This window comes from Rhinoraja longicauda, chromosome 13 (assembly GCF_053455715.1).
Source record: "Rhinoraja longicauda isolate Sanriku21f chromosome 13, sRhiLon1.1, whole genome shotgun sequence".
NCBI classification, from domain to species: Eukaryota; Metazoa; Chordata; class Chondrichthyes; order Rajiformes; family Arhynchobatidae; genus Rhinoraja; species Rhinoraja longicauda.
This window is the reverse complement of record NC_135965.1, coordinates 36,232,663-36,304,751: the sequence shown is the minus strand read 5'-3', so window position 1 is coordinate 36,304,751 and position 72,089 is coordinate 36,232,663. Positions and strand designations below refer to the sequence as shown.

The window sequence follows — 72,089 nt, the reverse complement described above, 5'->3', positions numbered from 1 at the left end:
ACAAATCGAAGGTATTTATTTCACAAAATGCTGGAGTAACTCGGCAGGTCAGGCAGCATCTCAGGAGAGAAGCGCAACAGACTCGCCGTCAGGTGTGTTCAAATGATGAAGCGCCTTCAGGCGAGAGTCTGGGGCTGCTTCTATACAGCTGTCCCTCGGTAACCTGTATCAAAACCTGGAGTCCTGCTCTCCGTGGGAATGTTCTAAATGGTTTGATGTTGTTGTACTTTGCACCGGAGAGATGAACAAAACGCACTCTCTAACTAAAGCCAATCAAAAACTGGTCAAGCTTTTAAAATAGCGACAGAGACAGGAAAGTCCCATAATGCTTTAAAACCAGTTATTCTGACACTTGTGTTATTTTTGTAAACCAGTATCTACTGTTCCTTGTGTCTACTTAAGGTGAGTGGTGCGTCCTAGCCCTCTACCCATCCGTCTGAGGAAGGGTCTCGACCCAAACGTCACCCATTCCTTCTCTCCAGAGATACTGCCTGTCCCGCTGAGTTACTCCAACTTTTTGTGTCCATCTTCGGTTTAAACCGGCATCTGCAGTTCCTTCCTACATATTAGTTTTATCTCGTGTTGTAAACAAACCTTCACAATTTGATAATGGAATACTTTAAGATGTAAATCCACATTAAGAAGTAATTTAGATTCTTACCAAACTAAAATTGTTGCTCAACCATTTTATATCGTTTTATAGCTTAATTTAAAAACAAACAGATTTCAAGGAATGGATATCTTTTTAAAAATGGATTTCTTCAGCGTGAAAATGTTTGCAGTGCTTACAGGTAATATGTGTTGGGAATTAGTATGATAATCTTTGTTCGGAAATATTGACATTCGTCAACTTAATATAAATCCACCCGTTCTACACGTGGAAACAAAACAAACTGCACCCGACAAAGATAAGGAATTAATTACTTCGTCGGTATGAAAATGTTCGCAGAATTTTAAGTTAAGATAATTGGTAATGATTAAATTAACATTTGTTCAGAAATGTAAGCTTTATAATGATTACATTAACATTTGTTGAGAAATGTAAGCTTTATCACCAGTGTAATACAAATAAATGCATGTGTTTCCCATCCCAGCGCTCCATTTTCTGGCACTCAGCGGCACAGAAATCTCAGCCCGACCCGATACAGTCATTGATGCCGTCGTTGGACAAGATGTTCAGTTCCCTGTGGATAATCGGTGTGAAGATCAGTCTGAAGTAGTATTCAGTTTACTTTCCCCGGTTGTTGCTAAACTTGCTTCACGTGCAAAGAACATATCCGAGAACCGACACCCAGTGTACGCAGACAGACTGCATTGGGACGCGAGAGGAATCCTGGTGCTGTCCAATGTGCAGGTCAATGACAGTAAAAGATACGGAATGCAAATCCACTGCTGCAGCCAAGAACTAACAGAGCAACCTGAAAACACCTTCGAGGTGCATGTGTTTGGTACGTGACTAGTGGAGAGGTGGTGCCGCTAAGAAGGCATCGAGGAAAAACAGGGGCTGTGGAGATGATCTGGAGACCGAGAGAAGCCCGGGAAGGTGTAGAGGGGGTTTGAGGATCGGGGAGGTGAGGCTGGGAGCTGACTGAGCTGAAGTTGGCCGGTGGAAGCGGCCAATGCAGAAAGCCGGGCCTGGCCGCTCAGTCTGAAGAAGGGTCTCGACCCGAAACGTCGCCCATTCCTTCTCTCCAGAGATGCTGCCTGTCCCGCTGAGTTACTCCAGCTTTTTGTGTCTATCTGGCGGATGGAGGAGTGGGTTCAAATTATCTCCAGAGACTGGGGCGGTGGTGGGTGTAAATCCAAGGCTTCGTATTGAGCTGGTCGGAGGAAGAACCTTGCGAATGTGAAGGGGCTGTAGAGGGGGCTGGGAGAGAGAAGTTAAAACAGGACACGGGATTAAAGGAAACATGGCAGGGATAGACGACTGCAGTCGACGGAGTCGTTTACAAAATCTGCAGTGTGCAGTTGAGAAGTAAGAAAGAAATTCGGGGGGGGGGGGGGGGGCAATAAGAGGCTAAGAACCATCCTCCCCAACTAAGATTAAGTGGAATCACAGGACATACCATATCAGGAGCAAGAGGGTGGCGAAGGAAAATGTGGGTCCCCTTAGGAACCAATGGAATAATTTATATGTGGAGCCAAGGGATGTGAGCAAGATCCTAAATGTATACTTTCCCTCAGTGCTCACATAGGAGATGGATAGGGAGGATAGTAAATTAAGGGAGGATGTGTGAATAATCTGGACAGGTCAGTATTAAGAAGATGTTTGATATCATGGGAACGCAGAAGGTTTAGTACATCTTCCAGGCCTGGGGAGTTTTATTCCAGATTACTATGGGAAGCAACTGAGGACATGGACCTGATAGAGATTTTTACATCTTTGTTAGCCACAAGTTAGGTGCCAGAAGATTGTCGTTTTGCTAATGTTCCTTTATTAAGAAGAGCAGCAGGGATAAGCTAGTTAACTGTCGGCGAGTGAGCCTTGCATCAGTGGAAGGGAAATTGTTGGAGAGTATCCTAAATGATTTGATTTATCTACATTTGAAACAATATATATAAAATAAATTATAAAAGGACTGGACAAGCTAGATGCAGGAAAAATGTTCCCAATGTTGGGGGAGTCCAGAACCAGGGGACACAGTCTAAGAATAAAGGCAATGCCATTTAAAACTGAGGTGAGAAAAAACTTTTTCACCCAGAGAGTTGTGAATTTGTGGAATTCTCTGCCACTGAAGGCAGTAGAGGCCAATTCGCTGGATGAATTTAAAAGAGAGTTAGATAGAGCTCTGGTGGCTAGCAGAATCAAGGGCTATGGGGGAGAAAGCAGACACGGGTAACTGATTGTGCATGATCAGCCATGTTCACAAGGTGCTGGCTCGAAGGGCCAAATGGCCTCCTCCTGCACCTATTTTCTATGTTTATAATAGGGCATGGCTTTATACAGGGAAAATCTTGTCTCACTAACTTGATTGAGGTTTTTTTTGAGGAGGTAACCAAAACCATTGATGAAGTCAGAGCAATAAAAATAGTTGAGATAGACTTGGATAATTCCTTGGATGTGAATGTCAGAGAAACAATTAGAAAGCTTGCAGATAACACAAACCTTGGTGGTTGTTTTGGATAATGAGGAAGATAGTCTGAGGGGTACAGTAGGCTATGGATCAGATGGAAAAGTTGGGTGGAGATGGAATTTAATCCAGACATGTACTAACTAATGCTTTTGAGAAAGTCACTTTGGGATTCATTAGAATGTTATCTGGATTTGAAGACTTTAGATATGGGAAGAGATCGAGTAAATTGGGTTAGTTTCAACTGCAATGAAGGAGGCTCAGGAGCGATCTGAAGGAAGTATATAAAATTACAAGCGACATAGATAGGATAGATGGTCCAGATCTTTTCCCATGGCAGGAGTATCAACAACAAGAGGGTATTGTTTTAAGATTTGATGGGGAAGCTCTACAAGGGATTTGAGGGGAAGGTTTCATTTGGATTTAGTGTGGTCACTATCTGGACCTCACTGCCAGAGGAATTAGGGAATCACAACTAAAAATCACTACATTTAAGAAATATGTTGACAGATACTTAAATAGAGAGTGCATAGAAGGGTATGGATGGAATGGAAGCGAGTAAATGGCATTAGTGTAGATGGGTAAAATGGTCAGCTTGGACTTGGCTCCATTTCTGCATTGTACAATTCTATAATTGCACATTCCGCTATTCTATGGTTCTGATGGGGACATTACAGGAGGGGAACTAAAGCATTGAGTTTGAGACGCTGAAGTTGCTAACAATTTTACAGGGAAGTAACGGTGAGTGCAGATAGTTTTAGTATTACTACAATAACAGATCTTGGGGCATCAGAGGATTTTGGCAATTTCTAAAAGTTAATCAGGTTATTAATTCTAACTAACTATAAAATGGTGTGATTCGGAAAATGTTAAATTGCAACATTCTATATTCTCTATTTTAGAACCGGTTCCGGTGCCTGTGGTGACAAAAACAGAGAATTGTTCACCTCCAATTGTTACTCTGAGCTGCTCTGTCTCCAGTGGAACAAATGTCACATTTTGCTGGGAAATTTTCCCCATGCTTGGAGGCATCAACAGAATCTGCAATGGGTCAAAACTGGTGATAAATCATCTTAGAGAACAGGAACTATACATATTCAGCTGCATAGCAGTAAACAGAGTCAGTAATGCAAGCAGTGAACATACTATTGTGAAGCCGTGTATTGGAAATTATTCTCCAAGTATGTATAAAATCTGTTCATACTGTAGCACTCAACTCTTCCATTGCATTCTGAACCAGCCGACCTCCAGACCGATGAAAATATTCAAAGCTCACACCAATTTCTGTTCACACATCGCACTTGGGCTTGCTGACTAATACTAGCTCTGTACTAGCTATATACAAGCTCTCCTATTGCAAAACCCCCAAGCTTTTAAACAAACATCTTATTCTTCAGATTGTTTCATGCCCTAATCCTCCACATCTCTGTGGCTTCTTTCTGTACTGCATTCCACTGAAGTGACTGCACCAATCTATTTATGGCTTTTAAGGTAGGCAAGTTTATTGTTTCTCCATTGGCACAGTGATTTCAACTGTCCCATCTCTCAGCTCTGCAATTCTCTCCCAAAACATCTCAGCATCGTCTCTTCATAGAAAATGTGGTGAGGGCGGCATAGTGGCACAGCAGTAGAACCGCTGCCTTACAGCACCAGAGACCCAGATTTGATCATGACGGCACGGTGGCGCAGCGGTAGAGTTGCTGCCTTACAGCGATTGCAGCGCTGGAGACTCAGGTTCGATCCTGACTACGGGCGCCGTCTGTATGGAGTTTGTACGTTCTCCCCGTGGCCTGTGTGGGTTTTCTCTGAGATCTTCAGTTTCCTCCCACACTCCAAAGACGTACAGGTATGTAGGTTAATTGGCTGGGCAAATGTAAAAAAAAAATTGTGGGTGTAGTGTTAGTGTGGATAGCTGGGCGGCGCGGACCCGGTGGGCCGAAGGGCCTGTTTCTGCGCTGTATCTCTAAATCTAAATCTAAAATGACTGTAGGTGCTGTCTCTACTGAGTTTATACATTCTCCCTGTGACCACATGGGTTTTCTCTGGGTGCTCCGGTTTCCTCCAACATTCCAAAGATGTGTACGTTTGCTCCTGTTAATTGGCTCCTGTAAATTGAAGCTAGTGTTAGTACTAGTGTACAGTGGTGATCGTAGTCAGAGTGGACTCGGTGGGCTAAAGGGCTTGTTTCAGCGCTGTATCTCTAAAAAAAGTCTAAAAATCTACCCAAATGAAGAAAATGCTAACAATATAGCAAGTGGAATAAAACTTACCAGATTGATTACTGGGATGCCTTGAGAAGAGATAGGTCTGATTTCGAAGAATTATCTTACTGGGACATTCAAAATTCTTGTAAGACTTGGCAAGATGGATGAAGCTATCAAGTTTCCATGTTGAAGCATTCTTTTGAAATATCTCTGACGCCACCGTTTGGATAAACTAAAGGAAACTTCTCCAAACATGTTCTGGGCTGGTGCTGAGAAACCAAAGCAATGAAAGTGTCCCTAAGTAATTTACTTGTCTGCCACTCATTCATAGTTCCCGTTTCTACACCAAATACAACCCCCAAACTCCCCGAGTTGACAACCTGAAGCTACCATCAATGCATCCCCCAATAAACTTTACCAACACCCAATACTCTCCCAATCACCCTTCCCCCCATTGCAGCAACTCCCTCCGAACACTAACACAAATCACCAACTGGTGATTATAGCCCTCTAGTTCTTTGATCCCAGGTCCTTTCAAAAACAATATAAACATATAATGAGTAATTATTTTCAATTAAATCTGTCACATCTTTGTTGTGTTTCCACTTCAATATTTCAGTACACTACAAATATTATTGTCTCTGATCAGTTTTACCTCAGATATGTCGGTGGTTCACAGTTGCACCAGGATTTCTGTTCGTTTTGGTTATCATCAAATGCATCTACAACAATATGACTATCAGTGATAAAGGAAGCAGTAAGTATAATTATTTCTATTGGATAAAATTGTAGGATTTCAGCAGAAATTCAAGGATATTTAATATTTGTAAGGGTTGTTACAGAAAATTAAAATAGAATTAAGTACTCGCTGTGAATTTGACGTTAACTCACTTAGAAATGTACTCAGATAATCCAATGGCAGAATTACTTGTTTATGATCTTAATGACAATTATTTGGCAGGTAATCCTGAACATTTTATATTTGCAGACTATAAACAGAAAACTTGAATTAGTCCAATTGAAAAGTTACAAAACCAATGCCCCTTGATTGTGCACTCCCTTAATTATCAAAATATGTCTCCCTGAAACACTGTCTTCACGCATGGTCAACTCCACATCTGACGCATAAAGATGTTTAATCTACAAATATAGACGCATTAACTGGCCATACAGCCCGAAAACTATTCTGCTATTTAATCAAATCAAGACAGATAAGTACGTCTCTGTTTCAGAATCAGAATAGCCTTTATTGTAATTTTTTTTAAAAACAAGTCTTTTGGACGAAATTCCGTTACCGACAGTCCAACAATACGTTCTCCCCATGACCTGCGTGGGTTTTCTCCGAGATCTTCGGTTTCCTCCCACACTCCAAAGATGTACAGGTATGTGGGTTAATTGGCTGGGTAAAGGTAAAAATTGTCCCTAGTGGGTGTAGGATAGTGTTAATGTGCGGGGATCGCTGGGCGGCACGGACTTGGTGGGCCGAAAAGGCCTGTTTCCGGCTGTATATATATGATATGATAATAAGAGCAATAAAAATAAGCAATTTCACACACAATCACAAACCAACACAAAACAAAAAAAAGAAACGTCCATCACAGTGAGTCTCCTCCAGTCACCTCCTCACTGTGATAGAAGGTCAGAATGTCTTTTCTCTTCCCCCGCCGTCTTCTCCCATGGTCAGGCTGTTGAAGTTGCCACGTTTTGAGTATAGGAGCAGGGAGGTTCTGCTGCAGTTGTACAGGGCATTGGTGAGACCACACCTGGAGTATTGCGTACAGTTTTGGTCTCCTAATCTGAGGAAAGACATTCTTGCCATAGAGGGAGTACAGAGAAGGTTCACCAGATTGATTCCTGGGATGGCAGGACTTTCATATGAAGAAAGACTGGACAGACTCGGCTTGTACTCGCTGGAATTTAGAAGATTGAGGGGGGATCTTATAGAAACTTACAAAATTCTTAAGGGGTTGGACAGGCTAGATTCAGGAAGATTGTTCCCGATGTTAGGGAAGTCCAGAACAAGGGGTCACAGTTTAAGGATAAGGGGGAAGTCTTTTAGGACCGAGATGAGAAAGTTTTTTTTCACACAGAGTGGTGAATCTGTGGAATTCTCTGCCACAGAAGGTAGTTGAGGCCAGTTCATTGGCTATATTTAAGAGGGAGTTAGATGTGGCCCTTGTGGCTAAAGGGATCAGGGGGTATGGAGAGAAGGCAGGTACGGGATACTGAGTTGGATGATCAGCCATGATCATATTGAATGGCGGTGCAGGCTCGAAGGGCCGAATGGCCTACTCCTGCACCTATTTTCTACGTTTCTATGTTCCAGGCCGGATGGTGAAAGGTCCACAGCGGGCCGACCCAAACCCCACGATTCTGGGCGGGCGAAGACGCTGCCGCAGCTTCCGATGTCGGCACTTTGTTCCATATCCGTTAATATCGATTAATAACCTCAGTCCCGAAGTCTATTGACCACTTTTATTATGTCCTAGTACAGTATATTCTAGAATTTTATCAGACATTGTGCAAAAACAGTTCTTGAATTCTCTGCTAAATATCCGAGCTGCAACCTAAGGCTGTTCCTCCTACTCCTGTCAGAGTTAACTGTTACCGTGCATCTGTCTCATCATCTTTTAATTTGAAACACCTTGAACAGGTTGCAGCGTGATCCTTTACATAACCACGAAATGTACATAGTTTGTACGATCTTCTGTTTTCTCCCACACTTCAAAGACGTAGAAGTAGAAATTTGATATTAGACAAAGGAGAAACAATTGCCAGTTTTCATCTAGATGAAGAGGGAGGGATACTTTATGGGATGGAGGTATATTAATTGTATACCTGCATTTTGTTAGACTGGTTAATCATGCATTTTTGACAAGTTTTCAAAAATATATATTAAATTGGCATAATTCCATTACACTTTTCAGGGAAAACAATACAAAGGATGGAAGAGAAAATGGTTCCCTTTTAAAATGAAGTTGTACAAGCCACATGTATTACTACCATTGACTCAATCTAAAGACTGCCAATTACCAGCATTAACATGCACTGTTTACCTTCATGTAAGGAGGATCTATTGGTGTGGTTAATTAACAACAGGAAGTGTTAAATCTCACAAGCTTCAGAATGATGATCAGTTTTACAGGAGCTTTGTTCAACTCTACTCTGTCAGAGAATACAATGGAACTATTTTGTTTTATCTGTCACCATATTGCAACAATTGTTAAGTTAATTTCTAAACCCAACATGGAAGAAAGTGGATATTTATGAGAAGCCAGGTAACTTATGTCACTGAAGACAAAATACAAAAGATGAAGAAAACCTGATTGAAACTATCATATCTGAGGACACTGGTGCCAATCGCATCACTTTGATTCACGTGCTCAGATGTATTTGCAACAAAAGATTAATTAGCTTTACTGCATTGCTTAACTTCAAATTAAGAATAAGAACCAACTCTGTTGGAATATGGACCACTGTGCATATAAACGTCTAGATAGTCTTAGTCCAGTCATGCCCTCTTCTCCCCTCTTCAATCAGGCATAGAAGTTTGAAAATGTATGACTCTAGATTCAGGGGCAGTTTCTTCCCAGCTAATATCAGGCACCAGAACTGTTTTCTCACCAGCTACAGTGTGGTCCTGACCTCCTATCTATCTACCTTCCTGGAGACCTTTGAATTATCTTTAATCAGACTTTATTGAACTTAATCTTGTACTAAGTGTTGTACCCTTTATCTGCACACTGGCGACGGCTTGATTGTAATCATGTATAATCTTTTAGTTGACTGGACAGCATGCAACAAAAAGCTTTTCACTGTATCTCGGCACATGTGACCATAATAAACTAAACCATTACAATTGGTGTCAAATTGAACAAAGTGTGGGATAGATTTTTCACTCACCACTCAGGCCCAAAATCTATAGTGCTAGGTTTGCAGAGATCAGCAGACCTGACCTTAACCTGTGAATGTACCTCTATCCATGGTTTCTGGTTGGGGAATACTTAGGGGCAGTAATTCCATAGCTTTGTCCCTTAGCAGCTGAAGGTATGGGCAGAATGTATGGACAGATTTAAAACAGGGATACTCAAGACCAGCACAGCAGTCTTTAGTTTCATTTTTTAGATATACAGCACGGAAACAGGCCCTATGGCCCACCGAGTCCGCACCGATCAGTGATCCCTGCACACTAACACTGTCCTACTAGGGATACGCTGGAGACAATTTTTTTTAATTTATGCCAAGCCAATTAACCTACAAACCTGTATGTCTTTGGAGTGTAGGAGGAAACCGAAGATCTTGGCTAAAACCCACGTGGTCAGGGGGAGAACCTACAAACTGCGTACAGACAGCAGTTTCAAAACCTACAAACTGCGTACAGACCCGGATCCTCAACACTGCAAGCGCTGTAAGGCAGCAACTCTACCACTGCACCACCATGTGGAGTGTGTAAGTTGCTTGATAACAGAGGAAGCAACAACCTGTTTTATTAATTAAATCACATCTCATTTTGCACTAAATCTTTGTGGGCATAACTGTTCGTATAACCTTGTACTATGTGTCCAATATGCAGCTCTGCTCAGTAACAACTAAAGATAAATATATATCTATCCTGACTTGGCATTGCTTTTCAAACCCTCTTTATTTGTTGTTAAGTACTATAATACATTTTCATCCACAAATTTATACAATTGAATATAATTGAATTGTAATGGTCGTTAGAGTAATTATATAATTTGTATAATCCTTTTCATATATATTAATTTGTCTGCTCCATTAAGCTCACTACGGTGCTGATTCAGATACCAACCCTTACCTATGCAAGAAGCACTGTGTAAACATAGAAACATAGAAAATAGGTGCAGGAGTAGGCCATTCGGCCCTTCGAGCCTGCACCGCCATTCAATATGATCATGGCTGATTATCCAGCTCAGTAGCCTGTACCTGCCTTCTCTCCATACCCACTGATCCCTTTAGCAAAAAGGGCCACATCTAACTCCCTCTTAAATATAGCCAATGAACTGGCCTCAACTACCCTCTGTGGCAGAGAATTCCACAGACTCACCACTCTCTGTGTGAAGAAATGTTTTCTCATCTCGGTCCTAAAAGACTTCCCCCTTATCCTTAAGCTGTGACCCCTGGTTCTGGACTCCCCCAACATCGGGAACAATCTTCCCGCATCTAGCCTCTCCAACCCCTTAAGAATTTTATATGTTTCTATAAGATCCCCCCTCAGTCTTCTAAATTCCAGCGAGTACAAGCCCAGTCTATCCAGTCTTTCCTCATATGAAAGTCCCGCCATCCCAGGGATCAATCTGGTGAACCTTCTCTGTACTCCCTCTAAGGCAAGAACGTCTTTCCTCAGGTTAGGAGACCAAAACTGCACACAATACTCCAGGTGCGGTCTCACCAAGGCCCTGTACAACTGCAGCAGAACCTCCCTGCTCCTAAACTCAAATCCTCTTGCTATGAATGCCAACATACCATTCGCTTTCTTCACTGCCTGCTGCACCTGCATGCTTGCTTTCAATGACTGGTGCACCATGACACCCAGGTCACGTTGCATCTCCCCTTCTCCCAATCGGTCACCATTCAGGTAATACTCTGCTTTCCTGTTCTTGCCGCCAAAGTGGATAACCTCACATTTATCCACATTATATTGCATCTGCCATGCATTTGCCCACTCGCCTAATCTATCCAAGTCACTCTGCAGCCTCCTAGCATCCTCCTCGCAGCTAACACTGCCACCCAGCTTCATGTCATCCGCAAACTTAGAGATGTTGCATTCAATTCCCTCGTCCAAATCATTAATATACACTGTAAATAACTGGGGTCCCAGCACAGAGCCTTGCGGTACCCCACTAGTCACTGCCTGCCATTCCGAAAAGGACCCGTTTATTCCTACTCTTTGCTTCCTGTCCGCCAACCAATTTTCTATCCACCTCAACACTGAACCCTCAATACCGTGTGCTTTAAGTTTGTACACCAATCTCCTATGTGGGACCTTGTCGAAGGCCTTCTGAAAGTCCAGATATAACACATCGACTGGTTCTCCCTTATCCACTCTACTAGTTACATCCTCAAAAAATTCTATAAGATTCGTCAGACATGATTTGCCTTTGGTAAATCCATGCTGACTTTGTCCGATGATTTCACCACTTTCCAAATGTGATGCTATCACATCTTTAATAACTGACTCTAGCATTTTCCCCACTACCGATGTTAGGCTAACTGGTCTATAATTCCCCGTTTTCTCTCTCCCTCCCTTTTTAAAAAGTGGGGTTACATTAGCTACCCTCCAGTCCTCAGGAACTACTCCAGAATCTAAAGAGTTTTGAAAAATTATCACTAATGCATCCACTATTTCTGAGGCTACTTCCTTAAGCACTCTGGGATGCAGCCTATCTGGCCCTGGGGATTCATCTGCCTTTAATCCATTTAATTTACCTAACACCACTTCCCGACTAACCTGGATTTCCCTCAGTTCCTCCATCTCATTAGACCCCCGGTCCCCCGCTATTTCCGGCAGACGGTTTATGTCTTCCTTAGTGAAGACAGAACCAAAGTATTTATTCAATTGGTCTGCCATCTCCTTGTTCCCTATGATCAATTCACCTGTTTCCGACTGCAAAGGACCTACATTTGTCTTAACTAATCTTTTTCTCTTGACATATCTATAAAAGCTTTTGCAGTCAGTTTTTATGTTCCTTGCCAGTTTTCCCTCATAATCTATTTTCCCTTTCCTAATTAAGCCCTTTGTCCTCCTCTGCTGGACTCTGAATTTCTCCCAGTCGTCTGGTATGCTACTTTTTCTGGCTAATCTGTATGCTTCATCTTTTGTTTTAATACTATCCTTGATTTCCCTTGTTAGCCACGGATGCACTACCTTTCCTGGTTTGTTCTTTTGCCAAACTGGGATGAACACTTGTAGTTCATCCATGCGACCTTTAAATGCCTTCCATTGCATGTCCACCGTCAACCCTTTCAGCATCAATCGCCAGTCTATCTTGGACAATTCACGCCTCATACCCTCAAAGTTACCTTTCTTTAAGTTCAGAACACTTGTTTCTGTATTGACTTTGTCACTCTCCATCCTAATGAAGAACTCTACCATATTATGATCACTCTTGCCCAAGGGGCCGCCTCGCACAACAAGACTGCTAACTAACCCTTCCTCATTACTCAATACCGTCTAGAATGGCCTGTTCTCTCGTTGGTTCCTCGACATGTTGGTTTAGAAAACCATCTCTCAAACATTCCAAGAAATCCTCTTCCTCAGCACCCCTGCCAGTTTGGTTCACCCAATCTATATGTAGATTGAAGTCACCCATTATAACTGCTGCACCTTTAGTGCACGCATTTCTAATTTCCTGCTTGATGCCATCCCCAACCTCACTACTGCTGTTAGGTGGCCTGTACACAACTCCCACTAGCGTTTTCTGCCCCTTAGTGTTTCGTAGCTCTACCCATATCGATTCCACTTCCTCCAAGCTAATGTCCTTCCTTTCCACTGCTTTAATCTCCTCTCTAACCAGTAACGCTACCCCACCTCCTTTTCCTTTCTGTCTATCCCGCCTGAATATAGAATATCCCTGGATGTTGAGCTCCCAGCCTTGGTCACCCTGGAGCCATGTCTCCGTAATCCCAACTATATCATAATCATTAATAACTTTCTCCACATTTAATTCATCCACCTTATTACGTATACTCCTTGCATTGAGACACAAAGCCTTCAGGCTTGTTTTTACAACTCCCTTACCCCTTATACAATTATGTTGAAAAGTGGCCCTTTTTGATTTTTGCCCTGGATTTGTCTGCCTGCCACTTTTACTTTTCACCTTGCTACCTGTTGCGTCTACCCTCATTTTACACCCCTCTGTCTCTCTGCTCCTGCTCCCATCCCCCTGCCACATTAGTTTAAATCCTCCCCGACAGCACTAGCAAACACTCCCCCTTGGACATTGGTTCCATTCCAGCTCAGGTGCAGACCGTCCTGTTTGTACTGGTCCCACCTCTCCCAGAACTGGTTCCAATGTCCTAAAAATGTGAATCCTTCCCCCTTGCACCATTTTTCAAGCCACGTATTCATCTGAAATATCCTCCTATTCCTACTCTGACTAGCACGTGGCACTGGTAGTAATCCAGAGATTATTACCTTTGAGGTCCTACTTTTAAGTTTATCTCCTAGCTCTCTAAATTCACCTTGTAGGACCTCATCACGTTTTTTACCGAAATCGTTGGTGCCAATGTGCACCACGACAACTGGCTGCTCACCCTCCCCCTCCAGAATGTCCTGCAGCCGCTCAGAGATATCCCTGACCCTTGCACCAGGGAGGCAACATACCATCCTGGAGTCTCGTTTGCGGCCGCAGAAACGCCTATCTATTCCCCTTACAATTGAATCCCCTATCACTATAGCCCTTCCACTCTTTTTCCTCCCCTCTTTTGCCGCAGAGCCACCCACGGTGCCATGAACTTGGCTGCTGCTGCCTTCCCCTGATGAGCCATCTCCCCCAACAGTATCCAAAATGGCATATCTGTTTAGGAGGGAGATGACCGCAGGGGACTCCTGCACTACCTGCCTACTGCTACGCTGGCTAGTGGCTACCCGTTTCCTTTCTGTCCGCTTATCTTTTACCTGTGGTGTGGCCAACTCACTATACGTGCTATCCACGACCTTCTCAGCATCGTGGATGCTCCAGAATGAGTCCAACCGCAGCTCCAACCGTTCAATGCGGTTTGCCAGGAGCTGCAGCTGGACACACTTCCTGCACATGTAGTCATCAGGGACACCGACAATATCCCTGATCTCCCACATGTTGCAGGATGAGCATTCCACGGGGCCGATCTCACCTGACATGTCTTACCACCAAATTAAATCAAATCCCTCTTAATCCTTTAAACTGTACCTTTACTAAAAAGCACTGTACCTTTAACTCACTGAACCCTTAACTAAAAGTACGAACAAAAAGCAGAAATACAACCCCGAGGTTACGCCCAATCAGCTGCTTCCTCTAGTCCGCTTCCACCAACCGCCCCTGGGCCTCTGTGTGAACAAGCCCCGCGCTGGGTTTTTAAACCTACCGCCCGGACCCTGCTCCAACCACCTCCAACCGCTCCTGGGCCTCTGTGTGAACAAGCCCCGCGCTGGGTTTTTAAACCTACCGCCCGGACGCTGCTCCAACCGCCTCCAACTGCTCCTGGGCCTCTGTGTGAACAAGCCCCGCGCTGGGTTTTTAAACATACCGCCCGGACGCTGCTCCAACCACCTCCAACCGCTCCTGGGCCTCTGTGTGAACAAGCCCCGCGATGGGTTTTTAAACCTACCGCCCGGACGCTGCTCCAACCGCTCCTGGGCCTCCTGTAAACCTGTGTTTTCCAACCGGTATGTTAGGGCAAAATGGCACACTCTTAAAAATGACCAGGTGTGCTACAGAATTGCTCGATGCATTAAAAGAAAACAATATCTGTCAATTCTTTACATTTTGGAAACAGTTAACATTTAAACGTGAACATTAAACATTTAAAGAACAGACAGATACATGGATAGGACAGGTTTGGAGGAATATGGAACAAACATGGGCAAGTGGGACTAGAGTAGCTGGAACATGTTAGCCGCTGTGGGCAAGTTGGGCCGAAGGACCTGTTTCCACACTGTGACACTCCATGACTATGGAAAGGAATAGAGAAGCAAATAGGGCAATAAAGAAACATATCAAGTACGTGTATGTCTGCAAATCGATCCATGGGTTGTGGCATCAGCTGCAACCACCTTCAGCCACATATTGCCTTTGGCCATTGAGCCACTGCTCCCAACTACCCTCTCTGGTACTTCCCCCTCTCACACTGACATCCTGACCTCTCAACTCCCTTTTTTGGATTGCTGTTACCACTCCTAACACCGGACTTTATTTTCCTCTCCTACCAAAGGTTAAAGGCTAGTTTAAACCCAGAAAATGAATTTTCTCAAAATTAAAGTCCCCAGAAGAGAGGGAGGGGCGGTTAAAAATCAAGTACAGTTCGTACTCAGGTATCATTTAGGCACCACGTTTTTATAGTATTGTTATTAGAAATTATCTTCACACTGGTCTGAAAAAGGGACTCTCCGCTAGTCACTGGCAGCCAGACAGAAAAAGCCCCCATTATTGCCACTATTTGCCTTCTGTCATTCAGCCAACCTGCTATCCATGCTAGTATCTGCCCCTTGATACCATGGGCTCTCATCTTCCTTAGCAGCCTCATATGTGGCACCCTATCAAAGTATTTCTGAAAATCTAGGTAAACATCTACTGACTCTCCTTTGCCTGTCCTGCTATTTACTTCTCCAAATAATTCCAGCTGATTCGTCAGGCAAGACCTCCCCTCCCCATGCTGACTTCGGCCTATTTTATCATGAACTTCTAAGTGCTCCTTAACATCATTCTTTATAATGGACTCTTATAATCTTATCAACCATTGAAGTCAGATTAACCAGCCTACAGTTTCCACAAATCTGCTTTGCTCCCTTTTTGTACAGCAGTGATGGATTCATTTAGTTTTCCACCATCGACAAAAACCTGTAGAGTTCTCTGTGGAACTAGTTTTTTCAGCAATTACTTTGGTTGAAACGTCTTCAAGGTGTGCTGGGTTTTCTGGTGCAGGATCCCCTGAAGTTTCCAGTTCTATCGTTTCTTGATCCAAAGATTCACGATTTTCTGGTGCTGGTTCAGAGTTGGTCTCGGTCATCTCTGTGCTCAGACAAGTATTTTCAGGACCAGATTCTCCAGCCAATAGATCAGCTTGGAGGAGATGCCGGTTTCATCCCGACCCCCCAATGTGCTCACACGTTTGAGATGGGAGAACAGCATCACTCGCACTTGGCTTTCCCTTCTGTTCTGGTTTCTTTTCCTTGTCCTTTTGTTCAATATGAAGCATTTCAGGATAATCTTCGTGCTGTTGTAGTTCGTGACCTAATAACAGAATAGTCAGACAACCAAAATCGTTTAACCTCTTTATTCTACTTACCCAGGTGTTCAGAAACGCTCAGGAAGCTAGTGTAGTCTCTCTCCCCGAAAGCTTACATTTACACACCTTTTATACCCTAAATACATGTGCCAGTATTTTTCCATCGCTGCCTTATATGGCAAGTTTACAATACCCTATAAATCTTCATGTGCCTTTCGAGACCTCCATGTCCATCGTGACCTACTCTTTCTTGGGAACAAAGGGCAGTCCATATGGCAAGATGTTCTTCTTAACACTTCAAAACTTTGAGGCCAGTTGCTGATATCAGAGGATACGATCAGCCTTAAACCGCGCTGACAAACAGGATGTCCCAGGAATAATCCGAGCTGGAGCTTTTACACTCCTGCAATAAAACCCACATTGCTGCATTCGTTCTGTAATCGTTACCAAACAGCTTTTGGCTGATTTCCTCAGACGGCATCTGCGGAGGAAGTGTGCAGGAGATATTTCTGGCTGTTGGCATGACCGCAGTTTAGAAGCAGGGCATTTCGAGACACAAACTGAAAGTAAACCACAACGTGGTGCAAACAGCGAGTGGATTACTTTACTGGATGAGCAGCAAAGTACGTTTACAAAGAACACGTGGAGCGACAGTGTTGCGACATTGGTCACCTTTCCCGTGAATTCACCGCAAGATTTCACTCCGGCACTTTGTTCTACATTGATCACCGTGGATAAAGAACCCATAGTTGCTAACCTGTACCAGACGATGGAGACGCGAAGAGTCTGGTCCCTGCCCATCCTCGGGAAGCAAAGCAAAGAAAAGACGGCAGTGTCTGGAAAACAACCACCCAGATTACAATTCACTGTGCAGCTGCTGTGATGACGCAAATCCCGTAAGGCAGATAAGGGGCTTTTCCCGCGAATTTGGTCTAAAAAATGGCGCATCGTTCCGTGTAAGGTGAGGGGGTGATTTTGCCTGCGGCGCTAAAATCGTGAATCCGAGGACATTGGCAGCAAATCCCAGTGAGGAGGGGAGCGGACCCGTCCCGTCCCGCAGAGTAAGTTCTGGGGCTGCACTCACATTACAATTCACTGGAGGATCTGGCTTCTCTGGAGGGAAGCGTCAGGACAGCAAGGTTTTATTAGTTCAGTGGGGGTGGGGGTGGGGGGAAAGGCAATTTACGCACAGTGTGATCTTGTTGTGAAAGAGAAAGATGAGATGAGAGTGAAGGAATAGAGAGACTGAGTAAATGAATGGAGAGGAAAATATAGAAATCTATCAGTCTGAAGAAAGATCTCGACCCGAAATACCGTCCGATCCGTCCCATCCACCCACCCCTCCCTCCACGTGTGCTGCCTGACCCGACGAGTTACTGTAGCACTTTGTAATAGAAAAACACCCATTTGATAACAACACCGAGCAGGTATTAATTGAGCTGATCAGAAGACTACCCGGTCAAAGTGAAATACAGCGGCACACTGTCTCATTAGATGCCCTGGTTTGGCCTTAGTCAGCACTTGTCCGTCCGGATTTCACTCGTGAAAGTTCTGGTTCTGGCTGATTTCCAACCAGGGCACCAAGTGCAGTCCCGAACCGGGCAAAAGGGACGCGACCTTCAGCCATAGATTCATGTGATATGAGCAGAATTAGACCATTCGGCTCACCAAGTCTACTCTGCCATTCAATCATGGCTGATGTCTCTCTCTCCCTCTCAACCCCATTCTCCCGCCTTCTCCCCATAATTCCCGTACTCATCAGGAAGTCCGCAAATGACATTTTTTTAAAATAAATGCAGTGGTGGAAATACTCTGGCATGCTGGACATGCTCAGCAGCTCAGATTGTAGCAGATGCAACGATAACGTGGAGAGGCTGCAGCTGCTGGAATCTCGAGTTAAAAAAACGAAGTGCTGGAGGAACTCGGCTGGTCAGGCAGGTCTATGGAGGGAAATGAAGACAATAATTACAATACTTAATCACATCCAAATAAACTTAGTACAGCTGCAATCCTCACGCTACATACCTTTTCTGGACGGGACACTTCTTCAGACAGATGGAGTCGAAGTGCGATAGTTTGCTAGAGAGGGTTTAGGTTTATAGTGTCATGTGTCTCGAGTTATAATGAAAACCTTTCCTTTGTGAGCATCCCACTGAATTCAGATCACTCTATAGGGCTCCAGCACGGCCGGCGAGGTCACAGTACCCATGCAAGCGGCCTGCACAAGATAGCCCAGCTGTTGGCGGTTGTGCAGTAGAAAGTAGAAAAGCAGAAACGACCCCGACCCGTAATGTTGCCATGCCATGCCTTCTGGAGGACAAGCGGTGTACTGGAGGCAAGCACTTACTATGGCTGCCAGTACAGCGGGACCGTCTTCGGTCCCAGCAGCCGTTGATTGTCCAAGTTTTTTTGCCAGAATTCTGCCAGGGACTCTGAAGCCAAAATTGCCACTAAACTTGCAACACCTCAGTCCCAACCAAAAATCTTTATGAATGGCACCACATAATTACAATACTTAATCACATCAGGCTGCTTAACTACATCCAAATAAACTTAGTACAGCTGCAAACCTCACACTACATAATCACAACATGCATACACTGCCTGTTGAACCATGTCACTCACCACCCCAGTATAATCTACCACACTTCCCCATTCTTGTAGAAGACAAGTTTCTGCAATTAGCGGTAGCAAGAACTAATGAAAATGGGAGAGACTTTCCTGCAGGGTCTGACCCCCATGGAGGATACAACGTTGGTCATTGTCAGAGACACATTAGACAGGGCTGGATGAACATTTGAATTGCCAAGGCATAAAAGACTATAAATGAGGTACTGTGGATGAGATTAATGTAGCTAGGTTGTTGGTGATCGGCAGGACATGATGGACCAAAGGGCCTGTATGGTGCTATATTCCTCTATGATTCGATGAAATGCAACTTGACTGCTGAGTGTTCTCAATATTCTTTATTTTTTTATTTCAAATTCTGTTTTCCTTCTTTTTCCTTTTGGAAGTAAATGCCAAAACACCGTTTGACATACAGCATTTTAATTTTCTATGTTTTATGCATCAGCACCCTTGTAACTCTTTACAGTGATATTTAGCAGAATGTAAATAAATCTGTTTTTGTTTTAATTCTTCGTATCAAATTAAATAATTAATCTCATAGCTGAAAATAGACCAGATATATTCCTCAATATTTCTCTCCTTGTGAAACAGACCTTTTTTAAATCCATTTTTCTATTTTGTTTCCACCTTTCTGGAAATGACTTATGGAATATGGTTTTCTCTGCTCTGGGTCTGAGTTCTGGCTCTGAGCTCTGGTATTTTCTCCATAACCCCCAGCAACTTCTTTCCTAACAGTACAGCACAGGAACAGTTTGTGCCGACCATGATGCCAAGTTAAACAGATCGCGCGGCCGCGGGACACCATTCTGCTTTAGTTAAACATTTTGTTCAAGATGGCCGCGCCGTTGTGTTTGGCTGCCTGCCACTGTATGTTTCTTTTTTTTTTTTTTCCTAATCAGATGTGCAGCACTTTGGTCAACGTAGGTTGTTTTTAAATGTGCTATACAAATAAAATTGACTTGACATGTGTCTGTACATGATCCATATCTCTTTACTCTCTGCACTTTCACGTGCCTATCCAAAAGCCTCTTTTTGATTAGTACAGGTGTCAGAGGTTATGGGGAGAAGGCAGGAGGATGGGATTAGGAGGGAGAGATAGATCAGCAATGATTGAATGGCGTAGTAGACTTGTTTGGCCGAATGGCCTACTTCTACTCCTATTCCTTATGACCTCTTAAGCGCCGTTATCATATCTGCCACCATCACCACCCTTGGCAATGCCCCCACCAATCTCGGTGTAAAAAACGTGCCCTGCACATCTCCATTTAAACTTTTCCCCTCTCACCTTATAGCTATGCCCTTTAGTGTTGGACATTTCCATTCCTGGGAAAAAGGTTCTGATTGTCTATCTACGCCTCTTATAATTTAATATTCTTCTATCCAGTCACCTCTCAACCTCCGATGTTGTACAGAACACAATCCAAGTCTATCCAATCTCTCCCTGTGGCTGAAACCTAATCCATATCTGGAGAATAATTGAAGTTTCTGGGTGGGCTCCAGGGGCTGAATAATGTACTCCTGCATAATCAACTCGTGCCTATCACTGGATTGCATGCTGCCTTTTGACCTTTGGTCCCTGAGCCCACTCTGACAACCAACAAACGTTTATAATAATTCTAATTAATTCCATCTTTTTATTCCCCCCCCTCTCCCCACATTCTGGCCAACCCCCACCAGATTCTGCTGGCCACTTACACACCAAGGGCGATTTATTGTACATGTCTTTGAAATTGGGAGGAAACCAGAGGACCCGGAAGAAACTCATATGGTCACAGGGAGAACATGCAAAACCCCACACACAAAGCACCTGAGGTCAGGATTGAACCCGGGTATGTGGGGCTTTTGAGATAGAGTGTGGAAACAGGCCATTCAGCCCACCAAATCCATGCTGACCATCGATCACCCATAGTCTCGTTCCATGTAAGCCCACTTTTGCATACTGCACACAAGGGACAATTTACAGAAGCCAATTAACCCACAAAGCTGCTCGTCTTTGAACATGGTAGGAAGTGCTACCTGAATGCTATTTCCTCAAACTCACCTAGCCATTGTTTGCAGGAGAACACCACAGCGTGCTGAAACACTCATCCAGATTTTATGTTATTATCCCTTTTAAGATCGCTCAGCACTCGCAGAAAGAAGAGGGGGACAAGGCACAGAGGCACACCATGGAAATCTCAGAGTCATTGAACAGCAACGTCTTCAAACTAGCTTCCGGTAAGATGTCTATAAAGGTGGTATGCTTATAACTATGAATACGCTGTGTATCATTCAAACATGGAGAGGAAATGCCGACTTGTTAATAATTCTAAACTCCTAATCCGTGGCAATGTACTTGACATCTCAGTCTGACAGCGCAGGTGTTGGTCATTAAAAAAAAATCGCAAACTTTTATGAATTGTTTGCAGGTTTGAGGAAAATCTTTGAAATACTTTTTTTCTCTCTCCATGGGTATCGTTTGACTATCAGAGCTTTTGCAATATTTCAAATTTATTTGAGCACATTCAGATTTAATAATTTTAAAATGATTTTTTCATTAAAATTGCTGGCCATAGTTTAATCCCAGAGGAGAACATTTCCTCTGCCCTTGGTCAGAAAGCTGGACACATATGTTTCCTGTTCACCCTCTATAACCATTTTGCTTTGCACCATTATCTTTGTCTAGCAATCTGTCAAATTCACCAACATGTGCCCGTCTCTGCCGAGAATAATGTCTTGAGACGGAGGTTGAGGCATGGACGTTAATTCAAGAAATCTTGCAGCTCATTGTTTCTGTGAAAACTCTTTAGTAGACCCTTTGGCCAACAGAAGTCCTGCCCAGGTTGAGGCAGATCTCTGGTGCCCCAGTCTTGGCATCCAATGGAACTCAATCCCAACATGCATGGGAACTGGCCTATTGCTGACTGAGCTGCAGGATGCAGGTAGGTTTGCGGGAATGACGTTCTTCAAAGTTCAAGTTCACTCCATCATGTGTCATGGTGGTTGAGGTTAAACTGGCTGCTGATGAAGAAAGGTCTCGACCTGAAACATCACCCATTCCTTCGCTCCAGAGATGCTGCTTGTCCCACTGAGTTACTCCAGCATTTTGTGCCTACCTTCGATTTAAACCAGCATCTGCAGTTCTTTCCTACGCCTCTTAAGTTGTGGTTGGCATAAGGATTCCTTTCCCACTGCCAAGGCTTCCATCGCGGTCCTAGAGTAGAACGTTGTTCCGTTCCTAAGAACTGTTTGTGAGTTGGAAATGAATTTAAATCTCTCTGTGGGAGAAGATCTCAGAAACAGCTGTGATGGGAGAGCGAGCAGGCACAAGAAATGTGGCTACCAGCGGGGCTCACTGACTGAGTGAGCCTGCTCAGTGCGCTAAGCTCTGCTCAGCTTGACCCAGCTCCTGGCTATTGCAGGAGATGTTGGTGGGGAGAGAAGGCACGGTGGGGACAGAAGATGCTCCATTTCAACCCGGCCGAAGATGTCTGCAGCCCTGTAGCAGCCAACAAATCCATCCCCGTCCGACCAGCCGGTCTCCTAAGTGCTTGTTTGAATGTACATAAGTTAGGTTCCGTATATAGACTGGGAATCGCATTCTGTTAAAGGGCTGGATGGTTTGGAGTTTGTAAAATGTGTGCAGGATAGTTTTTTGCAGCAATACGTAGAGGTACCTACCAGAGAAGGGGCAGTGTTGGACCTCCTGTTAGGAAATGAGATGGGTCAGGTGACGGAGGTATGTGTTGAGGAGCACTTTGGGTCTAGTGATCACAATGCCATTAGTTTTAATATCATTATGGAGAAGGTCAAATCTGGACCAAGGGTTGAGATTTTGGATTGGAGAAAGGCTAATTTTGAGGAAATGAGAAAGGATTTAAAAGGAGTGAAATGGAAATTTTTGTTTTATGAAAAGGATATAATAGAGAAATGGAGGATATTTAAAGGTGAAATTTTGAGAGTACAGAGTCTTTATGTCCCTGTTCGGTGGAAAGGAAAGAATAATAATTTGAAAGAGCCGTGGTTTTCCAGGGAAATTGGATACTTGGTTCGGAAAAAGAGGGAGATATACAATAAATATAAGCGGCAGGGAGTAAATGAGGTTCTTGAGGAATATAAAGAATGTAAAAGGAATCTTAAGAAGGAAATTAGAAAAGCGAAAAAAAGATATGAGGCTGCTTTGGCAAGTAATGTAAAAGTAAACCCCAAGGGGTTCTACAGATATGTCAATAGCAAAAGGATAGTGAGGGATAAAATTGGTCCATTAGAGAGTCAGAGTGGTCAGCTATGTGCTGAGCCAGAAGAAATGGGGGAGATATTAAACAATTTCTTTTCTTCGGTATTTCCCGAGGAGAAGGATATTGAATTATGTGAGGTAAGCGAAACAAGTAGAGTAGTGATGGAAATTAGGAGGATTAAAGAAGAGGAGGTACGGACACTTTTGAAAAATATAAAAGTGGATAAGTCTCCAGGTCCTGATAGGATATTCCCTAGGACATTGAGGGAAGTTAGTGCAGAAATAGCAGGGGCTATGACGGAAATATTTCAAACGTCATTAGAAACGGGGATGGTGCCGGAAGATTGGCGCATTGCGCATGTTGTGCCCTTGTTTAAAAAAGGTTCTAAAAGTAAACCTAGCAATTATAGACCTATTAGTTTGACGTCTGTGGTGGGAAAATTAATGGAAAAGATACTTAGGGACAATATATATAATTATTTGGATAATCAAGGCCTGATTAGAAACAGTCAACATGGATTTGTGCCTGGAAGGTCATGTTTGACTAATCTTCTTGAATTTTTTGAAGAGGTTACCAGGGAAATTGATAAGGGTAAGGCTGTGGATGTTGTCTATATGGACTTCAGTAAGGCATTTGACAAGGTTCCACATGGAAGGTTGATTAAGAAGGTTAAATCGTTGGGTATTAATAGTGAGGTTGCAAGATGGATTCAACAATGGCTGAATGGGAGATACCAGAGGGTAACGGTTGACAATTGTATGTCAGGTTGGAGGCCAGTGTCTAGTGGAGTACCCCAAGGATCTGTGTTGGGTCCACTGTTGTTTGTCATTTACATTAATGATCTGGATGATGGTGTGGCAAATTGGATTAGTAAATATGCAGATGATACTAAGATAGGTGGAGTAGTTGATAGTGAGGTAGATTTTCAAAGTCTACAGAGAGACTTGGGCCTTTTGGAAGGGTGGGCTGAAAGATGGCAGATGGAGTTTAATGCTGATAAGTGTGAGGTGCTGCATTTTGGTAGGACAAATCAAAATAGGACGTACAGGGTAAATGGTAGGGAATTGAGGAATGCAGTGGAACAGAGGGATCTGGGAATAACTGTGCATTGTTCCCTGAAGGTGGAATCTCATGTGGATAGGGTGGTGAAGAAGGCGTTTGGTATGCTTGCCTTTATAAATCAGAGCATCGAGTATAGAAGTTGGGATGTAATGTTGAAATTGTACAGGGCATTGGTGAGGCCGAATCTGGAGTATGGTGTGCAGTTCTGGTCGCCAAATTATAGGAAGGATGTCGACAAAATGGAGAGGGTACAGAGGAGATTTACTAGAATGTTGCCTGGGTTTCAGCACTTAGGCTACAGAGAGAGGTTGAACAGGTTGGGTCTTTATTCTTTGGAGCGTAGAAGGTTGAGGGGGGACTTGATAGAGGTTTTTAAAATTTTGAGAGGGACGGACAGAGTTGACGTGGGTAGGCTTTTCCCTTTGAGAGTGGGGAAGATTCCAACAAGGGGACATAGCTTCAGAATTGAGGGACAAAGGTTTAGGGGTAACATGAGGGGGAACTTCTTTACTCAGAGGGTTGTGGCTGTATGGAATGGGCTTCCGGTGGAAGTGGTGGAGGCTGGCTCGATTTTATTATTTAAGAGTAAATTGGATAGGTATATGGATAGGAGGGGATTGGAGGGTTATGGTCTGAGTGCAGGTAGATGAGACTAGGTCAGGGAGAATGGTCGGCGTGGACTGGTAGGGCCGGACAGGCCTGTTTCCATGCTGTAGTTGTTATATGTTATATGTTATATGTTATAGGTGTTCGTAATGGGGGAGGACCTGTATGGGCTGGAAGATCAATTTTCTTATTAAACCAATGTCATATAGGGCACCATTACATTAAGATCCGGGAAATCTCTTGCAGTGACGGACACTGAGAATCGTAGACTTCCAGACTAGACAGTATTTTGCTATTGAATTTATGCTTATTTTCCAGTATTAAATTTGATCGTGGTGTGTGGAGGAGCATTATATGCCAGACCTGAAGCCATAGTTAATACCACCTCAGGACAAACAGTGATGTTTCCCATTGAGCGCCAAGGCCAAGAAGAGCAGTATGACGTTACTTTTGGATTAAGATTTCCACTGAATTTCAAGATTTTAACGTGGCAATCTAATAATCCGGGGAAGCTGCACATTGTGCACCCACGATATGAACACAGAGCTACAATCAGACATGAGTCAGTGGTGTTGGATGATGTGCAAGTTGATGACAGTGGAGAGTATCAAATACGAATTAACTACTTTGGCTCAGAAGTGAAAAATCATGATCAAAGTACTTTCGGAATTCATGTATTTGGTAAGTATTCACTACCGGTTACTTTGTATAATTTCTGCAGCTTTAGAGAGCTCAGTTATTGCATGGAAAGGAGAAAAGATTGATGTCTCACCAGAGCCACTGGGTCCGGCCCTCAACACAGCCTGGATCTAGGTATGGACCAAAGCTGTGAAGTCCAGATGCGAGCTGAGTGTGGCAGCCCTTAACACCAAGGCAGCATTTGATCGGCAAATTAAATGGATGAAAGCCAACAGGAAAATGCTCCCAATGTCTTGTCATTTTATTTGTTGGTGGACAAACATCCCAGCTTTAGAAAACAACTGCACATTCCTCAGGCATTGTCCTTGAGCCATCTGTCTTCAGATGGTTCATCAGTAACCTTGCTTCCACAAGATCAGAAATGAAAAAGTTTGCAATTGATTCTGCAATATTAAATTCTACACTCATTTCCCCAGAGGATTCTGTATTCTATGTCAGCAGGGTACAGTATAAGATGTAAGATGTCACTTACCTAGGTAACATTAGACTATAGAGATACAGTGTACAAGCAGAATTTCAGCCCACCAAATCCATGCCAACCAGCAATCACCCAATACACTCGCACTATCCTACACTAGGACCAAATTACAATTTTACCAAAGCCAATTAAACTGCAAACCTGACCTGCAGAAAACTCAAGCAGTCCGACAGGGAGAACGTACAAACTCCGTGCAGACCGCACCCATGGTCAGTATTGAATCTGGTGCTCTGCCGCTGCGCCACCGTGCCGCCGTGTGATAGCACCTTCCACAGCCACATCTCTGCCAAAATAAGGTTAAACGCAGTTGGCATAGAATGCCACAACACCAGGTGCTCCTGCAAGTTACACACCAGCTTGGCTTGGAAATATATCACCAGTCCTTCCTTGTTCCTCATGTTAAAGCCTGGTACTCTATACCTGACAGTATAGTAGGTGGTACTTGCACCACAGCAGCTCACCATCACCTTCGATAGAAGGTGAATTATAGAGGGCAATAAATGCTGGTCTCGCCCATCTCTGGAAAATATATATTTATTTCATTATTTTAAACAGTTTCTACCTGAAGTGTCAAAACACCGATATGAAATAAGTTTGGTATGTTCATTTTGGATTAATTTCTCACTTACAATGAATTCAAAAGAACTAGTTTAATCAGTTTTCACCAATGTGTTGTTCTCCAACTCAACTATTTTCCTGCAAGACCTGTTTAGCAACCATTCAGTTTGCCAAATAAACAAATGTTTATAGCTAACAAAGAGGCCTATGTTTCCTTATGTAATTCAGTAAGCTGTTTTTTTGTGATGTGTCGTCAGCATGTCAAAGCTAAGTATGAATAATGAACCAACATGTCCATTGGTTTACGAACATGTGCATTGTGGTGCATATTTGGTACCACTTCAACATGGTAAGGCATCACACATCTCGGCTGGAAAGGATTACTTTATCCTTTCAGACCTGGAGTTGGTATACGTTTTGCCTTTCTCAGTAAGCTTTTGGTCAAACTGAAATATGCAAACAGTGAGCATAGGGACTTGAGATTCACAATACCCTCGACTATGGGAACTCTCAGCTTTCTACACTAGATGGCTAGCGGAAGGAAATTGAAAAACAATGTTGCAGAGATTTTGTGTTCTCAGTTGCAGAACAGAGGCACAGTGGTGCAGCTGTAGAGTTGCTGCCTCACGGTGCTAGAGACCCAGGATCGATGCTGACCTCAGATGCTGTTTGTGTGGGGTTACATGAACTCCCAATAGCCATGTGGGTTACCTCCGGGTGTTTCGTCCCCCCGCCTCCCCCACATCCCAAAGACGCATGGGATTGTAGGTTAATTGATCTCTGTAAATTGCCTCTCGTGTGTAGGGAGTGGGTGAGAAATTGGATAATATGCAACTAGTGTAAACAGGTGATCATTGGTTGGCATGGACTCAGTGGGCGGAGGGTCATGTTTACCTACTGTAATTCTAAACTAAACTAAGAATTTAATTTAGTATTGGTGAAACTTTAAATGGGGAAAATTAAACACCAGTCAGCATATTTGTTCAGGAAATGCATAAGACTAAATCTAGTATCTCAAATTGCATGAGAAAATATTTAGCGATACATTTTGATTATAAGAATTATCCCTTTCCCAAATGCCAATATCATGACTCGTATTGCAGGCTTTAAGTTTAATAAATTTATAACACAAAATATAAAAGAAAAATCGGAATCAGACTCCAGTCTGAAGAAGGGTTCTGGCCTGAAACGTCACCTATTCCTTTTCTTGAGAGATACTGCTTGTCCCATTGAGTTACTCGAGCATTTTGTGTCTATCTTCGATATAAACCAGCATCTGCAGTTCCTTCCTACGTGAAAGATAAATCTGCAATTGTCATAATGTTTTACATTTCACAAAAAAAATAGTAACATGATATTAAATAATTGCAACTGCATTTAAAAATCCACTTACATAAGTATCTTCTTTGTATTTCAGATCCAGTTTCTAAACCTATAGCTGAGACATTAATACACGGTCAGAATGCATTCAATATCACTCTGAATTGCTCTGTCGCCAATGAAAACAACGTTACGATTTACTGGGAAAAGATATCCCAGTCTGGAGCAATCATCGAGACCTATGCGAAAACAATTGTGATAGACTGTTCTACTGAAGAAGAACAATATGAATACAGGTGCATAGCAAAAAATCCAGTCAGTAATGCATCTAGCAGTGAATTATCTATCAACGAATGTGATGTCAGAAATTGGAATGGTGAGAAATGAACCGTTGATCTTTTTCACGATAATAGCACTTCAACTTCACAGAAATTCAGCTGAAATTGAGAAGCGATTACATTTCAGTCTGTAAATTTATTATACCCATAAGCAATGCAGCAAGAATATCCAAATAATTCTGTTTATTTGATAAGGCATTTTATAATTCAAAGCTGCCTTGGTTTGCCTTCTTTTTAAACATCTTTTTCCTTCAATCTAAAAGGCTAAAGGAAGCCTTTGTTCTAACCCAAGGCTCTCATGACTCTGAAAACAATCATTTGGAGTTATCACTCATCCAAGGGCTGAATAAACTAAACATATTTTCATTCCTAATCAGGCTAGAGAGATCTTAATTATATTGTCTGTTCATATTTTCATTCTCATCCTACAGTTGTAAAATGTTTATTTCCAGACACTTTATCTTCTTAAGGCCACACTAGATAGCCATTAAGTTACATGTAGAAAGGAGCTGCAGATGCTGCTTTAAACCGAAAATAGACACAAAAAAACTGGAGTAACTCAGCATCTTTGGAGAGAAAGAATGGGTGATATTTCGGGTCAAGACCCTTCTGCCCAGTGTGAAGAACGGTCTCGATCCGAAATGTCACCCATTCCTTTGCAGAGATGCTGCCTGTCCCACTGAGATACTCCAGCTTTTTGTGTCCATCTTCGCCATTAAGTTACCTTCAGCTCTGCTCTTTCCAGACGTCAATCATGTGACAATTTTCACAATGCTTCTTTGTTTTAGTGGTCCCAGCACTTCTCTCTGTCTCTCTCTAGCCAGCAGCATCCTCTTGGGAGCCTGTCGGGATACTTGACATCAAGTCTCAAGCTACATACCCCCCCCCCCCCCCCCCCCCCCCACCATCCCATTTGATCCATTGAGCGTTAGTGAATTGGGTCACACTGAACCTTGGCCATGTTTCATCTCCTAGATGTTTCCATTCCTACTTTCTGATGCTTAAACATTATTAAAGAATTCATTTGATATATCAAATTTAAAGTCATTAAAATGCTAGCAATGTGGAAGGCAATCCTTACCCATCGATGGATTTGTACACCTGTAGCCCAGAGATTATTAGAAGTGCCGGTATCATTCCCAGTGGTTCCGTAACAACCTTCCTTGAAACAGACTTTAATTAATTGGCAGAATTGACATTCAGGTATCCCTGGGTGTGTTTATTGGTTAAATCTCCCAATTGTTCATCACTAATCCAAGAGTGAACTCTTCCATGGCTGACCTGCTCAAGATTTTCTCACAGTTGTTCTAGCAACCAATCAAATAGATAGAACCAAGGGTCCTGTTCAGCTGGAGCTCATTATCATTAGTCTTCTGTATGATCTCATTCATTGTTTTTGCATGGTTCTCTAGAACGTTGACCACTTGTCCCTATGCCCAATCTCCCTGTATGTCTCCTTTTAAAACTGAGAGCTGCACCTTTAACGTGTCAATTTCACATTGGCACTTGATCTGATCAGATGGTTTATACTTATCTTTTCTTCCTGCCTAGTGGAGGGCTTTTATTGTTGCCTGGTGGTTTACACATGTTTCTGCTGCTGCTGCTGCAGTCTCCTGTTTAGCAGCCTTGCACATTCTGATTGCCCTCTCCTTTTCCTGATAAGCCTGCGTTTGAAATTGATTCAGGTGCAGCATATGCAGCGGATTCTTCTGTTCCTCCTTTGCTACTTTTTCACGTAACCTACTCACTTCTCTTTTTACAACTTCTAATTCCTACTTTATCTGCAGCTGTTTGTTTTATAGTTCTTGTTTTACAAATTCCAATTCCTTGAATTCTCAATTTCTTTTCCCCATAACTCACTCATACCACTGCTATTGCTGTAGCTTTAAGAAGCTTAGAAGCTTGTTTTGTTTGACTTTTCCTGCTTTTTCCCAATTAGAGAGCCCGGGGAGTCCAACATTTTATCAGCATACTCGACCCACATGTGTCATTTACAATCTAGATACTCCTGGGCATTTGCCCATTACTGTGTGGTTTCTAGATCTTCTCCAAGTAGCTTGGGAAGCGACCGGCGTAAGGGTCTGGCAATTCCGATGTGCGGTCAGGAGGGGGTTTGGACGATTTTAAAATCCTTAGTGACCATCTTCCCCCTACATTCCTGCCCAGTCCCTCTGAGTCAATTCACAGGAGGTATGCTGAATACCTCTCAGGCCAGGTTTACCACTATAACCACTGTTTCTTTTGACACGTCTGTGACATGCCAAACTTCCTAAGATTTCTATGGATGTAGAGGCGTCGGTGTGCTTTCTTGGCCATTTGCCAGGCTTTGTCCTCCCCCCACCACTCTTCCAGCTTTCTTCCACACCTCCTCCACCATAATCAGTCTCGGGAAGGGTCCTGACCCATAATGTCACCTATCTGTGTTCTCCGGAGGAGCTGCCTAACCTTCTGAGTTACTCCAACACTTTGGGTCATTTTTTGTAAAGCAGCACCCACAGTTCCTTGTCACTCCACTCTCCCTGTTGGTCTGCTCTCACCATTCGCAACATCACATTTCTGCCAAAGGGAAAATGTTAGATTTATTTTAAACCCAGGAAATAAATTTTCCTAAAACTGAATCTCTCAAAAGAGAGGGGCGGGTTCAGGTTGAGACCCATCTTCCTTATTTTTATCTTTTGACTAACCAGCATCTGCAGTTCCTTGTTTTTACATCAAAATTGGTTGCATGGGTTTTACAGAGACTTGTACACACTGTATCATTCTGTTATTATTCAGAGGTACATTAAGCTTAATAAAGCTTGGTGGCCTTTAATGTTTCTGTTGGAGTCCCGAACCATGTTCCAGTCCTGGTAAAACTGCCACATAATCTTCACATATGGCACCAATTTTGTTAAATGTATTAAGAGGGGAATAGAGCTTCCACTGTTTGGTAATTAGAAGAACCAGTGGCTTTGAACATAGGGAGGACCATGTTACCATTTGCATTAAATATTACAAAAAAGCGCCATTGTTATGTGAAGTGAAAAACTGGTTAATAAAACGTTTTTTATCATAAATATTTACATAAATTTCATAAGCAAGTTGAAAATAGTAAGCACATACATTGGTCTCACTTCGGTTGGAAGAGCATGTCTTATTTACTAACATTGGTACGAGGGATATGAACTTTTATTGCAAAAAAAACCAGATTGCTTACTTTAGAACAATAAACATGTAAGAAGATTGGGCAGAAATATAAAATTATGAGTGATTTTAACACAAAATCAATTTTAATAGTCACTGAAAATCAAATGAACTGCAGATGCTGCAACTCTAAAATAAAAACAAAAAATGCTGGAAATTCTCAGCAGATTAAGCCGCATCTGTGGGAGGAGAAACAGAGTAAACATTTCAGTTCTAACAAATAGTTTTTAATCTGAAATCTTATTTTCTCTTCCTGCAGAAGCGACCAATTCTGCTTAACAACAATTATTATTTATTAATCAACCATAGAGTCAGTGCAGAAAATGCAAAGGGATAGTTTTTTAATGCAGTGAATTTTTAGGATATGGAAAGCTTATTTAGACCAATGGGAAACCAGAATCTAGAATGTTTTAAATAGAAAGTGGATTAATAATGAAGAGTAAACATTTAATAGGGTCTGGAAAAGAGCCAGATTGTTGAACTAAATGTGTGATTCTCATGACCATGAGAAACTTATTGGTCTATTTATTTCATTAACTCCTATAAACATCTTTCAGTTAAAAGGAATTATCTGACTATTCTGATTCCTATGGGGATGTTGGTGGGAACTTCATTTATTTGCTTCTGCAAACTACATTGCAAACGTGGTTGGTAAGTGTTCATCTCAGGTCAGTACGAACTCGTGGAAAACAAAAGTGTTCCAGATGATTTTTATCGTAGGTTTATTTATATATCAAATACGTGATGAGAAAATTCTCTGGCTGGTTAATTGAGCATGTCATCCTGCTCCAATAATCAATCTGCTGGAGATACTCAAAGGTCAAGGGGTATCTGTAGGGGGATTGTAATTGTCAATATTTCAAGTAGAAATCCTGCACCAGGACTCCACAGATGCTGCTCAACCTGCCAAGTTCCTCCAGAGATTTGAAGGAGGGTCCTGATCTAAAACATCACCTATCCATGATTTCCAGAGATGCTGTCTGACCGGCTGAGTTACTCCAGCACTTTGTGTCTTATTTTGTAAATCACCATCAGCAGTTCCTTGCTTCTTCTCCAGAGGTTTACTTGTTGCTCCAGATTCCAACCTCACTGTGCTTTCCTGCTATGAATGGTGTCTCCTTCAGCAGTGCTTTTTCATTGAATTGCTTATTGCACAGATTTTACTCCACTTTTCTAGAATCCCCAAAGTTTTATTTACAAAACAGAACTACTTAGAGAGTATCTACTTGGAGATAAAATCTGGATGCTTTTGGTTATAATGATTTTTTTAAATCAAAATAAACTTTATTCAATGTAAAAATAGCATATGGTGAAAAAGACAGTAAACTCTGGATAAGCACAAATAGGTATGAATTCCAAAAGACATTGTTTCATGACCTACAAAGCCCTCCATAACCTGGCCCCATCCTACCTGACTGACCTCCTCCACAGACACACTCCCACCCGTACCCTCCGCTCTGCTGCTGCTAACCTCCTGTCCCCCCCATCCGGACCAAACTCAGATCCTGGGGGGACAGGGCTTTCTCCATCGCTGCTCCCACCCTCTGGAACTCACTACCTCAAACCATCACAGACTCCTCCTCACTCACCACATTCAAAACATCACTGAAGTCTCACCTGTTCAACACTGCCTTCAACCACTGACCGTCACCTCACCTTATTTTTCCTTTTCTGTTCGTTTACTTATTTATTTATTTTTTTCTATGTTTTAGTAAACCCTGCAAAGCGTCTTTGAGTGTTTAGAAAAGCGTTATACAAATGTGATGCATTATTATTATTATTATTATTATTATTATTATTGATTGAATGCGTAAAGTCTATGATATTTTATGCCCTGCCTTAACTGTATTGTGCACTCCAATCTTTATCTCGAGCTCTGTAATATTGGTTAATAATAATAAGTAATAATAGTTAATATTTTTATCCTATTGCTTAATGCATATTCACTTGTAAGAATTCTTGAGAGTCTTTGAGAATGTTCTTGAAGCCACAGAGGCTTCACTAAATCTGGTGTGCAAATCTTCTGTACCATTCACTGGGATACTGTTTGGTCCCATAGCTTTTATCCCTGGAATGAATTGAATTGGCTGAAGAATTATGTGATGGTGGGGATCTCAGGAACTCAGCAGATCCTGGTGAAAACGGTTGCAAGTGCCTCAGTATTACCTTTGGGACTCACGTGCTGGGTCCACTAATGTTGAGCGTCAGGATTTTTTTTGGAACGACCTCATCCTGTTATCTACTTAATTGTCCACTGTCCCTCATGAGATTTGACAGGACAGTTGAGTTTTGACAAACAGGAATTGAAATGGAGAAGTTTGGCATGTTGTATGTAAGATATCATGTGGAGCACAACTCTGTTGAGCTGTTGCCTGGGAGAGCGTTCTCAATGTCGACACAGTCCCCAAGCATTTATGAGGAGGACTGCACAATATAGACAGTGTTGGGAGTAGCTTTGATAGATACAAAGTGCTGGAGTAACTCAGTGGGTCAGGCAGCATCTCTGGAGAAAAAGGATGGGTGATGTTTCAGGTTGGGACCCTTCAAAGCTCGGAGTAGCTTTGGGTTTGAGATTGATGCTGGGTGACTCTTACAGGTTAATGATTTCACAGCAGTTGTGTAATATTTTTGTAATGATTTATCAACATAACAAACTCTGGATAACGTGGTGTTTTTATCTTAACAGTGGTGGTTTTCTAAGTGATTGATCTTATCGCATGTACCATGGAATTTGATGACCATCTCTTAAGATGACTTTGAAACCAGGTCCAAAGTTCCCAGCCCCTGCTGGGACATGACAGACTCTACGTTTCAATGGTGTCTCTTGGCTGGGTAGCCATCTTGCTTTCACACTATGTATAACTGTCACAGCAAAGTTTACTACTGTGTCATATACTTTTTTTAAAAAAGTGATTTTTTAACATAAATAAATTCTTCAGTGTTGGCAGCTATCAACATTATCAATAATGCCAGGTGTTACGTTGATTATTCATTTCATATGAATGTACGAGCATGTGAATGAGGAGTGGAGGAGACTGCTTGAACTTGCCATTTAGTAGAACATTGGCAGCATCTGATTGTCCTCAACTCTGTATTCCCACCAGAGTGCAAACAGGGCAGAGTGAGATACGTAGGACACTTCTAACCATCCACTGCATCCCGACCTGTCCCCAGCCGCCGCGACTATGTCTTGCTGCTGGGGCCCGATAGGCCGGGACGATAGAGTGAGGCCAACGATCTGCGCAACTCCCCCTCACTTAAATCCAAGTCAAGCGCAAGTCATGACTTCAACCTCGGCCATCATACTGGCGGGGATTCCAATCAGCGGTCGAAATAATAAGATTGAAAGTGAAGTCATGGTCATCTTCGAACCCGAAGGATGAACAATAACAACATTCCCACCGAACCATGACAATTTTAAAAAAAGCCTTTGCTTATAAAGTGCCAATTAACTCTGCTTTATAAATACTGGAGACTTTGAAGAAGAAAGTACCAAAGAAGTGCAATCCTTGGAATGAAAAAAATAAATATCACATCTGTTTTAAAAGGATAAACATTAGTTGTTTTGTAACAGTGATCATCAGCTTTAGGTTATCCCACATGGGGAAGCATCCTCTCCACATCCATCTCGTCAATGCCCCACAGCGACATATATTTCAGACAAGACTTCTCTTGTTCTACTAAACCTCAGTGGAGACAAGTTAGCAAGGGTATTTCGACAAGGTTGATCACAACATCGCTTTTTATTTTGAAGAATTCCATAGAAATTAGAGCTCAGAAATGGGCCACCCTGACAAGCCAGACTCTACTGGTGTTAACACTCCACACAAATCTCTTAGCCGACTTAATTGCATCTTAACTACAAAAGTTAGCTTTCATTATCCTCTGATTTTACTTAATTGGGGCTTCTTCTTGAAAGCTTATATGCTCTTAAATTCAGCCACAAGATGTTCACATTCTTTTTCTCTGAGTGAAATAAGACAAGTAATCTTCACAGAGAGCTGTCTTATGTTAGGATTGTTTTTGTTTAGTTTTACACTGGTGTACAACATCCTGGACCTGCCCCACTGCAAGATCTTTGCAAGCCAATCTGCTCAAGAATGTTGCTATGAATTTCCCTGATGCCCATGCAGGAAGGGAGAGAAGTGACAAGGTCAATGTGCTGGAGGCATTCATGCGGTCCATTCCCCCGCCCCTGCCTACAACCCCCACCCGGGCAGGCAGTGCTGGGAGACCAGATGACCAATGCCCTGTGTAGAGTTGTTCTCAATGCAAGAGCAGTCCGGCCATTAGAGGCGTAAAGTCATAGCGTAATATAGCATGAAAATAGGCTATTCAGCCCAACTTGTTCTTGCCGACCAAGATGCCCCATCTAAGCTAATCCAATTTGTCTGCATTATGTCCATATCCCTCTAAACATTACCTATCTATTCACCTGTTCAAGCATAAGGCATCGCTGCTCAGTCCTCACAATCAGTACTTTTATTTCTTTGTAAATGGCGCCAAAATATGCTGATTGTGCAATCGTGGGTTGTGCAAAAGAATCCCACTGTGCAGTGCATGTGTGACAATAAAGAGCCATTGAAGATATTTTGGGTTGACAGCTCCAAGCTGGAACATGTTCTTCTCATGTGTAGGCACAGTCAATGTGCACACAAGAACAGCTCTGCATTGCCACACATTGGCTGGCATCCAGCAAAGACAGAGAGGCAGAAATGAGAGATAGCCCAGACATGTAGGCTGCTTCACCTGGACTGCATCTGCTCCGTAGATATGAGCATTTAACTTCTTGCAATCTTACATAAGTACAAAGTTAATCCGGCATAATAAAACTAAATTTTGAAGTTCTTTATTATACACACGACAATTAAACATTAGACACCAATATTTCATTGATATATTTTGTTTGATTGCGAGCACAATGTTTTCATTGGTAAGCTATCAGGTAAAATCTGCAAGGAATAAAACCCCATATAAGGGCTTGGTCTCGCATTTCTTGCCAGCTACTGAGAAACTGGAAAGTGGAAATACTCGCTAAATCGCCTCAAAGTGGTCCTAGATTTATTTCAATGTGTTCAAAATTGGAAAATCTTTCTTCATCCAAACAATGTTCATGAACCATGTGCTCCCTTGGAAAAATATTTTTTTCTCCTGTGTATTCTTCAAAATATTTTCCTTAACAATTGAGCCTAATTTTGATATAAAATGTACAGCTCCATCTTGATGTGTTTTCATTTTGCTTTACTCTCTCAATTTTGATAATAAAACATAATTCTAATATGTTAACAGTTAATTGTCGTAGAAAGTCATGAGCCAATTTTTCCCATTATGCATGATGCCCATCTTGAAGTTCCATATTCACTTTGTACCATAGGCTTTGTTTGTAGGTGAGGTGTTTTTTTTTGTTGTGTGCTGGTGAGCATGTCATCTTTCTTCAAGTTCAGGATTGTGAAAATGTGCAAGGGAGCACCTTCTTTGCCTGGTTGTTCTAAGCAGAGCCAATAGAATTCTGCTTGACATTTTCCCCAAGTGGTATGAATGAAGTAAGGCACTCAGAAAATATAATATCTCTTCCCACCACGTTTTATTTAATAATGAATGAGAGGGGTTGGTTGAGAGAGAAGGCATGTGTTTGATTCTTTTAGACTAGCATGTTGTTACATGTACCATGTCTCACTGATGATGTGTGTGTGTGTGTGTCCCCAATAATTCTCAAAGGTTCAGATTCAGAAGTCCAAGCCTGCTAATAAAAATATCTACTTTACATAACTAGAAATTTGTTCAATGATACTTTCAACTTTCCCGCCAACAATTTCACAGCTGTGAAGCTTGTGTATGGACCTGGATGTCCCTGACATGAAAAAGTCACTGTTTCTGTGCACAGGTAACCCTTGTGAATTTGTTGCCTGCCTTCCAGCTGCATCTGTAAAGGGAAATGGACGATCGATGTTTCAGGACAGGACTCATCATCTGTAATTGCACGAAGGGTCCAGGTTCAAAATATCGTCTGTTCAATTCTCTTTGCAGATAATGGTGCATTGCAAACATGGCTGTAAATTTCAAATGTAATGAAACTATCTTGCTACACAATATCACCACCGGGTGGCGCTGCAATGGCCGCCTCACCAAGTCTGTCTCGTGCTGAGAGTCGGGAACCTGGTTGCCGTTGACCGGGCACCCCCTCTGCCGGAGGAGTGCGACGGCCCGGGTGTGAGAGCAGCCAGCCCTTGTCCCACCCCACTGGGTGTCGGGGGGGGGCTCAAACGTGTGGAGTACTTGCGGCTGAGCAAACCCCCGCTCAGCCGGAAGTACTTGTCGGACCCAGGCGCCATAATCCTTCTCAGGAGCCGGTCCCACACAACATGAGCCACCCTTCCTCGACACCCTTCATCTCCCTCCGAGACGCAGGGAGGCGTGTCCTGCATGGGTTCCTACTCCACACCCTGCATTTCCTCGCCCTGGTCCACTAAGTGGGGGTTGGTGTTGCCTTCTGGTCGCGAGGGGGCCCTCCGTGGAGGTCCCTCTACGAAGGGATTCTGCCCCTCTCCATCGGGGACCTGGGGTGGAGGGTACTGCACCGAGGAGTCCCCTGCAACCTGTTTCTCTCCCGGTTCACAGACTCGCCAGCCGCCTGCCACTTTCGCGGGCTGGAAGAGTCTGTGTTCCACGTGTACATGGAGTGTGTGAGTCTGTATACCACGTGTACATGGAGTGTGTGAGTCTGTATACCACGTGTACATGGAGTGTGTGAGTCTGTGTACCACGTACATGGAGTGTGTGAGTGTGTACCACGTGTACATGGAGTGTGTGCCTGTGTACCACGTACATGGAGTGTGAGTCTGTACCACGTGTACATGGAGTGTGTGAGTCTATGTTCCACGTGTACATGGATTGTGTGAGTCTGTGTACCACGTGTATAAGGAGTGTGTGAGTCTGTGTACCACGTGTACATGGAGTGTGTGAGCCTGTGTACCACGTGTACATGGAGTGTGTGAGTCTGTGTACCACGTGTATAAGGAGTGTGGGAGTCTGTACCACGTGTACATGGAGTGTGTGAGCCTGTGTACCACGTGTACATGGAGTGTGTGAGCCTGTGTACCACGTGTACATGGAGTGTGTGAGCCTGTGTACCACGTGTACATGGAGTGTGTGAGGCTGCCGCCCCTGTTCCATTATCTAAAGGGGCTGCTCCTTGCCTTCAGGCTGCATTTTTCACCTACCATCCTCACCTTTGGACACCCTGTGCGTAGGGGAGGGGGTAGGGCCGAGGATGTCCTGGTTGGGTTGCCCCTGGGCCTGGCCATCTGCGAGTCACGGCACCAGGCAGAAGAGGGCTCTGCCCGAGCCAGCTGCCTGCCCCTTTTGCGGGGTTATGTCCGTGCCCGGGTGGTGTTAGAGAGGGACTACGCGCTGTCCACGGGCACCCTGGGGGATTTCCGGGACCACTGGGCACCGTGGGAGGTTGAATGCATCCTTGACAAGGAGTATAAGATAGTTGTATAATTGTTTGTTGTTTGCCTTGTATTATGGTTCTGTTTTGGTTTTATTGGATTGTATATATTATTTTAATATTTTAATATTTTTGATTAAAAAAACAAAAAACAGTCTGTCTTGTCCCTTTCTTTGTTGTTTTTTAGTATGTGTTAAATGTATATTTTAGTGTTCTTTAGCTTGTTTTATGTGGGGGGTGGGGGATTGGGGGAAACTTTTTGAAATCTCTTACCTCAACAGAGTTGCGATTTATTTTCCGTATCGTATCTCCGTCCGCACTGCGGACTAACATCGTGGAGCTGGCGGCCTTTACTGGAGACTGACTTCGGGAACTCCAACCGCGGGAGCCTGCGGACTTTAACATCGTGGAGTTTTGCGGCCCCTGGTTAGAGACCGACTTCGGGAGCTCCAGGGTGCTTCGACCACCCCGTCGCAGGAGAATAAAGAGGAAGAGGATTAGACAGCGGCTCGGCTGTGGGCCTTAACATCGCAGGCGCGGCTCGGCCGCGGGACATTTCAGTGCCCGGTGCGGCTCGGCCGCTGGACTTAACATCGCCCGGTGTGGCTGCGGGACGTTTCAGTGCCCGGTGCGGCTCGGGTGCGGGACGTTTCAGTGCCCGGTGTGGCTTGGCCGCTGGACTTAACATCGCCCGGTGTGGCTGCGGGACGTTTCAGTGCCCGGTGTGGCTGCGGGACGTTTCAGTGCCCGGTGTGGCTGCGGGACGTTTCAGTGCCCGGTGTGGCTGCGGGACGTTTCAGTGCCCGGTGTGGCTGCGGGACGTTTCAGTGCCCGGTGTGGCTGCGGGACGTTTCAGTGCCCGGTGCGGCTCGGCAGCGGGACGTTTCAGTGCCCGGTGTGGCTGCGGGACGTTTCAGTGCCCGGTGTGGCTGCGGGACGTTTCAGTGCCCGGTGCGGCTGCGGGACGTTTCAGTGCCCGGTGCGGCTCGGCTGCGGGACGTTTCAGTGCCCGGTGTGGCTTGGCCGCTGGACTTAACATCGCCCGGTGCGGCCGCGGGACGTATCAGTGCCCGGTGTGGCTCGGCCGTTGGACTTAACATCGCCCGGTGTGGCTGCGGGACGTTTCGGTGCCCGGGGCGGCTCGGCCGGGGGGCCTTCCATCCCCTTGCGGGGGCTGTGCGTGTCGTTTGCCTCGGTAGGGGTCGAGCTGCCTGTCCGTGGGTGCGGGGGGAAGAGAGGGGAAGTTTTGTTGCCTCCATCACAGTGAGGGGAGTTTGGAGTCACTGTGATGGATGTTTGTGTTGGGGTCGGGTGTCCTGTGTTCTTTTCTTTTTTGCTGTATTTTGTGTGACTGCTGAAATTTCGCTCGGTGTTGTGCCGAGTGACAATAAAGTGTTGTTATGTTATGTTATGTTTATTGCCTTCCATCAGTGAGGAATGTGGGGAATCCGCTGTGGTGGATGTTTATGTTAACTTTTCTGTAGTTGTGTGTCCTGTTGCATTTTCTTTTGTATGGCTGTATGGTAATTCAAGTTTCACTGTACCTTAATTGGCACACGTGACAATAAACAGACCATTGAACCTTTGAATAACTGATATACTTACTGTATAATGTTAAACAGACAAAGCCAAACGCAGGCATGTCTTCTTCTCTTCTCTGGTCTGAATTCCTAAATATAAACAGCAGAGGCTGATGCATAATCACAGGAAGTAAAGTAAACAGAAATATAAACCATTGAATCAACCACTGCGTTCAGGTCAGTTATTCCAGTAAAGATGCATGTGGTCATGCATGCACAATACAAAGCAACAGATTCTGCTAAAGGCAAGCAACACCATTTACAGTAGCTGGCGGTGACTACAAGACCTGAGCAGGTCTATTCAAAGTCGCAGTAAATAGAAAAGCATAAAGACTCACATATTAAGACAGGCATTTGCAGTGAAGAGCCATAATGATCAAAACATAAATTAGAGCAGTGGAACTTGTATAACATGGGAGGCCAACTTTTGTGCTCAAAGGATAGCTTGCAAGTTAGACCAGACCATAAACCACAATTGTTGCTCACATGCATGCATGCATATTATGAATTATGGCAGAGGCCACTAAGATCACGCATCACTATCTGTGTGATATAATTCTACTGCCCATTCAAGGTCAACCACTGCTAATGGGCTCCAAATGTAAAGAAGGTCTGAATTCATATAGTTTAGTTTCGTTTCGTTTAGGGATTCAGCATGGAAACAAGCCCTTCGGCCCACCAATTCCACGTTGACCAGTGATCACCCGTACACTAGGAAAATAACTGCAGATGCTGGTACAAATCAAAGGTATCACAAAATGCTGGAGTAACTCCAGGCCATTTAGAACGGAGACGAGGAAAAACGTTTTCAGTCAGAGAGTTGTGAATCTGGAATTCTCTGCCTCAGAAGGCAGTGGAGGCCAATTCTCTGGATGCATTCAAGAGAGAGCTACATAGAGCTCTTAAGGATAGCGGAGTCAGGGGGTATGGGGAGAAGGCAGGAACGGGGTACTGATTGAGAATGATCAACCATGATCACATTGAATGGCGGTGCTGGCTCGAAGGGCCGAATGGCCTACTCCTGCACTTATTGTCTATTGTCTAACTCAGTGAGTCAGGCAGCATCTCTGGAGAGAAGGAATGGGTGAAGAAGGGTCTCGACCCGAATCGTCACCCATTCCTTCTCTCCAGAGATGCTGCCTGGCCCGCTGAGTTACTCCAGCATTTTGTGATACCTTCACCCGTACATTGGATCTATCCTATACATTAGGGACAATTTACAGAAGCCAATTAGCCTACAAATCTGAACGTCTTTGAAGTGTGGAAGGAAATCAGAGCAGCCGGAGGAAACCCATGCAGTTACAGGGAGAACGTACAAAAACAGTAGACAGCACCTGTAGTTAGGATCCAACCGGATCTCTGGTGCTGAAAAGCAACAACTCTTCCACCACGCCACTGTGCCGCCTTTTGTATACTTTTGTCCATGTGAGTTTCTTTTTTACTCTGCTTATAAATTTTAATCAGGTGATTGAGACGAGAGTGGAAACATCCTAAAAGAAAAAGTACAATTGCAGTTCAATATTCTTTATGTACATTTTAATTTAGAGTAGTCAACCCATGTTTTTTTCATTAAAACAGAATTTTTAATGCCAAAGTGGCATTTCCTATCCTTTAGATTGGATAAATCATAAATATTAATATTAAGACTTACATCAAAAGTAGCGATTCAATTTAAATTTGCATAGAGCATGTTGCTGCTTCCGTTTCCCACAGCAGACCCCTGCAACTGTGAGGATGGGTTATATCTAGAAGCGCAGTTAATTTGCTCACCAAATCGTGCAGTAACTTCCAATGGGGACGAACATTTAACGTCTTGACAATCAGCATCAGGTAAACACAAAATTATAACATTTGAAGTCTGATCATTTGGAAAATTTACTTTTATAATCTAGGTGATTTAACTTAAAGTTATTATCAAAATTGTTAATTAAGGTTTATCAGAAATAGTAACCATTTGCTTATTTAGATTTTCCAATTGGGTTTAAAATTTAGTTTGAATTAGGCAGAATTCTTAACTGGAGCAATAATTTGCAAATGTATTTGTTGACATTCTTCCATTACTAAGTAATGAGTTTTCAAACATTGCAGCAAATTATTTGAGGCACAGGAAAATGAATCTCATAAAATATTCCAGCAAATGGTTATAAAAATCACAAGTGACCCATTTTATGCCAAAACTAATAAAAAATACAGAAACTACAACATCAGTTTTGACGTGAATGTATTAAGATTTGTTCATTGCAATAATGTAAATTCAATATCTAGATTATTTACTGTGCATTTATACACTTGGGCTTCCACAGTTTAGCTTTGTATTACAGTTGCCTTAGTCCAGATAATGCGTTGTAGCTAGAACAGCCATTTTACCACAATCAGAAGACAGGAGTCCGCGGCCAAAAATTCACATATGTAGTAGGCTTTGATTGCTCATTACAGATTCCAAATTGTTTCACATGTTTGTACACATTTGGAATAAAATTCAAGCAATCCATCGCTGAGTTGGCAGAATGTGAACTTAATTTTCATGTCTCCCCCATTAGTGCGGCTGCACTGAACATCAGCAGTACAGCTATAAATTCATCTTTTCTTTCCCTTTGCAAACAAAATGAAACGCACCTTCATTCGATTTTCCTCGGACAACAATTCACAAGTTAAACTAAAAATAAATGTTGAACATTTTTCCAGATATAAAATTATCTGACAATGAAAGAAAATTGATTTTAGTGAGTTCTAATGAAAGGTCTATGATGTGAAATGTTGACTGTTTTTCTTTCCATGGATGCTGACCATGCATCCTGGGAGTTATCCCTGTATTCAATAGATGGGGAGATAGATGTCTCGACACAAAAGGCATCAAGGGAGTATAGACAGAGAGCAGCAATATGATATTGAGATAGAGAATCGGTTATGATCTAACTGAATATATTGGAGTAGCCACAAAGGCTGAGTTGCACATTCCTGATCCGACTTTTCCATGTTTCAACACTTTTATGATTGCAGAACACGGGGAACAAAGATAAACATGATGATGAACTAACAAAAATTAAAATCCATGGATTAAGAATTAGATATCTGAAGTCTCCAAGAACACTCTGAGGTTCAGATGTTAACCATTCATTATGAAAATCTGGAGCTATTTTCCAGGTAACAATATTATGATATTATAATGGACAATTTTAGCACAAGATATATACAATCATCATGCTTAAGGATTTGTCTTTTTTCCAGTTTGCCACCTGTTTACTCTTTGTGAGGGAATAGTGCTGGCCTCACCCAATACAAGCACTGTCGCCACAGTAGGAGAGCAGATCATGTTCTGTGTAAATCTCCAGGCAGAAGATAACTATGTGGTAGAACTTGCCAGCACTCCAGACATTTCCATTGCAAAATGGATAGTCAATACGACAGTGGAACCTAAGAACGTACGACACATGTATGAAGGCAGAGTGCGATGGAACATGAATGGCTCCTTGATGTTGGATAATGTTCAGATCAGTGACAGTAAAATATATACCATAGCAATCTCCTTGCTCAACGTAGATACATATGGCACTCAAAAACATGTTTTTGATTTGTCCGTGTTTGGTAAGTACTGATTGGTGACAATTAATCTGTCCATGTATTTATTGAATACTCTATTAAAGTAATCATAACTGAGGTTAAGAGATAATCCATGATATGCAGTGAAGTCTATTAATGTCAATTAGTAAGCAAGCAAACTTCACCAATTCTGTGTTTGCATGTTGCGATAACTTCTCCTGCTTAATGCTTTCATCATTAACCTTTGCAATGCAATCAAAATATGTTTTGTACAAGGATAGATCACTTTGTTTCATATTAGAAAGTGCGCATTGTTCTAACCAGTGTTGAGTGTTAATCATTCAGCTACAATTATTGCAAAGCAGTATTAATTATTAATTCCTTACCGTGTTTGGTAAGTACTGATTGGTGACAATTCATCTGTCCACTTATTTATTGAGTACTCTATTAAACTAAAAATCATAACTAAAAACTACGGGTGCTGCACTGTAAGGAGTTTGTACGTTCTCCCCGTGACCTGCGTGGGTTTTCTCCGAGATCTTCGGTTTCCTCCCACACTCCAAAGACGTACAGGTATGTAGGTTAATTGGCTGGGTAAATGTAAAAATTGTCCCTAGTGGGTGTAGGATAGTGTTAATGTACGGGGATCGCTGGGCGGCACGGACTTGGAGGGCCGAAAAGGCCTGTTTCCGGCTGTATATATATATGATATGATATGATAATTGAGGTTAAGGGATAATCCATGATATGCAGTGAAATCTATTAAAGTCAATAGTGAGAGGGCAATACTGGATCTAGTATTGGGAAATTGGGATGGGCAAGTTAATGAAGTGTGTGTGGAGGAGCCTTTTTGAACAAGTGACCACAGTTCAATTAGGTTTAAGATAGTTATAGATAGGGACGGAGAGGATCCACGTGTTAAAATGCTCAACTGGGGTAAGGCCAAATTTGAGGGTGTGAGAGAAGGTCTCGCTCAAGTTGACTGGAGCAGGGTATTTGAGGGGAAAGGAACATTGGCCAAGTGGGATGTTTTAAAAAGTGTACCGAAGAGAGCTCAGGGTGTGTACGTCCCCGTTAGAGTGAAAGTCAAAGCAAGCAAACGTAAGGAAGCTTGGCTGAAGAGGGAAATTGAGACTTGTCAAAAACAAGAAGGATGCATGGGACAGGTATTGGCAGCAGGGATCAAGTGCATCCCTGGAGGAGATTCGGGAACTAAGGAGCAAACTAAAAAAGGAGATCAGAAGGGCAAAAAGGGGCCAGGAGATAGCTCTGCTGGGTCGCATAAAAGACAATCCCAAAAGATTTTATAAATACATAAGGGGGAAAAGGGTAACTAGAGAGAGAATGGGACCTTCCAGGAATCAAAGCGGTCACCTTTGTATGGAGCCACAGGAGATGGGCAAGGTCCTCAATAAGTATTCTCCTCTGTATTTACCGAGGAGAAAGACAGTAGGACGGAGGAAATTGGAGCAGTCACTGGAAGTGTCATGAGAGCAGTCAGGGTTACCGTCAAGGAAGTACTGAAGGTACTGTCGTGTTTGAAGGTAGACAAATCTCCAGGGCCTAATCAGACATATCCGAGGACATCGCGGGAAACTAGAGAGGAAATTGCGGGAGCCCTGGTTGAAAGTTATGAGTCATCCTTAAATACAGGAGAGGTGCCAGAAGACTGGAGGGTGGCAAATGTTATGCCTCTTTTCAAGAAGGGCTGCAGGGAAAATGCTGGGAACTATAGGGCGGTGAGCTTAACATCTGTAGTTGGTAGGTTACTGGAGAGTATTCTGAGGGATAGGATACTCAGGCATTTGGATGGGCAAGGGCTGATTAGGGACAGTCAGCATGGTTTTGTACGTGGGAGGTCGTGTCTCACAAATCTGATTGAAATCTGATTGATATTTTGAAAACGTGAGCAAAAAGGTTGATGAGAGAAAAAGGTAGATGTTGTGTACATGGACTTTAGTAAGGCGTTCGACAAGGTGCCGCATGGTCAGCTGCTCTGGAAGGTTAGATCTCATGGGATCCAAGGAGAGATAGCTGAATGGATAGAAAATTGGCTCCAAGGAAGGAAGCAGAAGGTGATGGTGGAACATTGCTTCTCAGAATGGAGGCCTGTGACTAGTGGTGTGCCTCAGGGTTTGGTGCTGGGCCCATTACTGTTAGTCATCTACGTCAATGCTTTGGATGAGAACATACAAGGCAAGATTAGCAAGTTTGCTAATGATACAAAAGTTAGTGCTTTTGCAGTTAGTGAAGATGGTTGTGAACGATCGCAGCAGGATCTGAATCGATTGGCCAGGTGGGCGGAGGAATGGTTGATGGAATTTAATACAGAGAAATGTGAGATGTTGCATTTTGGGATATCAAACAAGGGCAGGACCTACACAGTAAATGGTAGGCCCCTGGATATTGTTGTAGAGCAGAGGGATCTAGGAGTACAAGTGCATGGTTCCTTGAAGGTCAAGTCGCAGGTAGATAAGGTGGTCAAAAAGGCTTTTGGCACTTTGGCCTTCATCGGTCAGTATTGAGTATAGAAGTTGGGAGGTCATGTTGCAGTTGTATAAGTCATTGGTGAGACCGCATTTAGAATATTGTGTTCTGTTCTGGGCACCCATGTTATCGGAAAGATATTGTCAAGCTTGAAAGGGTTCAGAAAAGATTAACAAAAATGTTGCCAGGACTAGAGGGTGTGAGCTATGGGGAGAGGTTAAATAGGCTGGGTCTCTATTCCATGGAGCGTAGGTGGATGAGGGGAGATCTTATAGAGGGATACAAAATCATGAAAGGAATAGATCGGGTAGATGCACAGAGTCTTTTACCCAGAGTAGGGGAGTCGAGGACCAGAGGACATAGGTTCAAGGTGAAGGGGAAAAGATTTAATAGGCATCCAAGGGGTAACTTTTTCACACAGAGGGTGGTGGGTGTATGGAACAAGCTGCCAGAGGAGGTAGTTGAGGCTGGGACTATTCCATCGTTTAAGAAACTGTTGGATAGGTACATGGATAGGACAGGTTTGGAGGGTTATGGACCAAGCGCAGGCAAGTGGGACTAGCGTAGCTGGAACATTGTTAACCCGTGTGGGCGAGTTGGGCTGAAGGGCAGGTTTCCACACTGTATCAATCTGTGACTGTATGACTCTAATTAGTAAGCAAGCATAATTCACCAATTTTGTGGTTGTATTTTGCCATATCTTCTCCTGCTTAATGCTTTCATCATTAACCTTCGCAATGCAATCAAAATGGGTTAGATCACTTTGTTTTATAAGAGCACATTGTTCTAACTAGTTTTGTGTGTTAATCACTCAGCTACAATTATTGCAAAGTAGTATTAATTATTTTTATTCGCTTAAAGCAGCTGATTCAATTCTCATAAATAAAGCGCCAAAGTGCTTCTGATGCCGGATATGTAAAACAAAATATATATTTATTTATGAAAACTAATGTGTCCTCTCTCCATATGTCTTCTCTGTTTTAGAACGAGTTACCCAGCTTGCTGTGAATATTATTTCTGACTGTTCATCTTTGAATATCGTTCTGAACTGCTCTGTCTCATCTGGAACTAACGTCACATTTCTTTGGAGCAAACAATCCATACATGGAGCCACTGACGGTGTATACAGTGGATCAAACCTAGTGATCAATAGGAGCATTGAAGGGGAACAACATGTGTACATTTGTCAAGCAAAGAATGCGGTCAGCAGTGCAACTAGTGATGCAGTGACACCAAAGAAATGTCATAAAGGTGGGAGAGATGATAAAACTAAATCTTTATTCAAAGCTTTTCTTCGCATTTATAATCCCCTTCAATTAAGCATCACTGAGATACCTTGAAATTCCATACCTTATTCTTTAGTTAAAACACTTTCGAATTATTGGGCAAAAAGTTGTGGTTTGCAGCCCTAAACCCAAGGAATTGGACAGAAAAATTCTCAGCTGACCCTTCAGAAGAGCACTGCATGACTGCTGAACATCAGATGCTGTGTAGAAAGGAACTGCAGGTGCTGGTTTATACCACTGATGGACACAAAGTGCTGGAGTAACTCAGCGGGTCAGGCAGCATCTCTGGATATGAATATCGGAAGTTAGGGATTTATGAATATCGGAAGTTAGGGATTTTAATGCACGAGGCTCTAATGCAAGGTCCCATCAATCCTGACAGATAGACATCCATGGAAATATTTGAGGAAAGGCAGGAGTCTTTCCCAATATGTATCCCTCCATTAATATCACTTGAAATAAAATTATCCTGTCATTAACACATTGTAGTGTTTGTGATGATAAGTGCTACAATTGGAGGTTTTTACTTTCAATAGCCGGTGAGTGCAGGGTAGGCTGGAGGAGAATTACGATTATAACACGAAGCGCTGAAGCTGCTCAGTGGGTCAGGCAGCATCTCTGGAGAACATGGGTAGGTGACCGTTTGGTGTCGGGATCCTTCTTCAGACTACCTGGACTGGATACTTACTTTCAGCTAGGTATCACCATTAACCTCCACTTGCCTGCTGGGTGCAGTTATCAGAACATTCATGACACTAGCAACATGCAGCAACCTGCTTGAGTGGTGCCCATCTACCATCCTAAACATTAATTCTCTCCAACGTCACCTCACTTATGAGGTGCGTGGTGCCTGCAATCAATAGGTACCGTGATAATTTACCTAGGCTTTTCCTATGGTGTCCTCTGAATGCATGACCTCTACCAAATAAAAGCGGGAAAGTACATGGCAACACCACCACCTGCATATTCCCCTGCAAGGCAGCCAATCGTGGAAATATATTGCTGCCATCCCTTCAACAGCATTAGATATAAATACTGGAACTTCCTCCCCATACATATTGAGGGAGGACCGTACGAGACAAAAAACAGATCCATATCCCTCCAATCCCTGCGTATTCCTGTGCCTATATAAAAGCCCCTTAAATGCCCTAATCTTACTTACCTCAACCACCATCCCTGACAGCACATTCCAGGCAGCCACCACCTTCTGTGTAAAGAAACCTGCCCCACAGATTCCCTTTAAACCTTGCCCTTCTGATCTTAAATCAATGCCCTCGAGTGTTGGACATTTCCACCCTCAGATAAAGGTTCTGACTGTGTACCCTATCTATGCTGTTCGTAATTTTATATGCTTCTATCAAGACTCTACCTTCCACTTGCTTGATGGGTGCAGTACCCAGAACATTTGTGACACACGAAACATACAGCAGCCTGCTTGATTGCTGCCCCTGTACCATCCTAAACATTTGTTCTCCCCACCATGGCCTCACTGTAGATTAGTGTAATGGTGTCACTCATGTTATGTGTCATGCTTTTGTAGTTACGCCCCTTTAGCTTTTGAGTGACCACTGCTTGTGTGATTCGGGTTAGTGTAAGTGGAACGTGCAGGCGTGAGGTCGTGCTTGCTATGTAGTTAATAAAGTCTTTGGATCATTATCCAGGTGTAAGGCTTCTGTTATTATACCATCAGCACAACACTCACTTATGGTGGCAGTGTGTGATGTTTCCAAAAGACACTGTAATAAATGTACTGTTTATGCAATATAGTTAACAAATGCTTTTCCCCCCCATTCTAGGTACCTTGTGGTGGAGGATTTTATTCAGTCCTATACCACTGATACTTATTGCTGTGTTTTTGATCATTTCTATAAAAGCAGGTAATGTAATAACAGCTATTTAAAGAAATTGTGTTTCTAACATATTTCAGCAGCAGACTTCCCATGTTTCAGCTATTTTCAGGCAATAGGTCATCTTTTGGGATGCTTCAGAAATGCTCCATATTCCTGGCATGATCAGGGCAGGGAGAAGTAACGCATGCAGATTCAGCAAAAGCTTTTCACCTAGATAGAGCTGGGAATGTTTAGCAAATACTTGCAAAGCTTAACATAAGAAGTTAATTGAGTTGCATCGGTTCACTTATGGCAAGGTGAAGTTATATGCCAAAAGATAAACTTGCAGAACCTTATATATTAACAAGTTGCAAATCAAGTATGACTGGATTCTGGAATCAAGCTCCTTTTAAAGCTTTAGCAATAGATCAAATATAAATGGCCTGAAGATTAAAGTGTTATTTATTAATATGTTATTTATTAATTTTACATATGACTTAAAAGACAAGTTCATGCAATTATTTTTTTTCTTAAGTATTTCCCTTAGCAGTCATTCACTACGTTCTCCGATATCTCCAACTGTTCTTATAGATGACTTGACATCATAGAGGTTTATAAAATCATGAAGGGCATAAATAAAGCAAATATCCAAAGTCATTTCCCCAGGGGGTAAGGGCATCGCAAACTAGAGGGTGTGGGCTTAAGGTAAGAGCAGAAAGATTTAAAAGGGACCTGACAGAAAACTTTCCACACAGAGGGTGGTGCAGTTATAGAACAAGCTACCAGAGGAAGTGGTAGAGATGGGTACAGTTACAACATTTAAAAAGAAACTTTGTCAAGTACATGGATGGGAAACAATTGGAGGTATTGAGCCAAACACAGGCAAGTGTGACTAGCTTGGTTAGGCAACTTGGTCATCATTGATGAGTTAAGTTATTAGATCAATAATTCTATGTTCCTGCTCTCATTGAAATCTAACAGTTCAAGAGAAAAATAAGATTCATATCAGTATGAATTATATTTCTTTGTTTGCCTTTGTAGGTAGAGAGACACAGGAACATAATGAACTAACAGTTGTCTTCACAAATGAACGTGTTGAACCTATGTGCGTTACCACACCAAAACCAGCAGAAATGTCCAACCATTTCTCAGAAGAACATGTTTATGAACTCAAATTATCTGTTATCGATCATTGGGAAAATCAGATGGCTCAGAAACTGACTCACCAGGTGACCTTTCCCACATCCCATGTTAACTCACCTGGCCTTGTCTCATACTCCCTTTAAACTGACCCAGGCAGGCTAGTTTTGGATTCCTCTGGTAAAGGGACGAAGCAAACATGATGTACTGAGGCACAAGAAACGACAGATGCTGGAATCTGCAGCAACAAACAAACAGCTGGAGCAACGCAATGGGTCGAGCAGCATCTGTAAAGGGAAATGGACAGTCGACGTTTCAGGACAGGATTCATCATCTGTAATTGCATGAATGGTACCAGTTCAAAATATCATCTGTCCATTTCCCTCCACAGATAATGGTGGACTGCAAACAAGGCTGGAAATTTCAAATGTTATGAAACTGTATTTTGTTGCCAATCATACGCTTCTCAATTCTGCTGTTGCTACTCAATAAATGATTTACTTAGTATATAATGTTAAACAGACAGAGCCAAATGCAGGCTTGTCTTCTTCTCTTCTCTGGTCTGAATTCCTAAATATAAACAGCAGAGGCTGATGCGTAGTCACAGGAACTAAACTCTGCAGAAATATAAACTGTTGAATTTACCACTGCGTTCAGATCAGTTGTTCCAGTAAAGTTGGACGTGGTCAAGCATGCGCAATACAAAACAGCAGATTCTGCTAAAGGCAAGCAACATCATTTCGCTGGCAGTGATTACAAAAGCTATTCAAAGTCGCAGTAAATAGAAAAGTGTGAAGTCTCACATATTATGACTAAAGCATTTGCAGTAAAGAGCCATAGTGATCAAAACCTAAATTAGAACAGCAGAACTTGTATAACAGGAGAGGCCAACGTTTGTGTTCAAAGGATAACTTGCAAGTTAGACCTGACCATAAACCACAGTTGTTGCTCACATGCATGCATATTATGAATTATGGCATAGAGACCACTGAGATCACGCATCACTATCTGTGTGATATAATTCTACTACCCATTCAAGGTCAACCACAGGTATGGGCAACAAACATAAAGTAGGTCTGAAATGTTCACCTTTGTTCAGTGGGCCCTGATCTACTCTGGGTCTTTCCTTTGGAGATTGCTGCTCTCCTACTATCACATTATTCTCATTGTCCTCAGGCTCCAATAAGTTCTAATTTACAATGAAATTCATATATCATATCATATCATATATATACAGCCGGAAACAGGCCTTTTCGGCCCACCAAGTCCGTGCCGCCCAGCGATCCCCGTACATTAACACTATCCTACACCCACTAGGGACAATTTTTACATTTACCCAGCCAATTAACCTACATACCTGTACGTCTTTGGAGTGTGGGAGGAAACCGAAGATCTCGGAGAAAACCCACGCAGGTCACGGGGAGAACGTACAAACTCCTTACAGTGCAGCACCCGTAGTCAGGATCGAACCTGAGTCTCCGGCGCTGCATTCGCTGTAAAGCAGCAACTCTACCGCTGCGCTACCGTGCCGCCCATATAGTTTAGTACAGGAATCCAGCATGGAAACAAGCCCTTCGGCCCACCGAATCGACGTTGACCTGCAATCACCCGTCCATTAGATCTATCCCGCATATTAGGAACAATTTACAGAAGCCAATTAACCTACAAATCTGCACGTCTTTGGAGGAAACTGGAGCACCCGGAGAAAACCCACACGATCACAGGGAGAACAAACAAACTCTGTATAGTCAGGATCAAACCCAGGTCTCTTTTGCTGAAAGGCAGCAACTCTACAGCTGTTCTGCCACTGTTCCGCCCTATGTATACTTTGTGCATGTGAGGTTTTTTTTTAACTCTGCTTATAAATTTTAATCAAGTTGATTAAGTTGAGAGTGGAAATATCTTAAAAGAAAAAAAAAATTCCAGTTCAATATTCTTTATGTACATCTCAATTTAGGATTTTGAATGTCAAATTAGTATTTCCTATCCTTTAGATTGGACAAATTGAAAATATTAATATTAAGACTTACATCAAGAGTAGCAACCACTGTAGAAAGCTTACACTCAGTAGGCTTTCTGACTATTGCAACATAAATATTATATCTATAAAATTTAGTAAAAGAGTACAAACTCAATTTGGTAAGAAGGAACTGCAGATGCTCGTTTACACCGAAGGTACGGACACAACATGCTGGAGACTCTGATCTGAAGAAGGACCTCGACCCGAAGCATCACCCATTCCTTCTCTCCACAGACGCTGCCTGTCCTGCAGACTTACTCCAGCATTTTGTGTAAAACTCCATTTCACACAACTAAAGCATCTACAAGATTACACTGAATTCAAAAAAATTGTCACCCACCATTGACCTATTAAATTCACAGACCTCTTCATTTGTCCCCAGTAGATTGATGGCGACAAATGCTTGCAAAGCTGTGACTGGTCCTGAGGTTGCCCTGCAATTCGCTGCTGTGGTCAGTATGACCTTAATAAGTACCTATAACAGCAGACAATTAAAGAAAGAATAGTCACTATCGGAATTATATTTCAACAATTTTTCACTGAATGGAAAATATTTACACTCATATTTGAATCTGAGCAACAGGTTGGAAAATTCAAAAGGACAATAATTTGTGATGTTGCGCCCCCTAGTGGTGGTTTAGTTGGACACGTTGGCTTCTTTAAGTGGACAATTAATTTGCATTTAGCTGGTAGATCCATGTCCCTTTATTGCCTCTTCCACAACACCTAGCTATGTGCAAGAAGCCTTCCTGCAAATAACTTTCATCCCAGCAAAGTTTAGGAATTGATGGGGTTGGTTTGTCAAAAAACGTTAACTGCTGGAAGACAAGTCTGATGAACACAGTGACAAAGAGTAAATTGTGAGCTCAGGATTACAACAGATAGGAGCCTGGACAGAACTATGAACAATGGTCTCTTCATAGGGTGAGGTGCTTGATACATACTAGTCACCGTATGTAGAGAAGGGAGTCTGTTTTTCAGCAGTGTGTTCTGTGTGGAAGTTGTTAGTTGAAAGTCCAGTATCTTTCGTCTGCTAGTTATGTTCAGTCTTTAGTCTTTTGGTTGTAATTCTATAAGTTTTATTTGTTTTGTTAGTTATGATATTTTCCATTTTTAATTAAGGTCTGCAGATGTTTTAATGCTTCACTCCGATGCCGTATAACCATTGTGCCTGAATAAAGAGTTTTAAACGCTGCTACTTGTAAGATTTGAGAAGTTTTCCCTCATTCTGAAAGCAACACCAAACCAAAGAGCTGCAGTTTGGACATTTTAAACGAGAGACTGGGGCTGATAGCGGAGAAAGGCTGCGGTCAGTTTACCAAGGGATGTCACAATCTGTGGGTCCTAAAATGGCCGCAGGACCTCGTGACCAGCCACAAGAGCAAAAACCTTACAGCCCAGTCTCTAGGTTTCTGCAAAGCCACGGCCAGAACAATGGATGGGTATTGGCCATGCAGAAACCTGCGAAACCAGGTCGAAGTCCAGACACTGGGGCGCTGACATCAGCATACTCACAATGCCCCAAGCCGACCTACACAGTTAATCTCGTTAAGGGGGCACAATAGTCCATAGAAAACTACCTGGTAGGTGATGGGAAACCAGTTAAACCCATCACCTCGCAACGAAATACCAATTAACACCGTCTGGCCATCCCCGGTACCCCCGGACATAAGCGCAGATCAGAGAGAAAACTCATACATATCTTTTAAACAAAGAGATCCCAAGATCTGGCGGGAGATAGGACGGGTCAGAATAGTATAACTGGCCACGACTTTTGGGTTTTAAACTCATGCAAGAAAGAAGTCAAACGGATGCAGGAGGAAGAAAAGACAGGCAAGAAGAAGCGAAGTGCAAGAGAGAGGAACCGGCACGCAACTCGAGAAGAAATACTGCAAGAAAACCTGCAAGGAACGCAAGAAACGGAAGGAAGAAACTCAGGGGACAAGCACGACCCTCACGGAAAGCAGCGGAGAAGCAGCACGAACAGCCAGTAACCCCAGTAATAGCCCCATGGTGAGCATGTACTCCGATCCTGCATATCCTGGACATAGTTTAGTGTAGAGGGGAGGGTGGTTTTGAATAAACGTGGGTGTGTAAAGGAATATGTGTTGGTCAATTTTGCGATGTGTCGTACGTTCCCCATCTTACAGTTGAGTATATGTCTTGTAGAACTGTGCGTTTTAGAATTCAGAGTAAAAGTATTCATGTAATTCGGTATGTGTCTTATAGATATGTCTTATAGAACTGTATAAGTATTCATGGACAATAGTCCCAAGCGTTCAATAAAAGCCTTTTCCATTTAAACCCTGGTCTTCAAATCTGGTCTGGTTGAGTTTTTTTCTGCACTATCAACGCTCCTGCATCTAAGTCCAGTGTCTAGAACATTAGGGGGTGAGTGGGTCGAACCACTCACGGGGAACCAGTGTGCGCGGCCTGGTCAAGGGATCAGAGCAAGGCACGGGGACCTTAGGTCGGGCGAAAGCTCGGCGCAGAAACCTCTTACAGATAATGGCGACCACGAAGGGACACTGGCAGCAGGACGATAGTGTACCAGAAAAAGATTTTAAAACTAGGGATGTAATGGACGAGCGCATTGTGGACTATGTTTTTAGAAAGGTGAATATCACCAAACAATGGATGTGTGGTTTATTAGAGGACAAGCGCCCACTGGATGCAGCGATCCGGTGGACGGCCAGTACAGCCCATAAGAAATCTGTAGAGAAGGCGGTCTGGCTGACCTGGTATAAAAAGCAGGTCCAGCTTTTGGACCGCGTGGTTGTGGCACAGGCAGCCCAGATCAGGGACCTTCAGGAGGAGGTAGAGGAGAAGGCTGCGGGTGGGAACCAATTGATCGAGGCTCTGGACTCTTTAAACAAGGAGCGCCGGGTCGTGACCAACCGCCACGAAGCCAGGGTAGAGCTGATGGAGTGTCAGATCACTGAGGCTATGCTCAGTGAGGGCAGACTCCGGGAGCAGTGCGCTTCCCTGAGCCACCAGCTGGAGACCCAGGAAGAGAACCTTAAGGGAGTTAGGGCAGCCTGTAAAATGGTTTTGGAGGAAAGGTCGGAAGGGGCCGACCACAGGGCCTGCCTGCAGGAGATAGAGGGTCTGCGGAGTGCTTTAAATAAAGCAAGCGGGCTGGTCTGTTTGATGAACCCCCCCGCTGGCCAGTCACTAGCGGGTGCGAAGGTCCCGGTTCCGGTCCCTAGAAAGACCATGGTGGCTTCAGCCCCCAGACTCCGCGATCCCCCTAGCTACGAGGCATCCTGGGAAAGGGGTAGTGTAGGGGAGAGAGAGAGAGAGGAGCTCCCGGTCGAGGACTCGGCACCGGCGCCCATGTGCCCGGTCCTGGAAACCAGACGGGGACCCACCGCGCTGAATGGGGACGCCGGACCCATTCAGAGCGAGATCGTGGTGCCCCACAGCTCCCAGCAGTTAAGAGCTATGATCGGGCATGTTGCAAAATTGTCCGAATCAGGGGACCCTTCATTGCATTTCAGGGAGATAGAGCAAACCGCCGCAATCAACGGTTGCGACGAGGGAGAACGGGCAAAATTGTTGCTGTTCTCCCTGGACAGCTCGATCCTCCAATGCCTCTCAGATGAAAGTAAAAGAGGGACCAGGACCTACGATCTCCTGCGGGACGAGGTCCTGGAAGTCTTGGGGATGGGCGATGAGGGTCCATTTGCCCGATTAGGGAAGACCCTCCAGATTATGGGAGAACCCCCAAGGGTTTTTGCGGCGCGACTGTGGACAGTGTATCAGAGCAGCTGCCCGCACGTCCCCGCGCGGGATGTCCTGGTCGGGAATGGGAGAGCCCAGTGGCTCCGATGTTTGGTATCAAACAGCCTGGCAGCTGTCAGGGAGCAGGCGAAAGCCTGGTTGATCCCACAAATAGTACGGAGGAGACGGTTTTGGACCGTCTCACGGTAGGGTATAGGAACACCCAGAGTACGTCTACCCGACTAGTAAAAGGGAAGGTGCACGTAGCGGAGGCTACGGCACCGGCCCAAAAGGGGTGGCGACAGGAGGGTAACCCTACCGCACAGTCCAAGTGTTTCAGGTGCGGTAAGGTGGGGCACTGGCGGAAGGATTGCAGGGCCCACACCAAGGAAGATAGGGTTGGCACCACCCTGCGCGCCGATGTCCCAGTTAAGCCCGAGATCATCGAAACGATGATCGAGGTGATGCGGTCCCTCATGGCCGCACAGGGGAAGGTGGCAGTCGCTACCGGCTCCCCGGGTGCGGGGGGGGCACTGGACATTCCCCAATGACATCAGCCCGCGCAGCCCGCCTACCTGTGTCCTCTCCGCTACGATGCGTGGAAGAGGCCGCTTGTGGAGATGGTAGTGGAGAGGCAAAGGGGCAATTATCTGTTGGACACGGGGGCTTCATGCACCGTGGTCCACACAGAGGAACCCTTTGACTCTCCCCTGTCCACAGGGGTCCCTTTCGCACTGGCGGGGTTCACATGGAAGGAACAGGCTGGCGCACGTTCCATCCCGCTGTCCGTTCATTTGGGGGCACTCCATACCACATGGGAGTGTATCCTGATGAAGTGGACAGAAGGGGGTGGGAAGAGGATCATTGGATCCGATTTTTTGGTAAGCCATGGGATCCTTATGGACTTACGGAACCACTGCCTTTGGGTGGACAAGGGCGGTAAAGGGGAGATAATAGTAATTAGGGGAAAGGAGGGGATTAGAGGGTTATGGTCTGAGTGCAGGTAGATGAGACTAGGTCAGGGAGAATGGTCGGCGTGGACTGGTAGGGCCGGACAGGCCTGTTTCCATGCTGTAGTTATATGGTTATATGGTTATATGGTTATCCGCGACCACGTTCACGGTGCTGGATATTTCAAATGGGTTTTGGTCCATTCCGCTGCGGCGGGAGGACCAGTACAAGTTTACCTTTACTTTTAAAGGGCAACAGTACACCTGGAACTGCTTACCACAGGGTTTCCACAACAGCCCCAGCATTTTTCACCAGTGCATGGCGGATAGCCTGAGGGAGTTTAGCCAGCGCAACCAGGTCGTGCAGTATGTGGACGACCTCCTCCTGTTCACAGACACAAAGGAGGAGCACGGTCCACTGCTGACCGAGCTGCTAGAGCTGCTGGCTAGGAAGGGTTTTAAGATAAACCCGAAGAAGGCACGGATCGGTCTGCCAGAGGTAAAATTCTTGAGTCTGACCATCCTCGCCGGGGAAAGGGCTATAGATCAGGCTAGGAGGGAGTCAGTGCAGGAGTTGCCGATTCCCTATACAATAACGGGTGTGAGGTCTTTCCTGGGACTGACCGGGTATTGCAGAGACTTCATCGAGGACTACGCGGCCACCGCAGCCCCGCTACTCCGACTCCTACACAAGGGAGTGGAGTGGGCTTGGGATGAGGGTTGCCAGGCCGCGTTCGAGAAGTTGAAAGGGGATCTGCAAACCGCACCAGCCTTAGGAGCCATAGATGGGGAGAAAGGGTTTTCTCTGGAGGTGGCAGCCAGTGGGGACAGCCTGAGTGCCGTGCTGCTGCAGGAACGGCACGGTAGGCTGCGACCAGTGGTGTACTCCTCCCGGGTGCTCACCGATGTGGAGAGGAGTTTCTCCAATTGCGAGAGGCACCTTTTAGCCACGCATTGGGCTGTGAAGAGGGCTTTAATCTTCACAGGAACCTCTCCAATCACTCTCCTCACCCATCACACACCCACCCAGATGCTTCTGGATGGAAGGATCAAGGATGGGACTGTCAGCAGCGCCCGCATCGCGCGCTGGACCCTCCTCCTTTCACAGATGAATCTGAAGATTGAAGGTCTGTGCGAGCCAAAGCTCGCGGCAAATTTAGTGTATCCCGGAACGGCCCATCGGTGTTCCGTGGAGGGGGTCTGGGACGTCAACATAGGTCTACGGGCTGGGATCCATCCCACAGGCCGGGAAATCTATGTGGACGGCTCCAGTACTGTGTCAGCTGGCGAACGACTCACGGGATGTGGAATTTATGACCCCAAGGCAGGCATTGCCTTGGCAATTAAGCTCCCCAGACTCATGAGCGCGCAGCAGGCCGAGCTGTCCGCAGTGGCGTACGTTGTCACCCACCCAGAGAGGTTCCCAACCCCATACATGATCTGCTCGGACAGTATGTTTACCTGCAATTCGTGTACCGAGTACCTGGCCATCTGGTCCCGTCGCGGATACACTTCCTCAGACGGGAGGCCTTTAACTGTTAAACCCCTGCTAGAGCAGATTTTGGCCGCAGTAGGGGAGAAAGGGGAGGTTTTTATACATAAGGTGAAGGCCCATTCCACCACAGAGCCCCGGTGGGAGGGCAACAAGCAGGCGGACGCCCTGGCTAAGGAGGGCGCCTGCAGTGGCATTTTCTGGGACCCCTATGGGCACAGGCAGATAGCAGCGATCCAGGGTAAGGAGGGTAACGTCGGGACCCCAAAGGTTACATTGCCTCTGGACCTGAGGACCGTCCAAGCTCAGGATCCTGCTTTAAAAGCCGTCCTCAGAGCTGTTAGTGAGGGCGAGCAGGTAGAGGGTCTCTACGGTAAGGCGGCCCTCTCCGTAAAAGAAGGCATGCTCTTCCATGCCGAACAGTGGGTTGTGCCACAGCAGCACAGGAGGGAGTTCCTCCAGCTGGCACACGAGGGTCCAGGGGCAGGGCACCCCGGACCGGAGGTTACGTGGCAGCGGGTAGAGCAGGCGGGATGGTGGCCGGGGCTTAGGGACGAGGTCCGTGAGTTCTGTGCCAGCTGCCTCGTCTGTGCTGCCAATAACCCAGACCCCCAGAAAAGGAAAGCGCCCATGGGACACGTCAGGAGGGTGGAGGGACCATGGCAGTCGATCCAGATCGACTACATCGGGCCCTTGCCCACCACCCAAGGAGGCTATAAGTACTGCCTCGTCCTCATTGACGTGTTCACAAAGTGGGTGGAGGCTTTCCCCTGCAAGGCAGCTACGGCACTGGGTACTGCTAAGATCCTGGTCCGGGAGGTGTTCTCACGGTGGGGGCTCCCTCGTTTTGTGGAGTCCGACCAAGGGAGTCATTTCACCGGACAGGTAATGCAGAACACCCTCATGCTTCTGGGCATTGAGGGGAAGTGGCACGTAGCCCACAATCCCCAGTCATCAGGGATTGTGGAGCGCATGAACCGGACACTGAAAGAAAGGTTGAGGAAGGAGGCTATGGGCTCGCCCCAAAAATGGGCGGAGGTCCTGCCCCTAGTCCTCATGGGGATCAGGGCCAGCCAGTCTAAGAGCACGGGATATTCCCCGTACGAGCTGATGACTGGCAGGGTTATGCGCACTCCCACCCATGTTCTGGCCGGAGGGTCAGCTCGAAGAGGTTAAGAGGGACAGGTTTGTCCAGAACCTCTTCGAGCATCTGAAGCAGGTCCACGGGCAGGCGGCTGGGAACATGGGAAGGCAGCACCTGGGCAACAAGCTGTTGCTGGAGCCGCGCAAGCTGCAGGAGTGGGAGGTAGGAGAACTGGTAATGGTTCGGAACTACGCTAGGGTAGGTAGTTTCGAACCACTCTACACGGGGCCCTACAGCATTGTAGATAAAGCCAGCCCCATGGTCTACGCCGTGAAGATGCCCCGGCGGATTAAGTAGTTTCATATCAACCAATGTAAATTGTACAAGCCAGGAGCACAGAGGTCAACCACAGGGGCCAGCCCTGTGAGTGGGGACTCACAGCCAAGGGTGAGGCAGGTCACGCAGACAGGCAAGGTTGCCTACGTGAGGGGGGAGGACATTCTCCAGGAATGGAGGGTCTCGCGTTTTGGGTGGGATTCAGACGAGGAAGAGCCCGATCAGCTTGACCAGGGGCTGGATCCCATTACGGAGGAAGAGGAGTCGGAGGGGGACGACAGTAACGTCCCCGACTCAAGCACCAGGAAGGTGGGGGTAGCGGGCGGAGGCTCACCACCTGTAGGTACAGGCAGGGTGAGCCGGATGCCGCGGGTATACCCAGCACCAAGGGGGCAGAGCTGGATGAGGAGGGGCCAGGGTCGGCAGCTGCGGGGGGTACCCGAGCTGCGGCACGGCAGGAACCGGTCCTCAGCCAGGCTGTCCAGGGGGCAGTGCCTAAGGTGACTCTCCGTAGGTCTTGCAGGGAACCCCAACCTAGAAAGTTTTGGCCAGAGGTCAATCACGCCCCGAGGTACGGGAGCCAAGTGAGGAGGAGGGAGCTAACGTTTCAGAGGAGGTTTAGCCCCCGCCAGGCAGCGACAGGCTGCGGAGGATCAAAGGTGGGAGACAGCGTGGTGCAGCCGCAGGAGATGAACCGCTGCAGCCCTGACAGGGATTAGCTGAGCCGCCCTGGGAATGCGGCGCTATATTATATTTTAGATAGATAAGGATTAGGTAATATAGATAAGTTTTGTGGGGATAGTTGTAAATAAAGTTGATGCGTCCAGGATGTGTGGGTGTGGGGTGCAGGCTGGGGGTCAAGAGACCCGCCCGCAGAGGCGTTAACAAAGCCAAGCGCTCCCCAAGAGGCACTCGTATGGTGGATCGTTGCCACGGCGATCGGATGTGGGTGGGCCTATCGGGGCCGCACCAAGGACATCATCATTTATGGCTGCTCCGGGGACACGGCTCCCATCGCGACCGATGGGACTGGAAGGAGAGAAGCGGAGGAGACCGCAGTTCACTTCCATGAAGGCCGGTGGCCGGGGTGGCTGGGATCGAACTCTTCAGAGTATTCCAGCGCCTCAGGCTTTGCTTATCGGGACACTTCGTTATTGTGCCCGAGAGTTAACAAAGCCGAGAGTTAAGATCGTCGCCCAAAGGATAAGCCCCACCGTTGGAAAAAGGATCTGCCTGGTATGCACGGGGAAGGTCCCCGCGAGCAGGCGGTGGTGGCTGAGGAAAACGAGCAGGACAATGGCCAACTCCACTGTTGAGTGGGAGAGACTTATCAACAACACTCACAGGACTATTTCTGGGACTACTGAACAGTTGAGTGTGTGTTGGGACAAATGGTGGGAACCGGATGAGGGGATTTATATGTGTATGTGGGGTTCGAGGTATCGCTGCCCCACGGGCAACAGCATATTTTTCCAGAGACAGTGGCAGGATGACGGAAAGGGGATGGGGTGGGATGTTAGCTCGCGGGCTTGTGGGGTCCCCCTTTTTCCCGATCCCGGTAAACGCCACTGAACTCATCACACGGCCATGCACGACACCTCCCACAGTTCCGCTGGCAGTAGCACAGGAGGGTGAGTGCCCTAAAACCACTAAGGGACCCGGGAATGGCCTGGTACTGATACCGACTGACCAGGTATTGTACCAGGGGGTGCACTACGCGGTAGCCTCGGTGATTTTAAACCTCACCGAGGTGCGGTTGCCGGAGTGGTGCCCCAATGAAACTGAAAGACTAACCGGGTATATCAGGGAGAATGGAGAGACCGTTACGTGCGGGTGGGCGAGCAGGACCCAGCCGCAAGCTGCTAGGAGGACGGGCCCCTCCGCACCGAGTGAACTGTGTTTTGCATTGTCCTTTTTTCAAAATTATATAAAGAATGATTGTGTTGAAGGAATGTAAAAAAATGTATCGTTTTGCTGTTGTGTTGTTTTCATGTCCTACATTAAAGCTGACACCAGTAGGAGGATGGCGGAGGCATCGGCCTGGGACAAGGTGTAGGTGTATATGTCTGACATGAAAATGTACATACTTGTAATATAGTTTTGCCCGGGACACGGGCAGTAAAGGTCAGCCTAAAAGATGGGGACTGTACGTTCGCAATGGAACACTAGTTTAGTTAAAACCTCAGGGGTCTGGATGTGGAGAATCGGGAAAACATTGCTCAACCACATTATTTAATTGATTCGATAAGCTGGGGTTATGCAAATCAACAGGAGGGACTGTAAGATTTGAGAAGTTTTCCCTCATTTGGAAAGCAACACCAAACCAAAGAGCTGCAGTTTGGACATTTTAAACGAGAGACTGGGGCTGATAGCGGAGAAAGGCTGCGGTCAGATTACCAAAGGATGTCACAATCCGTGGGTCCTAAAATGGCCGCAGGACTCGTGACCAGCCACAAAAAGTAAAAACCTTACAACCCAGTCTCTAGGTTTCTGCAAAGCCACGGCCAGAACAATGGTGGGTATTGGCCATGCAGAAACCTGCGAAACCAGGTCAAAGTCCAGACACTGGGGCGCTGACATCAGCATACTCACAATGCCCCAAGCCGACCTACACAGTTAATCTGTTAAGGGGGCACAATAGCCCATAGAAAACTACCTGGTAGGTGATGGGAAACCAGTTAAACCCATCACCTCGCAACGAAATACCAATTAACACCGTCTGGCCATCCCCGGTACCCCCGGACATAAGCGCAGATCAGAGAGAAAACTCATACATATCTTTTAAACAAAGAGATCCCAAGATCTGGCGGGAGATAGGACGGGTCAGAATAGTATAACTGGCCATGACTTTTGGGTTTTAAACTCATGCAAGAAAGAAGTCAAACGGATGCAGGAGGAAGAAAAGACAGGCAAGAAGAAGCGAAGTGCAAGAGAGAGGAACTGGCACGCAACTCGAGAAGAAATACTGCAAGAAAACCTGCAAGGAACGCAAGAAACGGAAGGAAGAAACTCAGGGGACAAGCACGACCCTCACGGAAAGCAGCGGAGAAGCAGCACGAACAGCCAGTAACCCCAGTAATAGCCCCATGGTGAGCATGTACTCCGATCCTGCATATCCTGGACATAGTTTAGTGTAGAGGGGAGGGTGGTTTTGAATAAACGTGGGTGCGTAAAGGAATATGTGTTGGTCAATTTTGCGATGTGTCGTACGTTCCCCATCTTACAGTCGTGTATATGTCTTGTAGAACTGTGCGTTTTAGAATTCAGAGTAAAAGGTATTCATGTATATGTCTTGTAGAACTGTGTGTTTTATGATTCATAGTCAAAAGTATTCATGTAATTCGGTATGTGTCTTATAGATATGTCTTATAGAACTGTATGTATTCATGGACAATAGTCCCAAGCGTTCAATAAAAACCTTTTCCATTTAAACCCTGGTCTTCAAATCTGGTCTGGTTAAGTTTTTTTCTGCACTATCAACGCTCCTGCATCTAAGTCCAGTGTCTAGAACCGTAGGGGGTGAGTGGATCGAACCACTCACGGGGAACCAGTGTGCGCGGCCTGGTCAAGGGATCAGAGCAAGGCACAGGGACCTTAGGTCGGGCGAAAGCTCGGCGCAGAAACCCCTTACATACTGAACTCAGCAAATCATTGGGAATTGAATGACCCTACATAGTTCCAGTCAGTAGATTCTTGACAACAGAAATGTAATTGATTCCCTCAATCAGACAGACAATAACTAGTATTGCCTATCATTCCTATTTTGGAAATCCCAAAGGTCCTGGCAACACAATATCTAAAGTCTCACAATAACAAAATTATGAATTCCATAAAAAATAGTACTGACTAACACCAGTTTGCAAGAAATACATAGATACTCACATTGGCTATTCTGAAAATTAGTTACAGCTTTGTGTAAAATTAAACACATCTCAAGTCTTTGACAAAACAATAGAAAGTCAATGGTTGTCCGACACATAATCTCTACCAACGCATTGTGTTAGTGCAGGGGAATTAATATATGGCTTTCCAACAACTGAATGGAAAATGTGTGGGAAGGTAAAGTTACTTGAACCAATGGATGGTGGGGTTGTGCAACAGGAAGAGGCTGGAAAGACAATACATCTTGCTTCATGATATCTGCCTTTACTTTTTAACATTTCTGTGGTCTTGTTTTGCTGTTTATCACTGCAAATAGAATTGGTGTTATTGTAAGAAAATGACTGCAGATGCTGGTACAAATCGATTTATTCACAAAATGCTGGAGTAACTCAGCAGGTCAGGCAGCATCTCGGGAGAGAAGGAATGGGTGACGTTTCGGGTCGAGGTGTTATTGTACTGTGGACATCAAATCAGCCCACACAGTACCAAAAGCATCTTGAATATCTAACCAGACGAACTAACTAAATTACTCATCACCCAGACAGATGAAGAAAGTTGCAGCCACAGAAACAACAGTGTGTGAGGAGGCATTTTTTGGTTTGAGTATTTTTCACATTGAAATTTCATAACCTGGTCAGAATGAACTTAATTATATCATAAAACATAGTTAATTTGTGATATTTTTATAAGATTGCAGATCAATTATGAGATTACAGACGGATGCTGTCTGAGATGCTGCTGTATGTTCTCCCTGCAACTGCATGTGTTTTCACTGGGTGCTCCAGTTTCCTCCCAGATCCCAAAGATGTGCAGGTTTGAAGGTTAATTGGGTTCTGTAAATTCCACCTAGTGTGTAGGGTGCAAAACTTGGATAAAATAGATCTTGTGTACAGGTGATCGTTGGTCGGCGTGGACTCGTTGGACAAAAGGGCCCATTTTTCGCTGCTTCTCTAAAATAACCATCCATGGGATGGCCAGGGAATCAATTATTAGAGTAAGAGATTTGATGCAGCAATTCATTTCGCTCTTAAAGACCGGCGTTCTGCTCTCCTGAGACTTCTCCCGAATTGCAGCGAAATCACACTTTTATTAAATATATATGTGTAGAATTGCTGATTGATTTAATTGACGTGGCACCAGGTGAATCTCTTCATCCAAGGATGGTGCAAAATTGTAATGCAATGACAGTGATCCTGAGTTGGAGATGTTCTTAGTTAACAATTTTACATTGCATGTGAACGGAATATACAGTATAAACTACACTACGGACACTTTACAATGGATCAATCAGCCATGTACAAAATCAATAGATGTAGGGAGAACTCAAAGATTAAAAACACACCTTTGTCCACTTCTGACCTCAGTCTGGAGTCAGTCTGACATTATTTCATTCTTTTATTCCCCTGAATTTTGTGAGATCAATTTGTTTCCCTGGGATAGTCTACAAATTAACTTGTCAGAAAAGGATGAAAAAGGCTGCAATTATAATACCTCTGACTCTGACTCGTACAGCTGGAATGCCCTTATCCAGTCCTTATAATTCTTGGCCAAGTTCCTTTGTCCAGTATCTTTCGTCTGCTAGTTATGTTCAGTCTTTAGTCTTTTGGTTGTAATTCTATAAGTTTTATTTGTTTTGTTAGTTATGATATTTTCCATTTTTAATTAAGGTCTGCAGATGTTTTAATGCTTCACTCCGATGCCGTATAACCATTGTGCCTGAATAAAATGCTGGAGTAACTCAGCAGGTCAGGCAGCATCTCGGGAGAGAAGGAATGTGTGACATTTCGGGTCGAGACCCTTCTTCAGTTCTGCGGGTGGTGCTGGGAAACCAAAGCAGTGAAAATAATTCTAATAACGTACTTGTCTGCCTCGTGTTTCCTCTTTCTTGATCAAATACAACCCCCATCTCCCTGAGTTGACAGCCTGAAGCTCCCATCAATGCTTCTCCCAACAAAGTTTACCAAGTGCCAATACTCCCCCAACCCCCCACCCCCCCACCACACACACACACACACACACCCATTCCAGCAACTCCCTCCAACCACTCATTCATTAAATCGCACGTCTCATTTTGCACTAAATCTTTGCGGGTATATTTGTAAGTATAGCCTTGTACTATGTGTCCAAGATATTGCTCTGCTCAATAACAGCTAAAGATAATTGTATATATATATCCATTTAGATTTTAGATTATTCCTCAACCCCTTGTTGCCGAGGGTAGAGTGGACGTGGTGCAAGGGGATGCGGCACTCAGCTCGCAGTTGCATCAGCGGGTCACGGGTGATCTGGAAAGTTAAGTTGTCATAATTGTAGGTAGGCACCGCCCACACTTGATACCGCTCGGGCACATTTTCCACCTTCTCGGCCTGGACAACAGTAAGTACAGGGGCTGGGTTCAGACTGGACTTCTCTGAAGCAAAGCCTCAGTACTGCAGGGTTATTATTTCAAGGGGAGGGAGTTTACGTCAGTTTTAGTTCTGCAGAGTTTGTTCTTTTTACACAGAGACACGGGGAGAGACAGGGAGAGACAGGGGGAGACGGGGGGAGACAGGGAGAGACGGGGAGAGACGGGGAGAGACAGGGGGAGACAGGGAGAGACAGGGGGAGACGGCGGGGGGCGGCGAGGGCGGCGAGGAGGAATGGCGAGGAAGGGGTTAAATCTTGGTTATGGGTGAAGATGGATGGGGAGAGGGGAGAATAATAATAATAATAATTCATTTATTTTATATAGCGCCTTATCGGGTGCTCAAAGCGCTTTACAAAAACAATCAACATAAAAACAAACAGACAAACTATCCTAACGGAAAAGCGGCGAATAAACAACGCCAGCAGGGGCATCTATTAGCATCTATTAGTCTGAAGACAGGTCACGGCCCGAAACATTGTCTGTCCAATCCCTCCACACATGCAGCTGCCTGAGCCGCTGAGTTACTCTTGCACTTTGTGTTTTGATTATTGTATCAAGATCGAGGTTTTCATTCAAGCGCGGTGCACACGAACAACAGCAGCCCACTGTCCCGCAGCCGCCGGTTTCTCTTTGATAAACACTCAGCCAGTCCAATTGCTTTCACTTGCAAAAACGTTTTCAATAGACAATAGGTGGAGGAGGAGGCCATTCGGCCCTTCGAGCCAGCACCGCCATTCAATGTGATCATGGCTGATCATTCTCAATCAGTACCCTGTTCCCGCCTTTTCCCCATACCCCCTGACTACGCTATCCTTAAGAGCTCTATCTAACTCTCTCTTGAATGCATTCAGAGAATTGGCCTCCACTGCCCTCTGAGGCAGAGAATTCCACAGATTCACAACTCTCTGACTGAAAAAGTTTTTCCTCATCTCAGTTCTAAATGGCCTACCCCTTATTCTTAAACTGTGGCCCCTGGTTCTGGACTCCCCCAACATTGGGAACATGTTTCCTGCCTCTAACGTGTCCAACCCCTTAATAATCATACGTTTCGATAAGATCTTCCGATCGGCAAGTGCAGTCCCGAACCAAGAAAGAGGCAGCGGGCTATACTTGTATTCTTCACTCCACTGATGGAATTTAAATAAAAACTACAGGTGCTGAACAAAAAAACATGCCCGAAATACAACAAAACATGCCCGAAATACTTCAACAAGTGGGTATCACTAAAAGCTGGAGTGACTCAGCAGATCAGGCAGCATCTCAGGAGAGAAGGAATGGGTGACGTTTCGGGTTGAGACCCTTCTTCAGACAAGTGGGGTTGCATTACTGGGAACAGAAGCAGGGATAACGTCGAGAGACGCAAGATGCAGGAATTGTGAGTAAGAAACAAAATGCTGGAGGAACTCACCGGGTCAGGCAGCATCTGTGGAGGGAAATGGAGGGGACGTTTCTAAAGAGAACCCATCTTCAATCTGACGGAGTGGAGGGGCCATAGCTGATCAAGAGAAGTTAGGTTTCTTATTGTTTCACAAGATACAGTGAAAAGCTTTGGTTTTGTTACACGGGTGGGTTTCAACTAGATGGGCAGGGAGGCAGATACTAGTGCAGGACTAAGATTGGTGAGAGAGGCTGGGTGTGATAAGGAAGGTGATGAAAGAAAGTTCAGTGAACAGATGTTGCAGCAAACTACACTAACACTCCTTCCTCACACTCATGTAGCTAATGTTTGTGGGAAACGACCATTGAATCTCCTATCATAAAGTTCTTTATTATTTTCTCTTTTAAGATAATTCAACTCTTGCAAAACAGAGGTTCAGGGTTCAGAGGTATACCATGGGAATCTCAACGTCCTCAAATATCAACATCTTCAACCTAGCTTCAGGTAAGATATATAAACGGTCCCATGCTCATAACCACAATTAATTTGTGCAATGTTCAAACATCTAGAGGAAATATCGACCTGGTAGTAATTCTGAACTCCTTCTCCAAGACGATGTGCCCCACATCTTAGTCTGACAAAACAGGTTTAAGTTGTAAACAAAACACAAACACCCATCACTTCAATGGATGGTTTGCAACTGTGAGGAAAGTCTTTGATCTGAAACATTTTTTTCTCTCTCTGTATAAGCATTTACAGTATTTCTAATTTATTTGAGGACATTCAGAAATAATATTAAAAAAATGATTTCCTGCCTAGCTGCCCACTGTCAACAGTTTACTTGGTGAGTTTGTGAATGAGTCTGCACAGTGCTCTCAACTCTCCCGAGCTCGAGCCAGTCACTGGTTATTGTGGTTGTGGGATTGGTGGTGGGGAGAAAGGGCAGATGGAAATGCTCCATCCCACCCAACAAATGCATCTCAACCAGACCGCTGGTCTCTTAAATGCTTGTATGTCCCTACATGGTATCCATAAGTCAGGTAACTCCATAACTGGAGAGGAACTGTATTGGTTGGAACACCATTTTACCCAATTAACCTATGTCATTGGGGACAGGCAACTTTACATCAACATCCAGTTAATCTCTTGCAGTGACGAGCACTCTGCAGTATTTTGCTATTGAATTTATGTTTGTTTTCCAGTATTAAATTTGATTGTGGTGTGTGGAGGAGCATTACATGCCAGACCTGAAACCATCACTAATACCATTACGGGACAAACGGTGATGTTTCCCATTGAACACCAAGGCAAAGAAGAGCAGTACATTGTTACCTTTGAATTAAAATCTCCACGGCTCTTAAAATTTTTTAAATGGCACTCCAGTGATCCAGGAAAGCTGTATTTAGTACAATCAGGATATGAACACAGAGCTACAATCGAAAATGGATCAGTGGTGCTGAATAACGTACAAGTGAATGACAGTGGAGTGTATCAAATGCGAATTGACTACTATGGATCAGAACTGAAAAATCATGATCGAAGCACTTTTAGAATTCATGTATTTGGTAAGTATTCATTCCTGTTGCTTAAAAATATATATTTTTTGCATCTTCAGAAATGTCTCACCAAAACAATTGGCTCCAAGTCTCATCACAGCTGAGGATCAAATCTGTAGTCCAGAGGGGAGCTGAGAGAGACAACCTTCTCTTGGACCCCCCCCCCCCCGGTTGGCCAACTACCCTCACTAGAACTTTTCATCTCCAACTGCCGGCGTGACATTAACCGCCTCAAATTCTCCACTCCCTTGACTAAATCTAACCTCTCCCCTCCTGAACGTGCAGCCCTCCACTCACTCTGCAACAACCCTGACTTAGTCATCAAACCCGCTGACAAGGGAGGTGCTGTGGTAGTCTGGCGTGCTGACCTCTACCAGAACGAGGCCAGACGACAACTCTCAGACACCTCTTCCTACTTATCCTTGGACCATGACCCCACCGACAAACACCAGACCTTTATCATCAGCACCATCACGGACCTCACCATTTCCGGCGATCTACCCCCCCAGTGCCTCCAAACTTATAGTTTCCCAGCCCCGCACGGCCCGATTCTACCTCCTACCTAAAATCCATCAACAGAACTTTCCCGGCAGACCCATTGTCTCTGCCTTCTCATGTCCCACCGAACTTATTTCCACCTACCTCGACTCCATCCTATCCCCCCGGTCAAATCCCTCCCCACCAACATCCAAGACACCTCACACGCTCTCCATCTCCTCGATAACTTCCGGTTTCCAGGCCCCCACTCCCTCATCTTTACCATGGATGTCCATTCACTCTACACTTCCATCCCCCACAAGGATGGTCTCGAAGCCCTCCGTTTCTTCCTCGACCGTAGAACCAGCCAATCCCCATCTACTAACACTCTCCTCCGCCTAGCAGAGCTGGTTCTTACCCTTAACAACTTCTCCTTTGGCTCCTCCCACTTCCTCCAAACCAGAGGCATAGCTTTGGGCACTCGCATGGGCCCTAGCTATGCCTGCCGCTTTGTCGGGTAAGTCGAACAATCCCTGTTCCAGGCATACACTGGCCCCATCCCCGAACTCTACCTCCGCTACATCGACGACTGCATTGGTGCTACCTCTTGTACCCATGCAGAACTCACTGACTTCATACACTTCACTTCCAATTTCCATCCTGCCCTTAAATATACCTGGACTATCTCCGACATCTCCCTCCCGTTTCTGGACCTCACCATCTCCATCACAGGAGACAGACTAGTGACTGACATCTACTATAAACCCACTGACTTGCACAGCTATCTGGACTACACTTCTTCCCACCCGGTCTCCTGCAAAAAGTCTATCCCCTACTCCCAATTCCTCCGTCTACGCCGCATCTGCGCCCGGGATGAGGTGTTTCACATTAGGGCATCAAGTTCTCCTCATTCTTTAGGAAACGGGGCTTCCCCTCTTCCATTATAGATGAGGCTAGGATCTCACTAGGGTCTCTTCTACATCCCGCAGCTCCGCTCTTGCTCCCCCTCCCCCATTCCCCCAACATTTCCGTCACCTACAACGGGACCCCACCACTGGCCATATCTTCCCCTCCCCTTTCTGCGTTCCACAGAGACCGTTCCCTCCGTAACTCCCTGGTCCACTCGTCCCTTCCTACCCAAACCACCCCATCCCCGGGCACTTTCCCCTGCAACCGCAGGAGATGCAACACCTGTCCCTTTACCTCCCCCCTCAACTCCATCCAAGGACCCAAACAGTCTTTCCAGGTGAGACAGAGGTTCACTTGCACCTCCTCCAACCTCATCTGTTGCATCCGCTGCTCTAGATGTCAACTTCTTTACATCGGCGAAACCAAACGCAGGCTCGGCGATCGCTTCGCTCAACACCTGCGCTCAGTCCGCCTTAACCAATCTGATCTCTCGGTGGCTGAGCACTTCAACTCCCCCTCCCATTCCCAGTCTGACCTTTCTGTCATGGGCCTCCTCCAGTGCCATAGTGAGGTCCACCGGAAATTGGAGGAACAGCACCTCATATTTTGCCTGGGCAGCTTGCAGCCCAGTGGTATGAACATTGACTTCTCCAACTTTAGATAGTTCCTCTGTCCCTCTCTTCCCCTCCCCCTTCCCAGATCTCCCACTGTCTTCCTGTCTCCACTGTTGTAGTCTGTGGCCTATTAGAAAAAACAGGCAGACAACCGAATTCGTTTAACCTCTTTATTCTACTCACCCAGGTGGGAGAGAGTCTAGAAACCGAAGCGTTTAGAAACGCTTAGGAAGCTAGTGTAGTCTCTCTCCCCGAATGTTAACAATTACACATATTTATACCCGAAATACATGTGTCAGTACATTTCCTGTTGCTACCTTATATGGCAAGTTTTACAATGTCCTATAAATCTTTGTGTCTTTCGGGACCTCCGTGTCCGTTGTGTCCATCGTGACCTCTTCTTTCTTGGGAACAGAGGGCAGTCCATATGGCAAGTTGTTCTTCTTAACACTTCAAAGGATGGCTAACCATCAAAGCCTTAAAGCCAGTTGCCCATATCAAAGGATACCCTTAGCCATAAACAGGATGTCCTGGCAACATAATCGAGCTGGAGCTTTTACACCTTTTTAACACCCCTGCAATAAAACCCACATGGCTACGCTGAATTTGAGCCCTTACATCCCCTCTTTGATTATACTATA

At 44.6% G+C, this 72,089-nt stretch overlaps 2 protein-coding genes and 2 long non-coding RNA genes across 5 annotated transcripts in view; 2 read left to right on the top strand and 2 right to left on the bottom strand.

Annotated features, from left to right (window-relative positions):
- The first annotated feature begins 16,904 nt into the window (after positions 1-16,904).
- LOC144599239 (SLAM family member 5-like) lies at positions 16,905-34,193 on the top strand. Of its 2 annotated transcripts, XM_078409996.1 has the most exons (6): positions 16,905-17,280; positions 20,965-21,064; positions 25,051-25,413; positions 27,885-28,163; positions 31,866-31,959; positions 33,995-34,193. In XM_078409996.1, exons 2-6 carry the CDS (start codon positions 21,016-21,018, stop codon positions 34,014-34,016), a joined length of 807 nt encoding a protein of 268 aa, XP_078266122.1. In that variant the 5' UTR covers positions 16,905-17,280; positions 20,965-21,015; the 3' UTR covers positions 34,017-34,193. The 2 variants fall into 2 exon arrangements, with proteins under 2 accessions (XP_078266122.1, XP_078266123.1); XM_078409997.1 differs by lacking the exon at positions 31,866-31,959.
- Positions 27,645-39,198, bottom strand: LOC144599240 (uncharacterized). Its single transcript, XR_013547978.1, has 3 exons — positions 39,032-39,198; positions 27,861-27,905; positions 27,645-27,756 (listed from the first exon to the last, which is right to left on the bottom strand). It is a non-coding gene; the product is annotated as an uncharacterized LOC144599240 (long non-coding RNA).
- Positions 39,199-40,362: 1,164 nt separating this feature from the next.
- LOC144599241 (uncharacterized) lies at positions 40,363-53,061 on the bottom strand. Its single transcript, XR_013547979.1, has 3 exons — positions 52,981-53,061; positions 41,673-41,828; positions 40,363-40,428 (listed from the first exon to the last, which is right to left on the bottom strand). It is a non-coding gene; the product is annotated as an uncharacterized LOC144599241 (long non-coding RNA).
- A 13,368-nt stretch (positions 53,062-66,429) lies between these two features.
- Positions 66,430-72,089, top strand: part of LOC144599238 (SLAM family member 9-like) — a 19,660-nt gene continuing 14,000 nt past the window's right edge. Inside the window, exons 1-3 of the mRNA XM_078409995.1 lie at positions 66,430-66,483; positions 68,301-68,396; positions 69,095-69,457. Of these exons, the coding sequence (XP_078266121.1) occupies positions 68,348-68,396; positions 69,095-69,457 (412 nt within the window). The 5' untranslated portion in view covers positions 66,430-66,483; positions 68,301-68,347. The remainder of the gene's footprint in view (positions 66,484-68,300; positions 68,397-69,094; positions 69,458-72,089) is intronic.

Excerpts from the sequence above, each read along its gene's own strand:
- LOC144599239 (XM_078409996.1), top strand. The coding sequence starts at position 21,016 with ATGGAAATCTCAGAGTCATTGAACAGCAACGTCTTCAAACTAGCTTCC. Across the intron at positions 28,164-31,865 it reads TGATGTCAGAAATTGGAATG|TTAAAAGGAATTATCTGACT; the intron begins GTGAGAAATGAA and ends AACATCTTTCAG. Across the intron at positions 31,960-33,994 it reads CTACATTGCAAACGTGGTTG|TGGTGGTTTTCTAAGTGATT; the intron begins GTAAGTGTTCAT and ends TTATCTTAACAG.